General features: G+C 37.9%; 1 long non-coding RNA gene across 2 annotated transcripts; it reads right to left on the minus strand.

Moving 5' to 3' along the window:
- Positions 1-19,756: 19,756 nt before the first annotated feature.
- Positions 19,757-59,633, minus strand: LOC122810871. Of its 2 annotated transcripts, none has more exons than XR_006366137.1 (3): positions 59,389-59,633; positions 28,382-28,444; positions 19,757-19,835 (listed from the first exon to the last, which is right to left on the minus strand). It is a non-coding gene; the product is annotated as an uncharacterized LOC122810871 (long non-coding RNA). The 2 variants fall into 2 exon arrangements; XR_006366136.1 differs by lacking the exon at positions 59,389-59,633 and adding an exon at positions 43,245-43,570.
- Positions 59,634-70,812: the final 11,179 nt, after the last annotated feature.

Raw genomic sequence — 70,812 nt, forward strand, 5'->3', positions numbered from 1 at the left:
AAGCTGCACTTGCACTTGTTTCCCACCTTTCCTGTAACTAGCCTAGACCAGATACAGAGTTGCTGTATCCAGGACTGTTGGTAAGCTTCTGAGCCCCACATGCTGTGTTGGAGGAAAGCCTTCTAGCTTATCAGTGGGAGTGGTAAGCACTAGGTAGCCTGTCTACCATGAGAGGAGTGGTTCTTGGCCCAGAAATTGTAGTTTATTGCCCATTTGGACAGTTTGTCCATCTCTTTCAACTTTCTGGTTTAAAGGGCCACATCTGCACTTTTTTCCCATCTTTCCTGTAACTAACCTACTGGGTAGCACTAGAAAGCCTTAAACTGATACAAGCCTTCTAGCTTAGAAGAGAGACTTTGGAGTTATTAAGTATCAGTTATCTGTACTATCTTGCTGTACTTAACTGTTTTCCGCTTAAATGCAAATTTTCCAGCATTTATTGTGATTTAAAATCTTGCTTTTTTTCAATTATTTGACTGCCTGCACTTTTAAAAAGTATTTTTTTGTTTAAATAATTTAACTCTTGTAGGCTGCACACTAAAGTGTGATAGCCTTTTCTGATCATTTGTAGTCATTTAAAGCTGTTTTAAGTGCATTTTTTTACTGTTTTTGCCTTATCTTTTCAAAAAAAAACCCAAAAACAAAACAAAAAAAATTCCTTCTTTCCCACCTTTCTAAGCTAGCATAGTCCAGTTTTCATGCTAGTGCTGAATTCAGGGCTGTGATACTAGTTTCTGAGTTGCCCATAACTTACTTGGATAGAAGGAAGTTTCTTTGTTCACCTGTGAGAGAGGAGAGCTTTGAGCAGCCTATCTGTCCCTGGTAGAGTAGTTCCAGCCCAGAAGTTAGTAGTTTATTGGACATTTTGGGCTAATTTCTATCTCTTTCATTTCCTTACTATAAAAACCACGTTTGCACGGTTTTGCATGTCGGGCAGCGCCGGTTAACTACGGTTAAATTATTCCCGGCTCCACTAAGTCTTCTCTTCAGTTTTTCCCTTGAAACTAGTCTAACTCTCAACCTAAGCACTCAAAAAGCATCCTACAGCCCAGAACTTGCCCAGACCTAATAGCAAGCACTAATATACTCTGAAACTTGATTGCCCAGAAGGGCAAGGCTCTTTATTCACCCCTCACCAGCCAAGCGACTAAGCAGCTCCCCCTACTATTCAGGCATGACTAAAGGGCAATTTCAGGTGTACTCTTCAGTCCAGCTGGTGAATCTGGGTATCCTGAGGCAATGTTACAACTGCCTCATGTACATAGACAACCCTCTCCTCCTACCACAAAACACTAACATATGGACTGGAACAGACAGTTAAGAGGAGAAGGTTAGCACTTGCACCCCACCTCCAGCCACACATAGACCTACTAAAATAGCACTGGCAAAAAATAGACATAAATACACAAAATTATACTCGGAGGCACTAAATAAAAACTTGCAAAAGCATCAGAGACCTCCAAACAGACACCCAAACAACCTCCCGTTACAAACCAGACAACACATAAAACACAAAATCAGTGTGCCGCACAATCACAGCCCTTAAGGCGAAATAACATACCTAACACACTAGTAATTGGTGACTCTATAGTCAGGCACACTGACGTCCCACTCACTAGGCTGGACAAGCAGAAGGTTACTCTTAGTTGCCTGTTGGGAGCCAGAATCCACCACATAACACAAGCACTCAGGTCACTCCAGAACAAGTACAAATATGACTCTGTCATTGTTCAGGTTGCTGTGAATTACCTCAGATGTACCTTCCTGGACTACATGAAAAGAGACATGGAAGAGCTCTCATGTAGTCCAGGTTGGTATGACCCTGACCCTGAGTAGCATCCTGCCCTCACCAAGAACGATACCTCAGTATAAAGAAAAAATTATCAATTTCAACAATTGGCTAAGCTTCTGGTGTCATTCAAAGGGGGTCCAATGTCTGTCAGCCTGGGATGGCATGCTCAACAAGCTGCATTGTTTCACAAGAGATGACTTGCACCTATCACCCCTAAGCTTTCAAATACTGGCCAAGGTTCTTGCTGCTCCCATAGCGCATTTTTTAGGCAAGGCTCAAAAGTCAAACCCATCTCCGTAAACAGCACAAATGAAAAACTGAGGATTATGCTACTCAACGGCAGGAGTTTAAATCTCAAAATGCACACACTTGAAGCACTCCTCAGTATGGAGAACGTAGACATCTGTGCAGTAACGGAAACCTGGTTCAAGGCTCCAAAGAGCACCCCAGCACTACCAGGCTACAACGCATACCACACGTTTCGGCCACAGAACATGGACTAAAACACAAAAGGAGGGGGTGTATCCATATTCATCAAGGATACCTACGCCTCCAGGTTAGTGGCACAGCATGATACCTATGAGATCACCCATGTGCAGCTAACATCAGGCAAATCTGCAATGCAAATTGTGGCCTGCTACAGATCACCCTCCATGACCCAGGACCACCACTCCACCTTTCTGGAGACATTGGAAAACATGAAGGTCCTACCAAATACTCTGATATTGGGCGATTTAAATTACCCTACCATTAACTGGGGAAACTACTCGAGTACAAACTCCCAGGCCCAGCACTTCCTGGAATTCATCAACTCAAACACCCTGGATCAGCTGCTAAACTTCCCTACCAGAGGTGAAAACATATTGGACCTGGTCATCACCAACATGGGCGACAGGTGTTCCACACCGGAGGCCAACCCGTCACTGGTTAGATCAGACCATAAACTAATCACTCTGGATGTCCACACCCCACCACCACCCCCAACTAAGGAAACCACAGTAAAAAACTTTTCTAAAGCAAACTTCACCTTACTTAAGACAGAGGTGGTAAGTTTCACAGCCCCCACGCTAAAGGATAACACTGCCCAAGATGCAGAAACCTTTACAAATGCACTCTATGAGCACCTACAAGGATGCTTGGATCATGCCATCCCTAGCAAACCCAAAACTCACTCCTCTAAGAGAAGGAAACCAGTTTGGTGGACCCCTGCCATAAACAGGCTATACAATAGAATGAGGAAACTAGTTCAGAAAAAAGCAAATCCCAGGAAGGAAAGACATCCCTGATCAGTATCAGTAAGAAGCTAAGGGCCCTCATAAAATCATCCAAGGATAACTTCGAAAGAAAAATAGTCATGGATTCAAAAGATAACCACAAAGCCTTCTTTAGCTATGTTAACAATCTAAGTGGCAACTCGCAGATATGCACTGAACTAGTGCAGAGTAGCACAAAATATACTGAACCTACTGATATTGCCAACGTCCTGGCAGATAGATTCGGTGCAAACTTCACCCCCCTCTCACCCCAAAAGGGCCCACAACAATACCAGAAAAGTGTAGTGTCCCAGAAATCACAGACACACAGGTGAAAACAGCCCTTTCAAAAGCCAAAAACACAGCATCAATGGGGCCAGATGGTATCCCAGGCTGCGTCTTGCACGAACTACAGAACTAACTAAACCCCCAACTAAACACGCTGTTCAACCTCAGCCTCTCCACAGGTTACGTGCCCATAGAATGGTGCACAGCAATGGTGATTCCTCTCCACAAAGGAGGGGCCACAACTGACCCTGGTAACTATCACCCCATAAGCCTGACTAGCTTGGTCTGTAAGGCTATGGAGTGCATCATCATGGAACTCATTAAAAAATACATTGTTAACCTCCCAACACTTGACCTGATCCAGTTCAGCTTTGTTAAGGGCAGATCATGCCTACTAAACCTGGTTGACTTCTTTGAGACAGTCACTAAGGGCATAGACGAGGGGAAAGGTGGTTCACACAGCCTACCTTGACCTCGCCAAGGCTTTTGACACCATTTCCCACTTGGGTATTACAGAAAAACTCACCAGCCTGAACATAAACCCCTATGTCACAAGATGGGTTGCCAACTGGCTTACAGACAGAACTCACACGGTAAGAATAGTGGGCTCCAGGTCCGACTCTAAACCAGTCACAAGTGGTGTTCCACAAGGCTCGATCCTGGGACGCTTACTGTTCGGCATATACTTCTCAGAGGCACAGGAAAACACAGGAGGACTATGGCTAACCAAGTTCGCTGATGACTGCAAACTGGAAACCATAATTGACTCTCTGGCTGACACGGACACCCTCCAAAAGGGCCTTACTGAGATGGACACCTTGTGTCAAAGTCATGGCCTCAAGCTAAATGCCAAAAAATGCATAGTCATCCTGTTTGGGAAAAACAAAACACCCATGAATTACCACATAGGTGGCAGCCCCCTTAATACAGAAGAGGTAATAAGAGATCTGAGGACCCAGGTAGATAGTAATCTCTCCTTTGACAATCATATTGCCAAAGTAGTTAGGAAATCCTTCTATGTGGCCCATCTAATTACTAAAGGGTTTGCATCTAGAAATAAAGAGGTTATAGTGCCCCTCTACTCATCACTCATCAGACCCACCATAGAGTACATTGCCCCATTTGGGATGTATCTCACAAGACACTTCCAACAGCTGGGAAGACCACAAAAGTACCTCACCAAGAGGATTACTGGCCTCAAACATATGTCCTATGCAGCCCAATTGAAAAAACTCTGGCTGTACTCAGTGGCATATCGCTTACTCAGAGGTGATCTCTGCCTGACTTACAAAGCCATGTCCAACTCAGAATTGATGGACATGCTCCACCTAAAAAAATCCAAGTCACTGCAAGCCGCACGCTCTAGTGAGCTAAACCTCACCACAACAATAAATAGAATATGCTGGAGGGATAGATTCCTGTCACAGAGACTCCCCATGCTTTAGAACAAAATTCCAAACTACATTAGGCAGAGCCCCTCACTAACACTCTTCAAGAGAAACCTTGACGAGTGGAGGGGTAACAGAAAATACACCCCTGGGATCACTTCATTGGCTCTGCTTGACAGAGGATCAGTTAATTAATCAATGGAGTGGTGAATGCCAACACACTCTAGCTAGGCTTATAAATGCCCTCGGGCAGATAGCCTAGTACCTACCTATGAACCTATTGTGTGTGTTTCTTTTGGCTGTTGCTTAGTTATTTGAGAGACCACAAGCTGTAATGCTTATTCTTATCATTAGCTTCTTCCAAGCATGTTTATACAGTCCATAGACTTTAAAATATGAGACCCTTCTCGTTTCTTATTTGTTGTAAGTATATTTCCATACTTACATACACACATATCAGTACTTCAAGCACGGGCAACAATACCCATCCAGTTTTGCCAGAATACCATTCACTAGTTCACATGGTGTGTTTCCAGGCTGTTCTTAAAATATCCAAACCAATATTTGTCCTGTTCCATTTTACCAGCCTGTTCGATGCAGTGGCCACTCTGCCAGTGAATCACTCAACACACCTTCCATTCCCACAGATATTTCCATGAAGGAAATCTGATGACTCTCTAGCACTTCCCAGCAACCCCAAACATCCCTAGAATCAACTATTCCCATATGACCAACACATCCAAGCAAGCTCACCTCCCAGACCACTGCAAAGGGTCCTGCACAAGACCAAGTGCTTTTAGTCTTTCACAGCAACTCAGACTTCCTCTCTTATGTAAGTCATTAATGTGTTTGGACCAAAATACATTTTAAATATAAAATTGTGCTTATTATTATTATTTTTTTTTTATCAAGTATCAACTTAATGAGCTAAACAAAGTGTTGGGAGACCATCAATATGTGTACATGTGGTTTAAAATAGCCCTTTTATTATATATATATTTTTTAAAACCAAAAACATTTCTGAGAATCATCTTGGAGGCTCCTCAGAGCCGTTAAGCATTATCGTCACTCTGTCTTTGTTACCATAGCAACCTGGGAGCATCTGTTTCTGTTAGTGTGTCTGTGTACTACATACCAGAGGCTCACAATGCATCTGAAGCAAAGCTTCACTTCACTGCAACTTCAAGCTTAAATTCCTTCTCTTTCAGTGAGGCAGCAGCCAGGAAAAGAACGGAGAGCAAACAGATAAAAAAAAAAACCTCCCAACCTGCCACCATAACAAGATATAACACATTCTACAAGCCTTCCCACCCCTCACTCAGCAGATGTATAAACAAACAAAAACTGGGATTGTTTGGCTTAAAAACCGAGAAAAAAGAAAGTTGCCAAAAACTGCTGGAGCTACTAATGTCGGAACCAATATTTTATTGAAAGCATACAAAAACCGCTAAAAACACATGAACGCTTTGTATCAAAATTGCATTTTCGTCTAGGCAAACCAACTTCATCAGATACTCTCCTTGGAATAAACCATCCTTTTATAAGTTATTCAAAAAGGTCTAGTCCAATCAAAAACCAGTTAATTAATTAAAAAGTCATTGTTCATTTCCTATTTACATTCAGCAATGCGTACTTTGAAAATTTTGTGCTCATTCCATCCAATAAATAACATCAATACCAACAACAAAGAACATTTTAAAACATTTGATATAAAATATGTAATAAATATATAAAACATATAAATTAATTTATACAAAAATCCATTTTTAATGTTTAAAAATTACTTTAGAAAAAGAAACCATTTGTGATGTATGCCCTGCCATCTGCTGGTGAAAATAAAAATTACATCTATTTATCTTACAAAATCCCTGCTTTCAGTTTTAAAAGAGGCATAATAGAAATAAATTCATTTAAACCTGGGAAGTTTGTTGAATCAAGGGATATCTGCCACCATAGTTCCCTGGCCTCTAATTTTTCTTCCCATAATCCACCCCTTAGGTCCTTTTTGACCTGCTCTAAAACCATAAAGTGAAATTTAGCATCCTTACAAACCAGGGTATGTTTATACAGGGCATTAGTGTCCTTTCGTGTAGCTATTTCATATTTATGTTCATATATTCTCTTTTTCAACACCCTTTCAGTTTTTCCTACATAAAAAGCGTTACATTCTGGAAATAAACTAATGTATACTACCCCCTTGGTTTCACAATTATAGTGGTCTGTACTTTTTATCCATTTTTCTCTACTTTCCAAATAAACTTTTTCTTTATCCACTATATTGTTACAGTGTGCACAACGTCCACATTTATAAGTGCCCTTCCTAACCTGCTTACTCCTTGGAAGACCTTTGTTCTCCAACATGTTTTTAAATGATCGAGAATTTTTATACACAACCTTAACATTTCTGTTTATTTTTTTCTGGTCCAAATCAGTAAAATTAATGAATTTTGACCATTCTCTTTCAACAATTTTCCTTGTGACTTTAGTGTTGAAGGCATTATATTCTAGAACCAAGGCATGTGTAAAATCAGTTTCCTGTGTTATGGGGGTGAAATCACCACAAGAAATTTCATCTGATTTATTATTATTTAAAATAGGTCTAAATCTAGCTTTTCTTCCCATACAAACTTCATCTTGTATTCCCCTGATAAATTCCTGGGGATATCCTCTTTCTATAAACATTTTGTTTAGCAATTTACATTCATCTTTAAAATCGCCCTCAGAGGTAGTCATACGCTGCCCTTTCACAATATTCTTTTTACACCAATAGGTATGGGCACTTTGAAAATGAAGAAGTGAATTACAAAAAGTGGGTTTTCTAAATATTTTTGATACAAACCTATCTTCCTTCTTATATATTTCCAAGTCCAGAAATTGAAGTTTTTCAGTAGAAACATGAAAAGTAAATCTTAAAAAATTGGTAGTTTCTTCCAAATATAGTTTGAATTCCTCTAATTGTTTTGCCCCCCCCCGACCATAGAATGACTATGTCATCCAGAAACCTACGATACAGTTTCCAATAACAGCAAAACCTGGATTCCAGAATATATACCTCCTCCCATTTGGCCAACACTATGATCTGTTTATAAAATTTTTGTCATTGTGACTTTGTGTATCATCTTGAAATAAAATGTCCTCAAACATTTCCATTCCTTCTTTATGAGAAATACTTGAAAATAAGTCAACAATATCTATGGTCACAAATACCAGATTATCACATAAAACGTCTTTTTGAGTATATCATAGTAGGTCCCATCTTTTAAAAAATTTCTTTTTTTATTTTACACATTTTTTTTTTTTTTTATCAACAATCAACAAAAATTATAGGGTTTTTGACCATTAGCAGAAACTATTTTTTATCAAATAAGCCTTCAAGGAACATGTCTTTTAAACAAATATCTATTTTATTATTTTTCCTTCATAAATAATGTTATCCATAATAACTATCCCACCCCCCCTCAGGTTTTTTCAATCCGGACCTTGATTGTGTCCCTCAAAGTTTGTAGTTGTTTTCCTCCTTACTCCTTACTTAGGTTTTTTAAGTTCCTGATTCCTGTATCTCCTTCAGAGGTAAATAATAAATTTAAATTAACTTTTCTTTTTGTAGGGTATAAATTTAAATCCATTTTTCCAGCTAAAATGTTCTTTCTTTCTTTACCAATAAAACCTAAAAAAATTATAAACTTAAATCATTGAAGGTGGTTTTTAACACCTTCACCCATGTGTTCTAAAAAGTAAAAGTATCATTGTTTTTGTCACTGGTCTGGGGGTGGGATGGTGTGTTACCACCAACCAATATTTAAAAAATTTCTTTCTTGATAGCCTGTCTTATTTAATAATCTTTCTGATCTACGAGAGAGGAAATTCTCATATAAAAAAACCATTTTTTTTTATGCTATTACCTTTTTGTTTTTTTTTTTTCCTGTCAACATTATTTCCATAATAAAGGTTTCTAAGCTTTTTGTATTCTTCTGTATCCCTTTATAACTTTTTAATTTTCTTGGATGGTTTCCTTTACATTTTATATCAATTTCTCCCTTAAATTTAAAATATTTGTCCTTTTCATCTTGATAAATTAAAAATAAATCTTCCCTTTATGCACTGATCTAATTCATTAATTTCCTTCTGACTGGTCCCCTGGGTTTACTATTTTTATCTATTCTCAGTCTCAACATACATATCTATTATCTATATGAACATTCTTCTTATTTCTTTATGAAAAACAGTTCCTTCTAATACATTGTTTTTGGGTATAAAACCCTTAGTCCTTTTGGAACAATAAAAGCGGTTTTGCGAAAAAGAATTTTTTTGTAACAGCCAGTCTTTTTTTTTTAAAAACACAAGTCACTTTTCGTATTAAATAATAACAGTACTGAAGCTCTTTTTTGAAAAAAAATTTTTTGCCCTGCTGGTATAGAACCGAACCAATTTCAGCATTAATCCCACTACCATTTTTGCATTCGAAAGGTGAATGTACAGTATTAACAGCATCGTCCTTCGCCCTTGGGCAGTCTCTCGATCCATTTGTATTTTTCCATTTTTTCCATTGTTCAGCTGTCCCTGATAACCTCCTGAACTTCCGCCTCCTGAACAAACACGTGTTTGTGAACACAACCTGCTTAAAGTAAACAAGGTGTCAGCAGGTCGGTCAGGTCAGTAGGCTGTTTTCAATAAGTTTCTGATTGTCCCAACCTTTTTAACCCAAGTCCCCCAGCACTCTTCCCTCTGAAGGTCCGACCACCCCAGCCACACCATCCAAATCACAAACAAAACAAAAAAAAAAACAAAAGTTGTTTGTTTAAAAGGAAAAAAGAAAGAAGTTGCAAAAAATGTCGGAACCAATATTTTATTAATAACAAATTTATGAAAGCAAAACACATGAAAACGCACATGATAATTTTGTATTCTTCAGTGCGTTTTTTCTAAATCTCTCTCTCTTTATCAGTTGTTCTAATGGAATAAAAGAAATCAAAGCCGTTAAAAGTTTAAAAAAAATTCAATTTTAAATAAAAGTCATTGTTTTTTTCACTTCCTCGTTTTTGTTTCCTTTATTTCTACCATTTTACATTTGATTCCATCCAATAAATAAAATCATTAATAACATTACATCCAACAAATAAACACAATTTATAAAATTTGATATAAAATAAATAATAAATATATAAAAAATTATATTAATAAAAGAAAAAATTTAATTTTAATGTTTAAAAAAAATTAAAGAAAAAAAAATTGTATGCCCTTTATCTTACCTGCAGAAAATAAAAAACATCAAATTATATCTAAAAAATAAACTCATTTCAAAAGAGGGTTTTCGAAAAATAATTTAATAAAATAAGGAAATTAACATGTTTCTGGTTTGTTTTGAATTGAAATGGTTTGAAAACAAATGATGTTTGATTTTTATTAACTGTTTTTTTTTGACTAGACCTTTTTTTTTTGAAAATAATAAAAGAAATTATTTTCCTGGCATTTATGATTTGATTTTGGTTGATGAAAGATGAAATTTGAATTTGATTTTCAAAATAAGCGTGTTTTTTTTTGTTTTTGTGTATTTTTTTTATAAAATTTGTATTCCGACTTCATTAGTGGCTGGTTTTTTTTTCAGTCTGTATAAACAAACTATTCTCTGCCAAAATATCCCAAATCACAGTTTTATCCACCCCCTTCCCCTGTATCCAGGCTAAAACACCAAATGTCTCTTCCTAATATAAAAGCATCAGTAAAAATCGATCACAAGCTTCAACCCACAGCTTCCTGGAGATGAAAACGGCAACATACAACAGCTGCCAGACATAGCTGCATCCACACACACACCATGTCAGGCTTAATCAAACAGCACTTGAAGCTATGGCACCTGCCATAATTGATATTAACTATGTTTAGACAGAATAAAAAATACATTTTATACTAGCTGCCAGACACAGCTCCATCCACGCACACCATATCAGGATTGATCAAACAGAACTCATAGCTGTGATACCTGCCATAATTGATATTAACTATATTTAGACAGAATAATGATGACATTTGTACAAAGAGCTTGCTACTATTATTTAACCAGGTATCTTCTATGTTTTTCGATGGTCTGAAGAAGTTGGCTTACCTTTTGCCAACGAAAGCGCTTACCAATAAAGGAGTTTAGTTCTACAAATCTGCTCTCTCTTTTTTTTTGTTTTCACTAGTTTTGTTTTTTTGTCAGTACGTATATTATTTAACCAGGATATACATGACATTTCTAAATCATACGTTAACTGAAGAAGGCATTAGTCTCCATGACAGCATTTTTTTTTCAAAACACTCTACTGTTACTGCTATTATATATGATATTAATTTGTTACATTTGAGTCTGAATTCTGATGAATGGTACCTTCTTGAATTAGTTAATTAATTACTTAAATTATTATAAGTAAAAACAATGAAAAATGAACAAGATATTCATTGAGTTCAAGTAGGGGAATTGAAACTTCTATGTTTGTATTATATGTTGCTTTGTTTGGCTTATATATAATGTAAATAGTAACCCATCTTGACCTCCCTTTGTTTGTGAAGCATTATTGGACTCTTTGGACATTCTGAATAAATCATTACTGTTTCTCAGTTGTTTAAGAAACCCTCCCTTTTATTAAAAAATAAAAACAGATGACAAGTGATGTACCATATCAGTTGATACTTTGAGAGAAGTAGTTGTAAGATTTTTTTTTTTTTTTTGCGACAGCTATCTTGGAATCAGTTTTTTGTTTCTCTTTCTAGCCTCAGTCCAAGGATTTTGTTTCTTTTATTCTTTTAAGAGTAGGGGCCATCCATTCCATTTCTTCTGGGATAGACACTATGTTGTTGTTTTTGATGAATATAGTAGCTTCTTCTACGTCATTAAAGGTTCGCATCTCATTGGTAAAAAGTATTTTTTCTTGGTTGGAAAGGCCAGCTGTGCTTTAATGTTGTTTTGTTTCAACAGTTTTATTATTGGCCAGACTTTTTTCCTTTGTTCTAGTATTCTGGAAGAATAATCATTGTCAAACCTTATCAGGCTTTGATTGTATTTTAAGGGTGATTTTCTCCAAGCAGATTGTAATATTAGCTCCTTGTCCGGAAATGAAAGAAATTTTATAACTATGGATCTAGGTGGAGTATTTGTTGAGTTAGAAGCAGGTTTCCTCAGTGCTCTATGTGCCCTTTCAATTCCAAAATTAAGTCCCGCTTTCAAGTCTAAAAATTCAGGAATCCAGGTTAAGAATGAAATAATGTCTTTTCCTTCAGTGTTTTCAGGCAGACCAAAGATCCTTATGTTGTTTCTCCAGTCCCTGTTTTCTAAGTCATCTGTTTTGTTAAGCAGCCATGTATTCTATTTAAGCAGAAATTCATTTTGGAATTCTTCCTCTTTGCGTCTCCCTTCAATGTCATTTAGAGAAGTCTCTATATTTATTTTTGTATAGTGTTGCTGTAATAGATACTTAAGGGTACCGGTCGGTTTTTGAAAATTTAATTTGAGGTTTTCTAAGCCATTTTTAAAGCCATCCATCTTCAAAGATAGTTCCTGTAAGGTAGATGTCATCAATTGCAGTTCTTTTTTCAAAGCAGCATTTGGATGAGAATTCCTTGAGTTGTTCATATTCAGTGACTCAATATATCTCCAAGTTACTTGAAAGGAAAATTTTTGTACATCTCCACCAAAAATGATATTTATGTAGTTTAGTAGTTCATAGATTTCTGATGTTTTAAACTTGAAAATAATAAAATTTTCCTATATTATTATACTAGTTTATGGAGCTCTCAAAATTCACTGCTTTCAGTTGGCCATCTAGGCTCCAACCCCGTGTCGTGTGGTTTCATAGGAGGTGAGGAGGCCAGTTTGTGGCATGAATAGAATGGGAGGGTATAGGGGAAAAGCTGGGAGGAGATACATGAAAAGCTGTGTTGTTGATTGGGGAGAGGGTTAGAAGAGGTTGTTGATGTGTATTGGTGTATAGGGGTATACAAAGATATAGCTGTAGTGAAGTTGGGAATTAAGAGTAAATAGGCTAGGCAAGTTAGGAGGAGCATGTCAACTGTGATAGTGGGTTTAAAAATAATAAAAGTGGAATTTGTGTGTTTGAATGTAGTACAGGTGTAAATAAAGATTGTTATCGTGTGATATGTGTGCAGCTTAAGGTAAAGTTGGAATGTTTTGACTTCAGAGTGGGCTTTGATAATGTGGTTAGGTGTTTTACCTTTCAGTTTGTGATAAGGATGGGTGGGGTTGATGTGATTGGTCAGAAGTAAAATTATGGTGCAATGCTAGTATGCTAATTAAATTAGAGGTCTGTAATAATCCAGGACTAAATGACATGGAAATTTTTAAACAATGATCATCTGACGTATCATATAATTTGCATTCTGTATTTAAAGATGTTATGTGCATACATCAGAAACTGAAGTATTCCAAAACATCTTTTCCACTTTACCATAAAACTATTTTGGAAATATTTTATTGTTTTAATAAAGTATATTGCCAGTTTTTGGCAATTTTATGATTTTTATTTTTGCATTTATCTTCTGAACAGAGGTAAGCATCCTTATGAATCTCACCTGGTTTATCATAGTAAAAGTACCGGGTCTATATCAGCATATAGAATGCTGAAAACGCCGAATGCAATTTAATCGAGCTTAAATGTTTGAAATCTCAGAAGAGTGGACTGACGGAACATTTATTGCTTTCCCAGGGAAAGAAATTGGTGTTCCGTGCAAAAAAAATACCAACTCCGAGACCACATCACAGTGGAGGAAATAGCAAACTCCAATGATGGCCCACTGATTTCTTTCCCTGGGAAAGAAATCAATGTTCTGTCAGTTCGCTCTTCTGATATTTCGAACATTTCAGTTCGATGAAATTAAATTTGGCATTTTCAACATTCTAAATGCTGATAGGAACCCAAAGTACCAACCTATAGAACTTTCTAAAAATATACCAGCCTACAAGGATACTTGCCTTAATGGCCATATTGAAAAAAAATGAGTCTTTAAAATTACATGGAACAGATGGACAACAATAATGTCATATTTATTTCATACTTTATTCTCCAGTTTCTTCTACTCTGGCAAACTGTTGTGAGTTTCAATCATTATAGATCAGCTAGTCTACAAGAATGGAACCTTTACAGCAAAGAAGAAAATGTTGGGGACTTTTGTTTCAGATTCACTGTATTTTTAAATGCATTCATTTACGTATTGCCTAAATGTAATCTTTATTGATTTTTATGTGGATTTGCTTTGATGTGCACAGGACAGTAGAAACATTTGTGTGAGTGATGCAATTGCAAGCCAACGCTAACCAACACAAAATCATATGAGTGGCATGCTTGAAATGTTTACTACAGCTATAGTTAGCACAGCAGTAGTCAATTTTATTGATAGAACCACTCAGATTGGTTTGGAGATCAGTCTATTTTATGAAGGACCAATTAATGATTGCCAACTCATAGAAAACTGTCCATCGAAGGTCCCTTTCATCAAAACTGCTGGTTATCAGAGGTTAGGCAACTACAGATTATGGCAAGCAGTCAAGTTTCACATAATACTGACAGTTTCCCTTTTCTCTGTTATTGTGTGATCTCATAGTTTATATATTTAAAGGGTTAAGTAGTATTGAAGAATTTGCCTCCTAGAATAATATTATAATTTTCTTTAGAACTGCTCTGCAGTTTTGGAGTTTATTTTTAGCTGTGCTCAATTTTGGTAAGTATGGAGGATTTTTAATAAATATGGTATTTTGAGAAATGGTCTGTAATGACTTCTTACTTCTTGTTTTGCCCATTGTTTAGTTTGGGTCTATATTAGAACATCGAAGTTTCAAAACTACGAATGTTCTAATATCGAATCCTATTCAGTGAAAGCTGAAAACATCGAACATACAGAACAGCGAATTTTTTCCTAGGGAAAAAAATTTGCTGTTCCAAAATACACACACAACACAAGTACAACAAACAAACAGCAATCCACACACACATACACCTAAAATCTTACACCTAACCCTACACTAAACTATACACACACCACTAACTATCCACTTACCTTAACCCAAGCCCTAACCCTAAGGTCCGTCACTATCGCACACTCACCTCACTTGCACCCTAACCCTAACTCACCTACCCCGCCCTAACCTTCATGTCCACACAATCCCACACTTACCTGACCCGCGCCCTAACCCTAACTCACCTAACCTGCTCTAACCGTCACGTCTACACAATCGCACACATACCCGACCCGTGCCCTAACCCTAACTACCCTAACCCACACTCAATTGCACACTTATCTGAACCCGACCTGTAACTTTCCACCACAGCACTGAAAATACCAAAGCAACAGAAACGGACAACCGAATTCTTTCCCTAGGAAAAATTGTGCTTTGATATTTTCAGCTTTCGCTGAATAGGGTTCGATATTAGAACATTCGAAGTTTTGAAACTTCGATATTCTAATATAGACCCGTTTAGTTTATCTACATCTCCTGCTTCTCAAGTGACAGATTCAATCATGTATTTAAATCAGGAACAGTACCACATGCTTGGAAACTAGTTACATTTTACTGTCAATCAAGATTGATATAACTAGCTTGCATCTAGTTGCAAACCTGTCAGCTTCAGTTGTAATACATGCAAATTATTTGAATTAGTACACTATTACTGTTACACAAATATCAATACATACTGCCCATACAATTGGACATTTATCAGCATCATTTTCATTCTGAATGGCCATGTTGACAAGTTGGCTGACAAGTGTGAGGTGGCCAGAGTATCCACATATGCCACGATAATTTCTTACAAGAAAGCAATTTATTTAAACCTCTCTAAGGCCTTCACTGCCATTCCACACTTTCTGACTTTAGCTAGCCTTACTAGGCTCAGTTCTAATGCCTTTGTTATTAGTTGAGAAGTGAAATAACAGACTAGTAGAAATCTTAAAATTACTGCAACAAATATAGCAGTATTTTGTTAGGCCACTCAGAAATAAAGCAGCCTGCAGCATTTAGCATTTGCATGGTAGGCAGACAATATTATGAAGCTTATTTTCTATCAGAATGGGGTCATACATAGACAGCAATGCGACCCCATGTAGCACTCGAATAAAGAGGAAGTCCCATCATGCTGTTCAAGTCGTGTGAAGCATAAGCAGGAAATACCTAATATCATAGTTCATTTCCATGTACTAAAAGCTTAACATCCACTTTGTTGTTATCCATAGATGAATGTTCATAGCAAAAAAATGGAGAAACCATTTATAATGATTTCCCTAAATAAGGCAATCCTATATTCAGAACACGATATTATTACAGAAACACATGTGAAAGTCAGAAACTCACAACTAAGGAGTTATTTTCATCCATTACTCAGACCTACAGAATGTCAAGCTCTTAGAAAGCCATAACAAGAATCATCAGTTACAAAATGCATGTCTGTGATACATGGACAGTTATCCTAAAAGCACAGTCACATAATGAATCTACAGGCACAGAGATGTCAGCTTGGCATAGAGACATGCATCTGAGGCAGCAGAAACACATGGATTCTAGCATTCAGCTCACATATCTGTGGTGTGTAACACATATTATACCCACAGGCGACAATGCTGTTCCAGATTATAGGCGAGGGTACTTGTGTATTATCGCAACCAGATTTTTCAGTTTAAGAGTGGCTGTTTCACGTTCGTTTCTCATGCCAAAAATTTTGTCAAAGTGTGTTGAGAAGTGTGTGTGTGTCCCAGAAGTCTGTGATGCTCTTGCTTTTAGGTTAAAAACATTGTAATTTGGTCCTGTGATGATGCGTCTGTGAGATTTGCCCAGTACTGAAAAAGATGCGATCAAATTATTTCAACAGTACGACATTATTCCCAATAGTCCGGAATGCAGTTCAGGGCATTCAATGAAATTATACTTTGGTAAACAAATATTTTCAAAGTGTAATAAGGACAGATGTTATCAACATGTTGGAATGCGTACAGGGAACTGGTTTGAAGGGAGTAGAATAAGTTTTACTACAGTGTTACATTTCATTTACTGTTGGTGTAAACAGTTGACCGATACAATTTTGTTTGGAAGAACTGGAAATGTCAGATAAAACAGTAATTGACTGGAATAATTATTTACGAGACATTTGTGTACTTGAAATGGAAAAACAAGAGAAAAGAAAAATAGGTGGGACGGACCATATTGTAGAAATAGATGAAAGTCTAGTCACCAGAAGGAAAAGTAATGCTGGATGTGTTCTGCCCCAGCTATGGATTTTCGGAGGGATATTCAGGGAGACAAATAAAACTTGAGTATATTAATGAGGGTAGCACTATCTAGTGGTGGTGCTGCAGTAGCATTGTTGCCTCACAGTAAGACATTGTCCTGTTCGATTCTCAGAGCGTCTTCTGTGTGGATACATGCGTGAATGGGCGTACCTTCGTCGAAGGTTGTGCGTCAGGGCTGGCAACTCGACACGTAAAAATCTACTGCCAATCATTAGCGGACCGGAGTTCCGTTGTGGCGACTCCTAACCGGGAAAAGCCAAAAGACACAACAACTATTCAGACTCCTGGTGAGGTTATCAAACTAAGGAACCTGAAGAAGCTGGTTTTAAACATGAGAAGGTTAACCATAAATATAACTTTGTGGATACTGACACTGGAGTCCATATTCAAGGTGTTGAATGGATGTGGGGATCTGTTAAATGGAAGAATAAGAAACAGAGAGGGATGGCTTGTCACCATTTGGACTTCTACTAAACTGAGTACATCTGATGTAAAACACAGATTGTCCAGAAAAATTACTTTTTTGAAACAATAATGAATGTGATAGCTGTCAATTTCCCACATCACAATCAGAAACAACCATCTAATAACTTGTCCACATTAACAGCGCAGTAAAGACAACAATGACCGCTAAACTGCTTGTAAACCTCCACACCTGCCTCCTTCACAATACACTCGTAATTACTATTCTTCATATCAGTAATTGTTCCTTTTTCAATGCAATGCTTCCTTTAATGAAACATTAAAATATTGTGCCAAATAAACACTGTTGGAAAAAATACCTTTTCTGTGTCTGTTGTCTGTTAGTATATATTATTTTGCTGAACGATCACTTTTTTTTTGTTGTGGCATTATGGTTGTTGGTATAATAGCAGCCATGTTCATTCATTCATGCGTCTGTAATACATGCAAAACAGGAGGAATTTATTTGTTATTCCAGTTCCTGCTACTTAACCACTGTAATCCAATAGTAGTTTGGACTTTGAAAACACCTTTTAAGTATGACATGCTCTCGTTTGACAAGAACTGTGCCAATTTCGCATCCGCCACAATCTGGTTACTATAAGTAAGTACCTAGGCCAGCAACACAACACTACTGTCTGTATACTCTTGCAGAATTTTAATAAAAATTGATACAAATGTTAATTTTAATGCTATTTTCATAACAAACTACTGAGGTACTCTAGTACTACTGTAAGATGTGGTCTAGCAATATATTTATAAATACACCCACACAATATGTAATAGATAAAACTCAGAACACAGGGACAATGAAACAGTAACACATCATGCATAGATGCATCCATTATGGTTACTGCAGCAAGAAGTAAATAGCATCACTGAATAAGGCAGCAAATAAGATAATGTTGATTCATGGCAAGACACCTCTGGTAGATTACAATAGGGCACACAAGTCTTCCCATATCTGGTTAATAGCAGAACAGATTCTTCAGCTACCAGTAAGATACAACACATGTGCTGCTGCAGTTTTATCATAAAGGCCATCCATAAAAAGCTGTGTGATGTCACTGCACATGCCTGAGCAGAAAAGAGGCCCTGCTGCTTCTGAAATTTCAACAGCAGCAGAAGTCCAGAAAGCATCCGGGGCATTCCATTGCTTCACAGAAATGTTCTAACAGAGCATGGCAGCATCAGCAATATTCAATCCAGCCCTACAGCCAAATTCTGCAAATGCAGTTCAGGATTTTCATCTGCGATATTCAGTCCAGCAGTGCTTTTGTACCAAAGATGCATGCATTCTAGACAAATACAACAGGAAATATTATCCACAACAGCTAGATGTAACAACCATGCATTTCATATTATCCTTTACAGTTTGCACAGAGCATAGCATCATCTGTTTGTCCAACAGTGACCAGAATTCACAGTTCAGTATTCTATATAATTTGTACATAGTTACCCATGATAGGCTAAACATTGATGAAACACAGGCCACATTTAATAACTCCTTGAAAGTTCAACTTATCAATAATATTAATTAATTAATTAAGGGTGAGCAAAGTGCCTTGCCAGCAAGCTTTTTTTAGGAACAGCACACAATTAGGTCAACAATAGGAATGAATTATCTGCCCCATGCATTTCTATCAGTAACTTTCATGATATTCGTGACGGATACTTGGCACATCCAAAAAATGAAATTGGATAGCATTCCCATATGTATGTTTACACTGTATACACAATTAATTTTCAAATATTTTGTAGCTCACATTCATAGGCCTACAGTTCTGCTTCACAGACCAAACTGGGTTGCACCCTGGTGAGCCACAATGGGCTAACAGCACAGTTTTATACCACAGTGCAGAACTCCTGTTAGTACTGATATCAGACTAACGACATAGACATGACTTATCATTACCCAAACATATCCCAGGGTGTTGCAAAAAATGTATATTTAACATATATAGCCAGGGCTACAATTAATGTGTTCCACTGCAGACTGTCATACCTCTTAACTATCCAGAGTGTTGCAGAATGTCCAGATTTTTGCCTCATACTTTTTCCTGCTTTTCATAAAATGTGTTTTCTGGCAAATCAATTGCAAATCATTGAGGTTTGAAGTCAGAAAATAATGACAGGCATTTGAGTTTCCACCTTCATAACCTCCAGAAAAGTCATGGTAATGCAAAACCTGTTATTGTATCAACTTCTGAAGTTTGTAAGAGCAATATTTAAAAATTGTCCTTCTTTTTCGGTTTTTGCCCCCCATTATTTATGGCTTTGTCCAGATTCCTTGGTCTAAGAGGTTGCTGAACGATCACTTTTTTTTTGTTGCGGCATTATGGTTGTTGGTATAATAGCAGCCATGTTCATTCATTCATGCGTCTGTAATACATGCAAAACAGGAGGAATTTATTTACCTACCTTTACCCACCGACTTCCCACTATCCTTCAACGGACCCACAACTTCATTACGATCCGTGACCAAAAAAACTTCAACCCAATAACCTTTTCAAACTCACTAAAAGCAGTAAATTGGACTTGTCTAAAAACACTACCTCTAGACAATGCAGTCTCATACTTCAACTCAACATTCTTAAAAGTACTTGACTCCCAAGCTCCCCTACGGACAAAGAGAATAAAAACTAAATCAGCCCCTTGGCTATCTAAAACTACTCTTTCTACCATGAGACAAAGAGACAAAGCGTGGGCACGCTACCAAAAACATAAGGCAACCCACTCATACTTGAATACAAAATGCTCATAATAAAGTTAAGAAACTCATCTCTTTTGATCGAAAAACTATTTCTCTACACTCCAAAACCAAAACAAAAACAACCCTCAAAATTCTGGAAAGGAATCTCCACTCTCCTCCACCCCAGCAAACCAGATACTCCTACCCCAGATCCAAATGCTCCAGAACTAGATTTAGCCACCCAATTTAATTCCTTCTTTATTGACTCTATTTCCAAACTGACCTCCTCATTCTCTATCTCCTCCCATCATCTAATACCCCTTCACCCACCCCATAATCTCTACATCCACACCCCCCACCCACTAATTCCACTATCCCTTTTCTACACAAATTCCACCCAACTGCACTCTCTTCACTTTAAAGCCCATTCCTACTGCTACCATTAAGAAACTCCTTCAGAAATTGAAACCATGTACCAATGCTCCTGATAATATCCCTTCTTACTTTTTTGGCATTGCTGCTGAAAGCCTACTACCCATTAGCATCTTAATTAACCTCCTACAAGAAGGCACAGTTCCCCAAATTTGGAAACAAGCATTTATTATACCATTACACAAAGGTGGTAACAATAACAGCATTACTAATTTCAGTCCATAGCCATCCTGTCCCCATTTCAAAATCCTTGAAAAATGTGTGCAACTTCAACTCCTTCCTCATCTCCTAGACAACAATCTTATTACCCCACACAACACGGTTTCAGACCTAATCATAGCACCATGACTGCCCTTCTCTCCTTCCTTGAAATCATCAATAAAGCCCACGACTCAGGACAAATCGTTTCCACCTTACTCCTTGATCTTCGAAAGCCTTGATACTATCTCTCACAGCTCCTAACTAAACTCTCCAAACTCTACCTATCCTCCTCATCTCTGAACTGGTTCACTAGCTATCTATCCAACAGAAATCAAGCTGTAAAATGGAAAAAAGCAACTTCCTCCTTCCTAAGTACCCCTACCGGAGTTCCACAAGGCTCCATACTGGGTCCTCTACTCTTCAATATCTTTATTAACGACTTCTACAAATCTATCCCTTTCTCTAGCATCATCCAATATGCAGATGATTCTACTATCATCTGCTCTGCCTCTTCTATCCCCACACTACAAAAACTTACTCAAGACGCCTTTTCTTCTACAGAGCAATGGATGCTAAGCAATCATCTAGCTCTCAATGCCACCAAGACCAAATTAATGTTATTTACTCCCTCCAAACTCACTCCTCCCAACATGAACTCATTCTTAGTTACTAGTCAAAATAACTTACCTCTCGAAATAGTGTCAGAGACTAAACTACTCGGGGTCCACATTGACAACCAACTAAAATTTAATTCCCACCTACAAAAAAACATCAAAAAAACACATCAAAAACTTGGCATGCTGTATAGACAAAATGCCTACCTTACATCCACCCCTAAAATCACTCTAGCTACTTCCTTTCTTATCCCCTCCCTTCTCTATGGTGCCTCACTACTTACTAATCTTCAGTCCTTGTTAAAAAAACAGCTCACCTCATGCTATAACAAAATTGCTAAATTCGCCACCGCTCATAGGTCTTCCACTCACCACTGTCTCTCCCTCCATAAACTAAAATGGTTAGAACTTCCCAACTATCTTACTTACACTCAACTAACTCTAGCCCACAAGCTTATTCTAAACCCCTCCAACTGTCCCTCCCTTTCCTCTGCCCTTAAAATGCACCTACCAAACAGAGTTCTAAGGTCTAATAATACAAATCTACTGAAAGTGCACAAACCTACTCATCCCCCAGGCAAAAACCTTCTTTCCTTCAGCCTCGCTCGCCTCTGGAACTCTCTACCACCAAACATCCACATTACCTCTAACCACTCTACCTTCAAGAAGCCACTTTTCTTACACCTAGCATCTCAATGGGAATGCTCTTGCACCCACCCCTCATAAAACAACTCTACTAAATAACCAACTCTACTAAATGCCCTGTAATACCATAACCTACTTTATTCATCTACTATGTTTGTTCATCAATCTACATTTATGTTTTGCTTTTGTTCCTTTGATAGCATGTACCAAGGCTGTTACTGTCAAATGTTAATGTACATTTATGTTTTTGCTTATGTTCTTTTACTACAATGTATCTAGAGATTACTGTCAAATGTTAATGTACATTTATTTTCTTTTTTGGAGCTTTTCTCCCCAGGACTCCATTGAAAACGGGTTCTTCAAGGCCCAATGGTCTATCCTGGTAAACCAACTGCAATAAATAAAATAAATAAATTTGTTATTCCAGTTCCTGCTGCTTAACCACTGTAATCCAATAGTAGTTTGGACTTTGAAAACACCTTTTAAGTATGACATGCTCTCGTTTGACAAGAACTGTGCCAATTTCGCATCCGCCACAATCTGGTTACGATAAGTAAGTACCTAGGCCAGCAACACAACACTACTGTCTGTATACTCTTGCAGAATTTTAATAAAAATGTTAATTTTAATGCTATTTTCATAAACTACTGAGGTACTGTAGTACTGCTGTAAGATGTGGTCTAGCAATATATTTATAAATACAACCACACAATATGTAATAGATAAAACTCAGGACACAGGGACAATGAAACAGTAACACATCATGCATAGATGCATCCATTATGGTTACTGCAGCAAGAAGTAAATAGCATCACTGAATAAGGCAGCAAATAAGATAATGTTGATTCATGGCAAGACACCTCTGGTAGATTACAATAGGGCACACTAGTCTGCCCATATCTGGCTAATAGCAGAACAGATTCTTCAGCTACCAGTAAGATACAACACATGTGCTGCTGCAGCTTTATCATAAAGGCCATCCATAAAAAGCTGTGTGATGTCACTGCACATGCCTGAGCAGAAATTCTGGAATTTCAACAGCAGCAGAAGTCCAGAAAGCATCTGGGACATTCCATTGCTTGACAGAAATGTTCTAACAGAGCATGGCAGCATCAGCAATATTTAATCCAGCCCTACAGCCAAATTCTGCAAATGCAGTTCAGGATTTTCATCTGCGATATTCAGTCCAGCAGTGCTTTTGTACCAAAGATGCATGCATTCTAGACAAATACAACAGGAAAATGTTATCCACAACAGCTAGATGTAACAACCATGTATTTCATATTATCCTTTACAGTTTGCACAGAGCATAGCATCATCTGTTTGTCCAGCAGTGACCAGAATTCACAGTTCAGTATTCTATATAATTTGTACATAGTTACCCATGATAGGCTAAACATTGATGAAACACAGGCCACATTTAATAACTCCTTGAAAGTTCAACTTATCAATAATATTAATTAATTAATTAAGGGTGAGCAAAGTGCCTTGCCAGCAAGCTTTTTTTAGGAACAGCACACAATTAGGTCAACAATAGGAATGAATTATCTGCTCCATGCATTTCTATCAGTAACTTTCATGATATTCGTGACGGATACTTGGCACATCCAAAAAATGAAATTGGATAGCATTCCCATATGTATGTTTACACTGTATACACAATTAATTTTCAAATATTTTGTAGCTCACATTCATAGGCCTACAGTTCTGCTTCACAGACCAAACTGGGTTGCACCATGGTGAGCCACAATGGGCTAACAGCACAGTTTTATACCACAGTGCAGAACTCCTGTTAGTACTGATATCAGACTAATGACATAGACATGACTTATCATTACCCAAACATATCCCAGGGTGTTGCAAAAAATGTATATTTAACATATATAGCCAGGGCTACAATTAATGCGTTCCACTGCAGACTGTCATACCTCTTAACTATCCAGATTGCTGCAGAATGTCCAGATTTTTGCCTCATACTTTTTCCTGCTTTTCATAAAATGTGTTTTCTGGCAACTCAATTGCAAATCATTGAGGTTTGAAGTCAGAAAATAATGACAGACATTTGAGTTTCCACCTTCCTAACCTCCAGAAAAGTCATGGTAATGCAAAACCTGTTATTGTATCAACTTCTGAAGTTTGTAAGAGCAATATTTAAAAAGTGTCCTTCTTTTTCGTTTTTTGCCCCCCATTATTTATGGCTTTGTCCAGATTCCTTGGTCTAAGAGGTTGAGAGGTATGCAGACTGTACACTTGAAGCACTGCAGCAAATGACACACATTACTCTCTAAACACACACAAGGTAGAGCACCACTGTGTGTGTACATTATCATGTTAATGACACATCACAGCTAACATGCATCCACACAGCACACACATCTGGCATCTCATCATACTTTATTAAAAGCATTATGGCATGTTTCACCACTGTACTTCAAATAGGAGCAAGGTGCCCTACATATACTAGAACCGTGTTCATTTCATGTCCACATATGTGCATACTATTACAGGCATGCTTTAAGTATGTGATATAAAATATGAACACATCCAGAAAACTATATGTGCACAGCTGAAGGATCAGATCTGCTGGGTATGGTCTGTACTCATTACCACATTGCTAAGGCTTGGAACTCCTTACTTGTATCCATCAAGTCAATACCCTCCCTCCAGTCCTTTAAAACTGTTTTAGAAGATGCCCTAGCTAAAATCTGGCTGTTCTTGCTTAATATTAACATAAACAATATCCCTAAATATGAACAAGTACCTATTCATACCTTATACCTCCTTACTTTCCCTTCTTCACTCACTCCCTTACTTCACTCAATTTTTCTCCCCAACTCTGTTTATAAATATGCCATAACTATTTTTTTTCTCTCACTTCAAACTGCAATTGCTATTTGTATTATACTAATTTAGCTTTAATTTCTCTATAAACTGGCTAACATTTCTGTAAATATTAAATCATTGTCATACAAGTTGTATCTATTCTTAAACAGTTTTCAGATTATGTCAAATCTGATATAATTCTATTCTTAAACAGTTTTCAGATTATGTCAAATCTGATATAATTATATGAAATGTCGATTTTTTTTTTTTGATGATTATATAATTATTGTTCATGAAATGCTTTTGTAATACATTGGAGCTTTTCTCTCCAGGTCTCTGCTGAAAATGGGCTCCTATCCAGACAGACTTTCCTGGTAATCAAATGTCGATAAATATAAATAATAACTAAACAAACACACTATGGATATGCTAGGTACATTAATGCACTGCAAGACCACTGCCAATTAATAACATTCTAGACTTAAGTATATTAGAACTTAATATACGTCATGTATGACAGTATCACACAGACTCACTCATGCACCCAAACATGCACATGGCTTCGCTACACCTTGTTAACTGCTTACTAAATAAGGACTTAACCTAGTAGCTGAACTTCCTGATGTTGATCTCCCAGTTGCTGTTTTGCTTACAAAATCATTGTCACTGAATATTTTTAGCATGTTTAGGGACTTCTGCTGTTTTTTTAAGTGTCTGCGTGACTGAGCAGTTGATATTTAGAAATTCTGGTGGAGAGGGCTTCTCATCACACATGGAGGATACAGGACAGTTTTCCCCATGCTCTATTTTTTCTAGGGGAGTTGAGTTTCTGACAAATTAAGATTTATACTATATGCATCTCTGCTGACATCCAGCTCTACGCTGTACACAGGCATGATACATGGCACAGGTAGTCCATAAGTAGTAGACCATAGCCCACTAACTCAAGCATACCTGTTGAATGCATGTGACAACACAGATATCTTTTCTACTTAAAGAAAAAAAATATTTGCAACAACCATAGTAGCAGTTTTCACTCCTACACCTCTTGCATATATTAGCTGTCATACAAACATGGGGTAAAAAAGAAGCTCCCTGCAAGAGTGAAAAAAATGTGCTGACTCTAGTGTAATCTTGCTGTACAGCAGATAGATCCAGAACCATTTAGGAACTACTCTAAATGGGGGAGGGGGAATCACTGACAAAGCATTCCAGAAGACCCTTCATTGAATGGTTAATCTTTACACATTGTACCAGGGACAAAACATTACATCTATACCACTTTGTTTCAGAAGAATGAAAAAAAAATACATGCCTTAAAACATCTGTGATATGTTTTCACATTATGTGTGACTCAAGTCATGTTTTCTAGATGTCATATATCAGCATGCAGGCATTAGCACAGTTATGATGCTAGTGGGACACATATATGATCAAATACTAACGTGTGTGTGTGTGTGGGGGGGGGGGCCATAGTGGCTAAGGTGTTTACCTCACAGACAGAGGGTACAGGGTTTAATTCTCACCTTTGAGAGAAATTCGGTAGGCTTAAAATAGCCCACTAGGGCTGCTAGCCTAGTACTTACTTATGAACCAAAGAATTACATAGGATGCTTTTGTGACTGGGAGTCTGGAATTAAAGTTTGGTAGCAAACAGTCAAAAATCTAAATAAAAATATCATTTAACACATAATGTGATATAAGGTCGGTCACAGTGGTGCAGGAGTCAGCATTATCACCTCACAGTAAGTGGTTCTCTGGTTTGATTATCTGCTGAAATGCCTTCCGTGTGGAGTCTGCATGTCCTCCCTGCAGTCATGTGGGTTTCTTCCTGGTGCTCTGGTTTCCTCCCACATTCCAAAGACATGCTGCAGGTGGACTGGACACTCTAAAGTGTCCCTAGGTTTGGGTGTGTGTGTCTTCTGTGAAGGTTGGGCACCAGGCTGACAACTTGACACAGTAAAAACTCCACTGTCAATGATTCTGCGGACTGATGATCTGCTGTGGTAACCCCTTATGGGAGCAGTCAAAAGACAAAGAAGAATGCATAATGTGAAACACGTGTCAAATATGCCATAAGCCAAGACAGTGTAGTGGTTAGAGTTGCAGCTTTATATGCAGACATTCATGGTTTGGGTCCCAAGACAGACAGCTTATTTTTAGGGTTGGGAGGGTGGCCTAATGGTTAAGGTGTTTCCATTACAAACACAACGTGCAGGGTTTGAGTCTCACAAGGGATAATTGGATAGGCTTAAAATGGCTCACAAGGGCAGTTAGCTTAGTACTAATCTATGAACCTATGTCATAATATACACTGCATGTTGGCATGTTCTTACTGTTCATATTATATTCACAGCGATGTCATAGTAGAGTTATAAAAAGAAGCTTGTGCTTATCTACCAGACTGTGGCAAGGCTGTTATGGGTAGATTGCGCAGGACGTGCATGCTACAACTGCACTTCTACAAGTATGTTCATGGGCCACTAGTGTAAAAAAGTAGACCAAGAAGTAGCCTGTATGAATACAGTGTTAGTATTTATGGAATGAGTAGTGCATCACAACATTGCTTGCAAACTATATTAGTATGTTCCAAATGCTGCTTACTTTATCTGAAACAAGAAGTGCATAGTACCTCTTGATGAAGTCAGATGTGCATGAATATGTAGTGCTTCAGAGCCTGACTGTTCATTTAGTTCATAATAGGAGCCCATGGATGTAGAGCTGTTAGTAATGTGTGTTGCAGTAGCTAAATGTCTGCTTGTACCACAGGGCCATCATAGCTTGCTGAGGTGTGCATGTGTGTGTGATATTCATTACCATCACTAGAGTTGTCCATATTATGAAACTTTGAGTAGAGGAACAGGAGGAATGCCATACTTGCCCACTATAGTTGCATGTTTCCATTACTGTAAAGGACAGTTGTGCTACAGACAGGATTTATGAATGTATACCTGATAATAATATCATGTGATGTACATTACTGGACAGCCTCCTGCAGTGGCTTCAGTATTGCTAAGATTGTATCCAGAGATGGCCATGTATTGCCCAGAGACAAAGATCGTGCCCCTTTCAACCCATATATCCAAATGCTGCCACTTTCAAATTATTTGCATATATGATGCACATACATTTTCTGGGTATGCTTATTCATACTGCCAAACATGCTGCGAGCTCCATGTACCCCATTTTCATACTTCCCGGTTCGTACACAAGTCATTATTTTTAAAATGAAAACACACAGCAACTCAGACTTCAGTTCGGCTATATCCATGAGCATTGTTACTCATACCAGTTATGCAGTATTTATTACTGCTTACACCATTGTTTGTGACATGTTTATGGGCATGCGTTCATGATGTTTAAAAACTATTTTTCAGGGTCACCACTCGTGCACACATGTACAGCATGTCACAGCAGCTGTCAGTTGTACCTTTTTTGAAAGCATTCTAAACATGTGCAGATGCAATGTCAGACATATACTTGTACATTATAAAGCCTCATTTAACACTCTCCTCACTTACCTTTCTGCTGTGTCACCTTGCAGCGTTTCTTCTCAAAGATGGCTCAGTTCCACACGACAGTAGCTGGATTTGAAACACAAACAATGTTTATTAATACTTCCTTTATGGTAGGTACTTACATACTGGAAGGAGGCATGCTCAGTATGGCATAAAAGCTAAAAATATGATACTTCTCAAAGTATTACTGGCATGTGCTAGTGCCATACAGTGACCAACATGCTTTCTTGGATCAAAGATAATGCAAATAAAACAAGACCAGACTTTTATATATCCCAAAAGGTATCTGGCCAGTGGCTCTCCTTCTACTTGCATAAATGTGGATGGCTGAACAGTGTGAGATAATGTCCTATGATGTTGATGGGTCTGTATTTATTTATTTATTTATTGATTTTTGTTTACAGGGATAGTCCACTGGGCTGATAAGAGCTCATTTTCAGTGCAGACCTGGGGATAAATGCTCCACAAAAATACAAGTACATATAGCAAGCATTCAGTGCTCCAGAAAATGCAAGTACATATAGCTACCATGATCAATTAGTTATGTTCTGCATGGCAAATACAATAATAAGCAGGTTAACACCAAGAGATTTTTATACATATAAATATATATGCACAGCCACCAGTCAAATCTTCACAGATGAAAATCAAACATTTGAAAAAATTCACAAGATGCATTCAGTATTTGAAAAATTAACACTTGCTAGGAAACAGAGTAGACCTGAACAAGTAGTTGTTGATCCGAGCCATTGTTGAAGCAACTATTACAGAGCGAAATAGTGAAAGAGACATTAAAAATAGTGCAGGCAGGTTGTTGAAGGTAATTTACAGGAAATATGTTGCGTATAGATGCAAACTAGAGGCAATTTGAGTAGTGAGTGAGAGAGAGGTGTTGTAGTAGAGGTGGTCAGGAGTTAAAAGTTGTAGGTAAGGTGCAACTGCACATCCATATAGAAGATAAGTAGTTAGAAGGGTTCAAGGGTCCAGAGAGCACCTCAGCACTACTGGGCTACAACTCATACCACACGTTCTGGCCACAGAACACGGACTGAAACACAAAAGGAGGGAATGTATCCATATTCATCAAGGATACCTACACCTCCAGGTTAGTGGCGCAGCATGATAGTTCTGAGATCATCCATGTGCAACTAACATTGGGCAATCCTGCAATGCAAATTGTGGCCTGCTACAGATCACCCTCCATGACCCAGGACCACCACTCCACCTTTCTGGAAACACTGGAAAACATGAAAGTCCTACCGAACACCCTGATATTGGGCAATTTCAATTACCCTACCATTCACTGGGAAAACTACTCGAGTACAAATTCCCAGGTCCAGCGCTTCCTGGAATTCATCAACTCAAACACCCTGGATCAGCTGGTAAACTCCCCTACCAGAGGTGAAAACATATTGGACCTGGCCATCACCAACATGGACGACAGGTGTTCCACACTGGAGGTCAACCTGTCATTGGTGAGATCAGACCATAAACTAATCACTCTGGATGTCCACACCCCACCACCACCCCCAACTAAGGAAACTACAGTAAAAAACTTTTCTAAAGCAAACTTCACCTTACTTAAGACAGAGGTGATAAGTTTCACAGCCCCCACGCTAAAGGATAATGCTGCCCAAGATGCAGAAACCTTTGCAAATGCACTCTGTGAGCACTTACAAGGATGCATGGATCGTGCCATCCCTAGCAAAACCAAGACTCACTCTTCTAAGAGAAGGAAACTAGTTTGGTGCACCCCTGCAATAAACAGGCTATACAATAGGAGGAGGAAACTAGTTCAGAAAAAAGCAAATCCCAAGAAGGAAAGACATCCCTGATCAGTATCAGTAAGAAACTAAGGTCTCTCATGAAATCATCCAAGGCTAACTTCAAAAGAAAAGGATTCAAAAGATAACCACAAAGCCTTCTTTAGCTTTGTTAAAAATCTAAGTGGCAACTCACAGATATGCACTGAACTAGTGCAAAATAGCACAAAATATACTGAACCTACTGATATTGCCAGCATCCTGGCAGATAGATTCAGTACAAACTTCACCCTCCCCCTCACCTCCAAAAGAGCCCACAACAATACCGGAAAGGTATAGTGTCCCAAAAATCACAGACGCACAGGTGAAAACAGCCCTTTCAAAAGCCAAAAACACAGCATCAATGAGACCAGATGGTGTCCCAGGCTGCGTCTTGCACGAACTACAGAATGAACAAACCCCCCACCTAAACACGCTGTTCAACCTCAGCCTCTCCACAGGCTATGTGCCCATAGAATGGCACACAGCAATGGTTATTCCTCTCCACAGAGGAGGGGCCACAACTGACCCTGGTAACTATCGCCCCATAAGCCTGAGTAGCCTGGTCTGCAAGGCTATGGAGCGCATCATCATGGAACTCATTAACAAAGACATTGGGAACCTCCAAACACTTGACCTAAACCAGTTCGGCTTTGTTAAGGGCAGATCATGCCTACTAAACCTGGATGACTTCTTCGGGACAGTCACCAAGGCCATAGACGAGGGAAAGTTGGTTTACACAGCCTACCTTGACCTCGCCAAGGCTTTCGACACCATTCCCCACTCGGGTATTACAGAAAACTCACCAGCCTGAACATAAACCCCTACATCACGAGATGGGTTGCCAACTGGCTTACAGACAGAACTCACACGGTAAGAATAGTGGGCTCCAGGTCCGACTCTAAACCAGTAACAAATGGTGTCCCGCAAGGCTCAGTCCTGAGACACCTACTGTTCGGCATATAGTTCTCAGAAGTACAGGCACACACAGCAGGACTATGACTAATCAAGTTCACTGATGACTGCAAACTGGGAGCCATAAATGACTCTCTGGCTGACACGGACATCCTCCAAAAGGGCCTTACTGAGATGGACACCTGGTGTCAAAGTCATGGCCTCAAGCTAAATGCCAAAAAATGCATAGTCATCTCATTTGGGAAAAACAAAACACCCATGAATTACCACATAGGTGGCAGCCCCCTTAATACAGAAGAGGTAATAAGAGATCTGGGGACCCAGGTGGATAGTAATCTCTCCGTTGACAATCATATTGCCAAAGTAGTTAGGAAATCCTTCTATGTGGCCCATCTAATTACTAAAGGGTTTGCATCTAGAAATAAAGAGGTTATAGTGCCCCTCTACTCGTCACTCATTAGACCCATCATAGAGTACAATGCCCCATTTGGGATGTACCTCACAAGACACTTCCAACAGCTGGAAAGAACACAAAAGCATCTCACCAAGAGGATTACTGGCCTCAAGCATATGTCCAATGCAGCCCAAATGAAAAAACTCCGGCTGTACTCAGTGGCATATCGCTTACTCAGAGATGATCTCTGCCTGACTTACAAAGCCATGTCCAACTAAGAATTGATGGACATGCTCCACCTAAAAAAATGCAAGTCACTGCGAGCCACGTGCTCTAGTGAGCTAAACCTTGCCACAACAATAAATAGAACATGCTGGAGGGATAGATTCCTGTCACAGAGACTACCCATGCTTTAGAACAAAATTCCAAATTACATCAGGCAGAGCTCCTCACTAACACTCTTCAAGAGAATCCTTGACGAGTGGATGGGTAACAGAAAATACACCCCTGGGATCACTTCATTGGCTATGCTTGACAGAGGATCAGTTAATTAATCAATGGGGTGGCGAAAGCTGACACACTGTGGATAGGCTTATAAATGCCCTCGGGCAGATAGCCTAGTACCTACCTATGAACCTGTGAACCTATGCAAGGACATTTTGAAGGTGGTAAGGTTTTGGTTGGATCTAAGTATTAAAGAAAGAGCCTTCCAGGTCCTGGCTACAGAGCTACAGTATAGAAGTTTGCCTGCAGGTAGGTTATGTACCTGTAGAAGGTGTTGATTTTCAGATCTAAGAGATCTTTTGGGGAGGTAGTTTGTGAAAAGTGAGACAAGGGTGGGACATTCAGAGGGTTTGTACACTATCTTGTGTGCATTTGTTAATTGCATGAAGGAAAGATAGTGAGGTAGTTCAAGACATTCAAGAGAATGTATTGCTATGCAGTGATGGGTGGAGTATGTGGCATTAGTAGCAAACCTAGCAATTTTATTGTAATAGATTTCAAGTTTCAATTTTAGGGAAGATAGTATATTAGTGAGTAATGGAGTACCATAGATTAGTGAGGGTAGTAGTTATGTGATAGCTAAGGTTTTCTTACTAGCAGGACTCAGAAAGTATTTGTGTCTGTATAGAATGTCAAATTTTTGGAGAGTTTTTTTTAATGTTGTGCTGGACACGTAGGTCAAATTTTAGCTGTTCAGCTACTATTACCACTAGTAATTTAGTGTGGGGAAACTACTTCAGTTACTGTATTGCTCAGAGAGAGTATAGTAAAATTGTTTTTGTTTGGGGGGTTATTTTGTTGAGGATAAATTGAATTAGCTTGGTTTTGTTTGGATTGAGTAACAGGTTATTGTGATTAAGCCATATTTCTACGGCGGTAAGGTGTGCGGTGTAATATGTTGGAGTTTGGGTATGGAATCAGCAGAAAAAATGTTAGTTGAATCATCTGCATATTGAATAAGAGAGCCATGAGCGAGTGAGGAATACAAGTTGTTGATAAAGATGCTAAATAAGAGGAGGCCTAATATGGAGCCTTGGGGAATACCAGTAGAGTTGAGGAGATAAGATGAGAAGGAGGAATTCCATCTAACTCCTTGTTTTCTATTGGACAGATAGCTTGCAAACCAATATAGTGAAGGCGAGGTGAGTGCCGTTTGAGACAGGTCCAGAAATAAGCAAGAGACCATTTTGCTAGATCCTCTAGATTTGTTGACTGTGTCCATGAAGGAAATCAAGGCAGTCATTGTGCTGTGACCTGGCCTAAAGCCATGTGTAGGTGATACAGTTTGATTATTGGTGAGGAAGTTAAGAAATTGACCTTGTATACATTTTTTGAGAATCTTAGAGATGGGAGAAAGAATGGCAATCGGACGTTAATTGGAGAGGCCTGTTGGGTCTCCACCTTTGTGGAGGAGTAAAATGAATGACATTTTCTGGGTTTTTGGAAGGTAAGATTCCAGGATGGATCTGCTTATAAGTATACTAATAGGATAGGCAACTGCATCAGTGGCAAGTCTGAGATATTCTGTGGTTAGATCATTGGCTGCATTAGAGCCAGGTTTGAGTTTGAGGAGTAGTCATTTAATAGTGGAAGTGGAAATGAGTTTTAGGGTAAAAGTGTGTATTAGGTGAGAGAACAGATTAGAGAGGATGGGGAGAGAGTTATTGGGTGATGTGGGATGGAGATGATGGTGTAGTAGTACTACGGTTTGAGTCTGTCTGATATTGTCAGAAGATGGTTGTGATTTTAGATATAATGTTGATGAAGTGGGTAAGAGGTTAGCTATCTCGGGATAGCTTTTATTAGGAAATGGAATAAGACTGTTTTTTGTGCATGGGTTTAGAAGTGAGGAAATGGCTGTCCAGAATTTATTGGGGTTATTTCTATTGTTACATTGAAATTTTAGATAATAGTCATTTTTGCCTTTGTTTCTAACAGGATTGCAGAGTTGCCTAAAATTTTGAAGGTTGGAATGATTTTTGTGTTTAAGCCATTGTTTTCATATTTCCGCGCTGTTTTGCATTAATTGTTTTGTTGATTTAGAAAGTCATAAGGCATAATTAGATCTTATTCTTTTCATGCCAGGGGTGCGAGTTTGTTTAGAGTTTCTAGAAATATATTATTAAAGTAGTTGACTGCTTCATTCTAGGAGTGTGGTTTTAAGGACATTCCAGTCCATATGTTTCAGTAGGTTGATGAATGTCTGGAGTTCAAAGTTAGCCAAATTCCATGTTTGTTTGCAGTGATGTTCTTTTTAAAGGGAAGGAGATGTTCTGACACGAAAGCAGGAAGATGATCACTTAAAGTGTCTGGGAGAGTACCTGCTTAGTAAATTTTGTTTGGGTCACTCACCAGTATCCAGTCTAGGATGGGGCCTTCAAAGTTACTTTTACTGAATCTGGTCGGGGAAGTAATTAATTGAGTGAAATTAAATAAGGTGATGTTTGCAGATGGGAACTTAGAACAGAAATTTAACCAACTGATATTTACATCACCCAGTATGATGATTTCATTCTTAATTGTGCTAGAGATCCAGGCAAGGATGACTTCCAAGATAGGTATATTATCACCTGGGGGAATATACAGAATTGAAATCCATAGTTTTTTGGATTTATTTATTTTTAGGAATGAGATAAGAATCTCAGCTGTAGAGAACTGGGGACTGGTATATGAGAAAGAGGTCATGTGGTAGGACCAAGGGAAGAGAAGTGTGACTTCAACTCCTTTCTTGTGCTGCCTATCTTGCCTTTAGGTGTTGAAACCTGGAAGTAGGAATTCGGGCTCTTTTCTGTTTGGTTTGAACCAGGTCTCTGTGGTGGCAATAATGATTGGTTGATTATGGGGTGTCCAGTTGTGGAATTCTGTGATTTTATTTCTAATACTTTGGAAGTTTAGTGTGACTATATTTAAGGCTTTGAAAGAATTTGGTTGAGGCGACGGGTTAGTGGAAGTGGGTTCTGGACTTTGATATCACCACTAAGGGGTATATTTGAAAATGTGGGTGTGTAATAGGGTAGTTGTTGGTATGATTTGGGTATGTTGAGGTGTATGTTGTGGAGGGGTTTATGGTGTTTTATGGGTAGAATTTTTAGTTTGGGGAAGAGTAGTGGGTGTAAAGGGAAGAGGTTGGAAGATATGTTAGAGTAGCTGTTTAAGTGGGGTCTGAGACAGGATGTAACTGTTATAGGTTTAGAGGCAAGAGAAGTAAGGTTAAGAGTTGTGAGTTGCACAAGTATAAAGAGAAGAAAGAAAATATGTAAGTGGAGTGATGAATGTGTAAATGCTTGAGATTGTGGTATGAGCGATGGTAATGGAAAATGGTATGATAGATATGGAGGTTAGATGAGAATGATACAAAGTGATATATTAGGAAATGAGTTTGGGATTTTAAAGGAAGAAAGTCTGTATATGGTAGATTTTACAATGCAATTGTGAATGTAGGGTGTTAATAGAGGGGGGAGTTAGGTAGCAAGAGATAGAGTAGCAGGGCTTAGGTGGAGTGATGATATAAGAGTGAATTGATTAGTGTATTGGTGGGTTATAGGTGTGGTAATGAATTTTAAGTGTAGGAGTGGTGGGGTGGGTTTGATTTGGGGGTGGGATAGGGGAGCAGAGAGAGCCCGAGTGGAACAAGGGTGAATGGAGCAGGTTGAACCACGAGGCAGACCAGACATTAATAAGAAAAAAATAATCAGCTACCTCACAATGCCAGCAAGTAAGATAATTTGGTTATCCTTAACTGATTTAACTAAGAAAATGTTTGTGAGAATTCTGCTAGCAACTTGGGTACAACTGAAAAGAGACCTGGAATAGAGTTAGAAACTGTTTGAAGGTATGGGAGGAGGGAAGTCTATGTTGTAGCTTCCTGGTTAGTGTGTGCACCACTATTATGCCAAGGCCACTCAGTCCAGAACCCAATTTCACTAACCTGTCTCCTCAACCAAATGGGGAGAAACATACTCTGCAGTCATTAGGGAGGTTAACTGGTTGTTTGCTTGGGTCATGGTCTTGCTGTACGAGAGTGGAGATTCTTGGGCATCCATTTCAGGTGGGGGATTACTTGTACATGAAGGATGCAGGGACTGTAAAAGGAAACAATTAGTATATGGGATTAGTAGAGTGGGCTATGAGAAAATAGAAATCTGTATCAAGTAATATTCTAGCAGTAGTCTTTATACACTAAGCAGTGGAGCAGTTTGTAATACTAATACAGCATGAGCAGGTCTAAGAAGGTCACAGGTACTAACCAATTAATAGTTCAGTTGGAAGCAATATGCTTTAAATTTTGCAACCTCACCTCTAATGAATGCAGCAGACCAGTCAGTGAAAAACAACAATCAGTTCTAAATGCCATAACTGATTACAGTATGCTGACTGAGACAACACACAGGTATAAACAGATTATATGGCTAGAGCTATTGTTGACCAAAAAGACCGCATGTACAGTGTTATTTTATTGACCTAAAAGCTTGCTAAAAGCAGTGGAAAAGTTCATATGGCATATTATCTTAAGTAGTAGAGATAAAATAAACAAAGATATTTGCGATTAGCTCGCAGGCTCAACTTTTCAGTGTTTAAACTGGGGGACTCGACATTAATGCAAAACAAGCTCAAATGGTACAAATGGTATTTGATCTTAAGCAGCAGAGATGACCTAATCAGACAGACATTTATACAATTAACTCGCAGGCTCAACATTTTTACGTTTGCATGGGATGAGTACTGCATCACCACATGGAGCAGAATACACATATGACCAAAATACATGTGGGTGGCGGTGTTTTTCAATGCCCAAAATATAAGCCTTTTTTGCTTCTCAGTATATTAGATTAGTAGAGGGCAATTATACTGGATGCTATGTGCAAGGCTGTGGCCCATGTCATTATGAACATTTGTATTGCTGTTGATTCCATAAGAGGGGATCATTGGTTGCTACGTCTCCCAGGTTACAAAGCTGTTATGAGCATATGAGTACAGCAAATACCAAGGGAACCCTCACTAGGTTTGTGGAGGTTTCACCTTACTACGTCTGTACACCAGCTGGGCACTTCTGTACATAATACTTCCCAGATGAGCTATGCTGTCCATCTTAATTGGAAATAAGCACAAACTGCATCTGGATCAGTCTAGAATGTGGCTGCCCATGTCAGATACTACTATGCACAAAATAGGTGGATAATCTCTAGGTGCACATTTATATCCTGTAATTGAAACATATGCATCACCCAAAGACACATGAATTAAAAATATGTCGGCAGGCGTACATATTCACATATATCTGTTGTGGTGGCCATATACATAAGCACATGGCATTCTGGCATACATAATAATAATACTCTAGTATAGCATGCTACATGACTGACACACATGGGGAGGGGGGGGGTTCATGTCAGATATCACTGTGTTCAGTGTTTGTTAGACTGCATTGCATATGATTATCCATTACACATTTGCAATTACTTGTTATCTTAAATTTTGGACCTCCTCTACTTTATGTTCACTGCACAGCTATGAGATATATACCTTAAATATTATGTTGTAACAATTTTACATTAGTTTTATCGACTATATCTCATGTTTTGCAAGTGCACTGTTTAGTTGTGTAAGAAAACTGGTATGCAGTGAGCATTACACAGGACTGACATACACTAATAACCTGTAATAATATGTCCTGTTGTTTAACAGCTAACATATCTACAGCTGTTTTATGCAGCATGCTTCATGCATTACAATCATGCATGGCAATCTGCTTGAATGTATCATTCCATTTCTACATGACTTTGCTACACACAAGGTAAAAAGATGTAGATGTCATCCTGTTCTGATATTGCAGGCATGTAAAAGTGAACAGTTAAGGTAGGCTTTACAGGTCTGGCATGCCAGCAGTTGTTGTATGTATGTTTCTTTGTTAATCCTGCTCTTTGTTGAGCTTTTTTAGGTGTTGATGTAGGAAGTTGGAAGGCACAATGGTGCAGTGAATAGCACTGCAAGTTGTTCTCCAGTTCGATTCTCAAGTTGGATGCATCTGTGTGGAGTTTGCATGCTATCCCCTCCATATATTTTTTCAGTGAGTAATCTGATTTCCTCCTACCTCCTAAAGATTTGAAGTTAGTTGAGTAGTAATCTTTCAAATTGCCCATAGGTTTGCATATAGTGTAGGAGTAAATAGAAAGTGCAGTTGTGTAAGTAAACTTCCTATAAGAGTAAATGTTCAAGTGATCACTGCTGCTGTAGCCTTAGCTACACAGGCTATATCTTGCCAAGAATATAAAAGCGTGACAGGTCCTAAAGCTTCAAGGCATCATCCATGCACTCAAACTGTCAGGGAGTGCATGCTGATAAAACAAGTGTGGGCACCAAGCCCTTCAGAGCTTACCTGCTAAAAGATAAAGAGAGTCTGAACCCTGAAAGGACAATGTTAGGAACGACAAAAAATAAATGCCCATATCCTGGCATAAAAACATACCAAAAACAAGGGGGATTAAGGGAGGAAGCGTCTACTGCTGAACATCGACTGTTACAGTAAGTTTACTTACACAATTGTACTATGCTCATCTTACTAATCACCGCTGCAGTAACCTTAGCTACATGAGCAGATTACCCTAGCTTAATATATTTGGGAAGAATTTCTTTTCTAATTTCTAATATATGATTTTCTAGTAGCAGGCTTTCTTGCTTCCATTAATATCTGCTGCATGTTCTCAGAAAATGTGTGTAAATGGAATTAAGAGCTTATCATGCAGGTAATGATTGATGTTGGGGTATATCAAACACCACTGCTCTTGTGTGAGTAGTTCCACCCTGTGAAGAAGGCAGAACCATGGTCGCCTTGGCCAGAATGGAGTCTCCACAGTGATCTTGGGGAATTCCTTCCGAATCTTCAGAATTACCCTGGATATTAGTGGAAAAATATAGGAACATTCCTGTCCAATAAAAAGAAATGACATCTGTCTTCCAGGCCTTCTTACATAGAGTCCTGGAACAGAATCTCACCAGGTGATTCTTCAGAGTTAAGGCAGGGACATCTACTTGAACTTCATACAGATGGATCAAATCATGGAAGACCCCCTGATCTAGTTTCCATTCATGATGTCCTGCCTGGTTCTGGTCCATATGTCTGCCACACAATTTTGCACTGATGAAATGTAGGATGACTGTAGAGTGAGATTATGCTGAGAAGTTATAACCCAATGTAATGTGGATATCTGCAGTGGGGTTACAACCTGTTGATGTACCACATAACTGGGTAGTCTGTGACAACTCGAGGCGGTCCCTGGAGCAAAGATGATTCTGAGAATTGAGTGACGATCAGTGTATGCATCTCTCTGATATTCACGTGCTTGCATCTGCTTTGGCATCCTGCACACCCTACATATTTATCACTCCTGAAACAGCTCCCAAAGTAAAGTCTGAGGCGTCTATGATAACTGACTGCTTTGGAACAGGGAAGGATAATGGAAGACTTGGATTTAAGGATATCTTTCTCCACCAACTGATTTCTCTTCTGATAAACCCCAAGACTTCAGATTTGAAAAGACAGTGGGTGTTGGTGCTGGGACCAGAGAGACTTTAGATACCATTGTATCTTTCTCATGTGGTATCATGAGAGTCATAGAAGTAATGTTGCGTCTTTCGGCTTTTCCCGGTTAGGGGTCACCACAGCAGAACTCCGGTATGCTAATGATTGGCAGTAGATTTTTACGTGCCGAGTTGCCTGGCCCTGATGCACAACCTTCAATGAAGGTATGCCCATTCACACATGTCTCCACACAGAAGACGCTCTAGCTGAGAATCGAACAGGACAACGTCTTACTGTGAGGTGACAACGCTACCGCAGCACCACCACTGCAGTCAATCATAGAAGTAATAAAACCCAAAATCCTGAGGTATTTTTTCTGTGACCAAGTTTGAATGGAAAGCCTTAGAAACACATCTAGATATAGATCTATTTTTCCTGTGGAAGAAAAGTCCTTTGAACTGAGGTGTCTAATTGACATCCCAGGAACACAATCCTGTGTGAAGGAGTCAAGAAAGACTTTTAAATATTCTCTTGGAATCCCAGCTTGTGTAAGAGATCTCTCACCAAAAACAGAGACTCCTGCCATTTTGAAAAAAGGCTCTGCATAGTTAAGCAAGTAATCTAAATATGAAAAAATGTGGATACCCTCTATCATACAGTCACCTATAATTACAGCTAGACACCCTGTGTTCACACTAGGTGCACTGAATAGTCCAAAGGGTAAGGCAGAAAACTGATAATGTGATCAAGACACACAAAACCTTGAGACACATCTGAAGTGTGGACAAATAGGCATGTGATATGTATCTTTTAAGTCCAGTTTTACCAGGAAGCTTGAAAGTGGAAGAAGAGGTAACATGTTTTGAAATTACATCATTTTGAATATGCGCGCTATTACAAACAGGTTTAGGAAAGAAAGATCAAGAACTGGTCTCCAGGCATTTTCCCTCCTTCAGCTCTAAGAATGTGCATGTATAACAACCCTTCCCCACCTAGGAAGGAGGAACTGGCTTGATCATGCCTTGAAACAGCATGCAATGAAGAAGTGGTGAAAATAAAACAGTCTTATTTGGAGGATGAAGAATGATCCCCAAGAAAGGAAGAATTTCCTTCCTCAGCCACCTGTAACCTTGATGAATGATCTTCAGAATTATATATATATATATATATATATATATATATATGGAGATTCAGACTTTCTGGAAAAAAAGGGGTTGGCAGGAGGAAGTCACAAGATCTCTTGAGCAGACATTGAAATTTGTTGAGTGTCCTTGGTTTTGGGAAGTTCAAGACTTTTTAGTAACCCCCTTTTCATTTCTTCTTAAATATCTGTTTACCTTTTTTTTGTTTGTTCTGATTCCTGACAAAACTGGATGAGAAATTAGAGAATCCCTTTAAAATAATTGGAAAAGGAGGGCTAAAAAATCTTAGAGATTCTCTGGATCCACTTACCCCATTCATCACACTTTTAGAACACCTCAGCAGCGCAGGGAGTGAAAAACTAAATCTCTGTCCAAAGGGGAGTTTAAAAGCTCATCACCATCTAAAGCAGAACAGGAGGAATGAGTGTAGGTTTTGGAAATTCCTTCTGAAACAACTCAGTATTTTCTGAGAGACTGAGGAACCTCAGTGTTCTCTCACTGAAACCTCTGGCACATTCTAACAATAATCTCAGAAAATGAGAACCCCCCCCCCCCCCCCCATTAGGAGAATCAGATACTAAACTCTGCTTTGAATCTGAATCAGAAATCTGAGGAGAAAACCCTGTATCTATCCCTTTATCTTCTTATTCAGATTCAGAATTTTGTATCTCCTCAGAAGTATTCCTCTCTTTTACCAAAAAACTACTTGACATGAAGGATTAATAGCCTAAATTAACCCTGAGCTGGACCCAGTAAACTTCTCCTATCCAAAGAAATTTGGAGTTGATTAGATAAATGCTTAGATTTCTGTTTCTTTTTGGCAGGAAAAAAGTGGGGCCAACTGTGTTGCTAATGACAACAGCAGTTCTCAAGGGATGTGCAAGGCATTCTGACACAACAGGGAAGCATTCCTTGTTTTCTCTCAAAGAACCAAGAGTGGCTTTCCCTTGCCCACTGAGGGGTTCCAAATAGCCACAGAGGATGTGGCTAACCCCTGATCTATAGTGGCTGTAGGTGCTACACCAGAGGGATCTGGAATAAAAGATGAATTGTCTAAGGTATAACAAATGGTCACAGCAGAGTCACTCACCTGTGGCTGAGGCAATTGCTAGCCTGCTGTAGTAGCAAAGGCTGTTTGCTTAACGTTTCCTTTCTGTAGCTGGAAAAATGACCGTGTGTGAGACCAACAGATTTTTACATGGCCAAGCAAAAAGTGGTGCCTTTTTCCTGAGGGAAGGCAAGCACCAAATGTCTATAAAAACTACAAGTCTTTAAAAAATGTCACTTTTTTCACAGAATAATACAGAAAAAGACACTATAAAGCACTTTGCCATCTTCCCAAAAGTTAAATAAGCACACTTTCTTCAAGAAAAAATAGTTTTCAGTTACTTTACACACCTTTTAAACTGACAGTAAAAACTATCACTCCCATTGGAAAGTAAGATACAGTTTCATGACAGTCCATTAAAACAAAAAATTCCTAGATTTAAAATAAGTTTTCTGGAGAGGAACATGATAAAACACAATCAATATTTAGAAAATGGAAGGCTTTTCTCCAAAGGGACTATCTGCCCAGCAAAGAAACAGGACCAAGCTGACCATCAATCCACAAAAACCTCAGAGGAGTGTACTCTTCAGTGGCAGTAAAGCTCTGGTGGGCTTGGCAGCCAAACTTACCTTTTAGTCAGCTCAGTTCAAACTGTCTGATAGTTTGGAGATGTGGAAGGTGCCCTGAAGCTTTGGAATCTGGCTGGCTGTTACATTATTTGCAGGATATAATTCATATAGCTAAGGCTACTGCAATAGTGATCAATATTATGACTGCGTGTTCATTTTGCAAAAAAAAAAAAAAGCAAAAGGCATTCATGGCTCTGTGACCCAGTGAAAGAGAAAGTGGTTTATCTAAATATAAATATAATAGATGGAAGTTTAGGTAAGTGGTGCTCCAATACTTCAATTCTATGTTCTTCTTACTCAGGAGAAATACATTTTCTTTTAAAAATAAGTAAGCCAGCATTGTGAGATTATTTATTTATTTATAATCACTTTGTTAATCAGATTTCCAATATTAGGCATATCCCTTTCATAGAAGTGAATGAGGAATAAAACGTGAACTTTCTATGAACAAAACACATACCATTTGATGGTGTGGAATAAGGAAACTTACAATAGTGAGCAAGTAAGCAATTTTGAGGTATCATAAAATTCCATTAACACAACACACACACAGTGTACATGGCCACACAGAATCTCTCACACACACACACACACACACACACACACACACACACACACACACACACACACACACACACACACACACACACACACACACACACACCAAAACATGACAGTACATTACAACTTTGAAAGTTGTATAGGACAGGATTATAAAGATAGCAAATATGACATTTCTAAAAAACATAGTAAATCAGACAAACAAACAAAAAGTGCATTGGCTAACATAAAGTACTTATATTGTCTTAACATTGGCCACACGCAAACTGAAGTAAAATACTGCAATACTGTAAATTAAATTGTATAGCTTACATTTTATTTCTGTCTTTATTATGTGATGCTTTATACTTACCTGGGAATGATGACTGTCCTGGTGTCCTGGGGCATTTTGTAGAAGACTGGTAGTTCAGGTGAAACTACATGTAAATATTCGGTTTGTTAAGTAGCAATGTGAGATTTCAGGGCTGCTTTGAAGCAGTGTTGTGGTACATTACTGACATTTAATGGGCATTCCACACATTATTAGTATTGCTGAATGTTTATCCTCCTGCCTTGACCTCTGTGAAATTCATGAAACAGTTATTCATTAGATGACTAAACTAACCTTAGAAAACTGTACAAAGACAGCAAGTAATTTTGACGTGTACCCTGCTTCTTATCTAAAAGTCTGAAAGTAAACATTAATGACAGCCGAATCCTTGCTTGTTGAGAAAAATCAGCCTTTTCAGAAATAGACTGTGTGTACGTGGGAAAATTCAACAAATCTGGTTACATTAGTGTAAAAGGTTAATAGCAGATATAACAGACCTTGGCATGGATTCAAGTGGGTCTGACAGACAGAAAACATCGCTGGATGCAGATGTGTCTTGCTAAACGTCCTGTTACACTGCTCTGCAGTAGTAAATGTTTTTTTCCTTTTCTTGAAAAGTGACAGCATGTTCATCATTTTGTCTTTGGAGTTTTGTTGTGATGGATATTCCCGAGCCTAACTAACAGTTTTGTGACCATTCGTGTCTGCTAGCCCCATACCAGGAGGAAGGAGATGCTTAGTAATTTTTTTTAATGTAGTTTATAAATTATCCCTCACAATAAAGCACTGGCATATCTTACAGTTATACTGTATCGGAATAAACTACCCACTCAGCAGTATCCTGGTCATCATGCCTAACCGGCTATTATTTCCAAACTGCAGTGACACTGTGCAGAATGTGAATTTCTGTTTTGGGAAGAATACAGAGTGAAAGGGACATTTTATGCAGGCGATTATTGTTTCTCCACCCCTGGAGTGTGAGACTTTATTGTGTTTCAGATACTGAACACTCCATATCAATGAACCATTATTACACTGACAGGACACTGTTTCCCTTCAGTTAGGTTCTTTTCATAATAAATACAGCAAATGATCTTTATTTATTTGAAGATGGACACCAGTTGTGCAAGAAAGTGCAATCCCTGGGGAAAGGTAATATGCACCTTCCCCAGGTACTGTGCAATCTCACATTAATATACAAGTCAGGGAGGGGTGCAGGGGGACTTGGCTACCTGCAAAAACATATTTTTGCACTGCATGCTATGTGAAGTAACCTCATAGCATGTACAGAAGCTTCACAATGTGATATTCAGCTTTATTGTGTAGACATTAACAACATTCAACATAATGCTGAATTAACCTTCCCCATTAATTTATGTATATATGTGTGTATATATGTGTATATATATATATATATATATATAAATATATATATATATATATATATATATATATATATATATATATATATATATATATATATATATATATATACATATATACATGCAGATGTTTGTTTGTCTGTGTGTGTGTGTGTGTGTGTGTGTGTGTGTGTGTGTGTGTGTGTGTGTGTGTGTGTGTGTGGTGTATGCGCATGTGCATATATTAGCAGTTGTATATTATACCATGCGAACATCACAAACCTGACAAACGTGCATGCTGATTGGCTAATCCAACCAGCGTGCACATAGTAAATCCTACAAGAAACAACGCAAAAAGTCCGGTCGCTAAATATCATGCGGCGACAGCAAATAAACAGTAAAGTAAAGTAAATCTAATACCCAAAACACACAACAATTTAATGAAAACACAGAAAACTAACCAATTTCCATACTACACTCCTCATTCCCTCACCTCGAACACTAAAAAAATAAAAAGTCATGCAGTCGCAAATACATCACACACACACTACATAACCACCACTTGTAACACAATAAAACCAAGCATTCTCATAAAACCATTCACTTACCTATATTCCCTACAATACCTATACACAGACAACTCCAAAAATGTACATACTAAAAACACACCACACATCCCTCGCAAAGTCAAAAACACACACCATACCGAACGTCCACATCAGCATACATCTAATAAAAGCGCATACAATACCACAATCTAGTGACCAAATAGTAAAAGTACATATTTTAAAAAAATTAATACAAATTAAAACTACACCACATTTCAACATACCTATAACTACTAAAACATAACTACATGTTATAAACTTCTACACTCCTTAAACTATATTATACCAAGCACCACCTAGCCCTTTCCTAACATTTCCTGAAAAACTAAAAAATAACATGTATTTAAATTAAAACAGAAATAAACAATAAACACAAACTGAAAGTGTGGACTATTTTATCTCACAAAAAGTGGAAGAATACAAAAAAAAGCAAACAAAAACATAAATAACAACAATACAAACATAATACAAAACAAACTAACACCATGGTATAATAGCAATAACCCACTTCTGGGTGTGGGTAATGCTGGATTTACCCACGGTTGTCTTTGTTTGGTCCCTCGGGCTTCACCCTCTGGACCAAACCATGCCAACCGTGGGTAAAACCAGCATTACCCACACCCAGGCGTGGGTTATTGCTATAATAGCCCTCAATATCACAAAATCAGTCTTAAGTTGTTCAGCCTAACCTGCTGAGCCTTTAAACAAGAATGCAACAGCATACTGCCTGAAATGTTTTTCTGTCCTTAACAGTTTTGCTCACATTACTCTGCCTGGTCACAGTTTGTTTTCATTAGGCTTCCCATCCAACACCATTGTAATTAATGACACTGACCTTTTACCTGATTAATCCATATCTCTCAGCTGTCACTGATTTTGCGTTATATTTTACCCCGCATTTCATGATTTGTTTTTTTTTTTTAATTATTTTCGTTTGAATCATGGTAGTATCAGAGTTTTATACTTTTCACTGTTCAGCAAATGCACACGGATGCAAAACTTGTTCTATTAACTTAAGTAAATTACGATAATATTTAAAACATTTACCCTGATTTTACAACTTTGTTCTCCCAGTATTTTTTGGCTTGGTCCCTCAGTTTTGAGCAAAGTTGTTGAAATCTATGAATTTACCCTAATTTTTTTGTTGTTTTGCATTTGACTTTCCTTCATGAAACCCTTTGTAAAACAATATTCTGTCAGCTTCTATAGTAGCTACTGCAGTTCGAACTGACCGGTTGCTACCTTCCCCACTCCAATAGACAACACTAGTAAAGGACTCTTCACTTATAGGTCTAGGAAAGGTAGGGTAAAGGCCCCACCCCAGACACCTGCTTGTATAGGGTGCAAAACACACTAAAATGCCATCTTATTGTTTTAAGAAACAAAAAAGTAGATTTGCATACACACAATTTTGTTTTTCAGCTCACTGCTTCCTTATAGCGATTCTGGTTACTTCCTTTCCTCTTTTGGCTTCATATAGACAGATATGTTCATCCTTATGTTTTACATATGGGCTGAGCTGCAGAAACCACCCCAAAACATAGGAAGGCTTCTGTCTGGGATCTTGGCTAGTAGATGAGGGCAGTGCAAGCAGTTTTTGTATTTTGGCACCTGCAAGAGCAACAGGTGAAATACTAACTTTGATTTGGCTCTTTGATTACTTCTTACATTTTAGAAATCCCACAAGCATTTAGTTAAATTGTAAAACTAAAGTTCACTGTTATCTTGAGTTTTAATTTTCTTATAGGTTCATAGGTTCATAGGTAGGTACTAGGCTATCGGCCCTAGGGCCCATACAAGCCTAGCCAAAAAATGTACCCTGGCTTTCGCCACCCAAGAAAATTATTTTCCTGTGCCCCTGTCGAGCAGAGCCACAGAAGTGATCCCCGGGGTGAATTTCCCATTTCCCATCCAATCATAAAAATTTTTCTTGAAGAGTGCTAATGAGGAGCTCTGTTTGACATAGATAGGTAGTCTGTTCCAGAGTATGGGAAGTCTCTGGGACAGGAATCTATCCCTCCATGTTCTGTTTATTGTGATGACAAGGTTAAGGTCCCTAGAGCGTGTAGCTCAGAGAGATTGGGATTTCTTTAAGTGGAGCATGTCCAACAGCTCTGGGTTTGACATAGCTTTGTATGTTAGGCAGAGATCGCCCCTGAGTAGGCGATATGCGATGGAGTAAAGCTGTAGTTTTTTGAGTCGGTCTGCATAGGGCATCTGTTTGAGGCCAGTAATCCTCTTTGTGAGGTATTTCTGTGGTCTTTCCAGTTGTTGTAGATGTCTTGTGAGGTACATACCAAAAGGGGTGTTGTACTCTATAATGGGTCTAATTAGTGATGAGTAGAGGGGAACAATGACCTCTTTTTTTCTGGATGAGAATCCTTTTGTGATGAGATGAGCCACGTAGAAGGATTTCCTAACCACTGTGGTGATGTGATTATCAAAGGAGAGACTACTGTCCACCTGTGTCCCAAGGTCTCTTATCACATTTTCGGCATTAAGTAGACTACCAGCTATGTGGTAGTTCATGGGTGCAGAATTTTTACCAAAGGGGATGACAATACACTTTTTGGCATTGAGCTTCAGGCCATGGCTTTGACACCAGGTATCTGTCTCAGTGAGGCCCTTTTGTAGTTTGTCCACATCGTTAGGAGTTTCGATTATGGCTCCTAGTTTGCAGTCAACTGCAAACTTTGTTAGCCAAAGACCTTCTGTGTTGGCCTGCACTTCAGAGAAGTAGATACCAAACAGGGGAGGACCCAGGACTGAACCCTGTGGTACTCCACTTGTCACTGGTCTGATGTCGGATTTGGAATCCGCTACTTTCACAGTGTGGGTTCTGTCCATGAGCCAGTTGGCAACCCATGTTGTGACATAGGGATTTATACCTAGTTTAGTGAGCTTATCTATAATTCCAGAGTGGGGGATGGTGTCGAAAGCCTTGGCGAGATCTAGATAAACTGTGTGAACCATTTTACCCTCATCTATGGCTTTGGTGACTGCTTCAAAGAAGTCAATCAGGTTTAGGAGACATGATCTGCCTTTTACAAATCCAAACTGAGTAGGGTCCAGAGTTTGGAGATTACCAATGTCTTTGTTTATGAGTTCCACGATAATACGTTCCATGGCCTTGCAGACCAGGCTCATCAGGCTAATGGGGCAGTAGTTCCCAGGGTCCGTCGTGGCTCCCCCTTTGTGGAGTGGGATAACTGTCATTGTGCGCCATTCAGTGGGTACAAAGCCTGAGGTGAGGCTATGATTGAACACGGTACTTAGGTAGAGTGCCAGTTCATTCTGTAGTTCATGTAGAACGCAGCCTGGGATATTGTCAGGTCCCATGGATGCTGTGTTCTTGGCTTTGGAGAGTGTGTTTTTTACCTGTGCAGCCATGATTATAGGAACTTTGCATTCTTCCGGTATAGAGATGGGCCCTCTAGGGGGTGAGAGAGAGGTTTCTTTTGTTAGAATGGAACTGGGACTCTACAACTTGCCTGACACCTGGGGAAGAAGAAGATGTAAAAAAAAGAAAGGTTATTCACCACTTCTCATTGAGAAGCTTGACAGGACTGACTGAAAGTGGGGCAAGTAAGCAAGCAGGCCACCAACCAGCTTAATAAAGAATGCTGAATCTGTTTTTGCAGGTGCTTTGTATCTAAGCGCCAATACCTTTAAAAGGAGATGAAAACAGGTTTGTGAAGTCTGCAGTGATAAGCGACACTTCTGTGGAAAAAGCTGGCTGAAAACCACAAATCCAGTAATCACACAATCTCCAGCTGGTAACACCTTGGCACCGATAAAGGTAATCCCAGACTTAGGGAATTAATTTGGCAATTACACCAGGATGCTTGTATACACCCAGGACTGAATGATCATATCTCATTGACACCAGCCCTAAAGTTAAGGGCTAACAAGTTATAAGACATGTTCACATCATATTGAAAAAAATGGTAGGTTATATAGGAGAACATTAATAAATTTTATAGTAAAATTGTCAATATGGGAGGTTTAAGGGGTGTCATTTTATGTCATTAACCAATAAAAAATGAGTTATGGCTTTAAATTGGTGACAGAATGTTATGTAAAATTGTTTCTGATGACGTTTCCTGTTGGGAGAAGAAAGTATTAAATCCTTATTGTTGTGGCATATGAATAAACCTTTTACTATGTAGTGAACTACGTTTTTTGTCACCAGATTTTTGGCCTTTGAGTCTGGGATTGCCTTTATTGGTGCCGAGGTGTTACCAGCTGGAGATTGTGTAAAGACTGCAGTGATATTATGCTATGCTGCTTGCAATGGAGAGCTTTACCTTCAGGGATTTTCTATTCATGATTCATAATGAAGTGTTGGGAGGGATCTCTCTCATTTGTAAATTTGCTAATGTGCAGTTGTTGTAAAGTACTTTCATTGCAGATGATAGTCATCTGTAGCCCTACACCTTCCTTTTGTTTCACAAACAGCACACAAAAATAACAAGTTAGGACAAAACTTCTGCTTTTTCACTGTACACACTGCCCTCATCTTTTTGTAGACTAAGTACTCTTTATTAATCTTTCACTTTTTAATTGTATGACTAGTAAATCTGATGACGTTTTTTGCAGAGTTTATAATCTTGTCTATATGTGCTTTAATGGTATAGATTGAATTAATTCCATCTCTTTCTTCCACCTTTACCTAACACAGTAGCCTATTTATTCTTTAATCTATTTATGGAACCTGAATGATGCTTTTGTTTCTTTCTTTTTAATAAGCAAGATGGAACCATTTCATGTTTATGTCTGCTTACCTGTAAAAACTTATTACCAACTCTGTACCTGTTCTTATTTTTGTATTGGATTGATCGCTTGATGAGGCATAGTTTACTGTGAAGTTGCCATCTGTGCTGTCATGAGAATAACTTCTAACAACATTTTCGTGAAGAGATTCCATGGCTCTGAAATTTTCATTTTGCTTGCAACCGGCACCTGGGTCTCTTTTCAGTGGTGATTATTAGGTAGATAAAACCACTAGTTTTCTTCTTTTTGGACGTCATCTTGTAGGTGGTGATGGGGGGGGGGGGGGGCAAACTGAGGTCTTTACCTGGACTTCATATGGTGTAACGACACTTCTGTCGTCACTAATAGTAATTTATACTACATATGTCTCTGCAGTTACACTGCAAATCTAGAAAGAAGACAACCTTGTTAAGCGTATTTCTGACTTAAAAATGGTGCTTAACATTTGGTATGCACCTTACAGCGGTCTATATTAGAATCTTAAAGGTTTATTGCTTCGAATCACTAAATATTGAACTTTAGTGATCGAAACATTAAACCATCGAAATTCTAGTAGACCCTGTAAAAAAAAAAAAAGTAGAGGGTGTTTAGAAAGGGGGGCAAGCCCCCCTGCACCCCCACCCCCCGCTACTTAAATATACCAACTCCGAGATCGCACTTTAATGGAGTATAGTGCGGAAAGGGAAGATTTCCTTTTCTACACTGTAGTGCGAACTCGGAGTTGGTATATTTAAGTAGCGGGGGGTGTGGGGGTGCAGGGGTGCTTGCCCCCCTGCCTACACTTGTTATTTTTTTGTTTTGGTCCTAAAATTATTTTTATAGGTGTTCGATCGTTTAATAGTTTGATAGTTTGATGCATATAGTTCGATGTTTATGCATTCGAACTATTAAACTTTCACGATTATAATATAGACCCCCTTACAGTACTGCTAACATCTAGTCAAATGCTATTACTTTAACCACAGCCACCTGTGACCGGAAGTTTTCAGCACTGCAAACAGAATTACGCTTCCTGTAGCACAATGTGTAGCAAAAGGAAGTGCCTAACTGCTTTTAAAGCTGTTTTTCATCAATGGGACACTGTAGTACATCTTTTCTTGAATAAACCAATAAATTGGTTATGATTACTAACTCAGTCACAGTCCTCTGTCACTGTATATTTCATTTTCTAAATGACTATGCCCCTGTTTTTTTTTTTTTTTAGGGTGAATTATTACTGCAAATTTCCTAAGGGCAGACATGCCAAACAATGAAATAAAATGGTGTATACATGCAAGTTTTTTAAAATCACACAGAGAAAATATGCTTAAGAGATAACCTTTTTACAAAATAGACTGTACACACTGCATTCACTCACTTAAACATTTATTGTCCGAAAAGTTACTTGCATTGACTGTTTGGATTCACATACGTAATTTTTAAAAGGTTTCATCTCAGGCAATAAAGCTTGATTTGTGTGTGTTTAACAGCAAAGTGTCCTTTGACTGTGCAGTCATCACACCGTGTTAACAAAGCAATCATTAACAGTGCATGCAGTTAAAGGAAAATAAACTTTAGAGCCCCGTCTGCTTTATATTTTGATTCAAGCACAAGTCTAATGAGGCACCACTATGATTTATGTAGTTATTACATGGGAGGTAGATGACAGTCCTAACAATTACTGTACTAGTACAAGACAGCAGGTAAGTATTAAGAGTCCTGTTAGATATATCATTAATATTTAAATAGCAGGTATTGTAAAGATGCAACTTAAAAGACCTGATAAATAATAACCATTTTGCAGTCATATTTACTGCAGCAAATGATGTTTTTGTGCTAAAGCAAACTAACAAAACACAGTCGATTTCAACATGGTGTAGTCTCTTCTGGATCATTGTTTAGTACAAGGGAATATATTTATATGATGCAAGTGTCATCCAGTTTCACAACATCTTGGTATGCAACTCTGGATTTTGGAGTGGAAACCAGTTGCAAACAAGAATCTCTCCTTAGTGCCATTAGCACACTGCAGGACATCAGGGGGTCTTTGCCCTGAAAAAAAAACACATTAGAGCAGTCTTTTTGGACTTGCTTCATTCAGATAAAGTCCATTTGATATCTTTTAGAGACAAAGTGAATGAGAGCAGGTTGAGGTAAGTAGTAGGATATAACAAATCTTTATGTACAGTGCTATAGTGAGTGGTTTATAAAACTACCATAGGTGTGGGGGGACCGGAAGTTGGAGCTCAGATCACTATGCAGAGTGAATAATTTCTAAGAAGACAAAACAAACTTTAATTTGGTCAACACAGTAAGGTTTAGCTGGGGGTAGCCTTAGGAACAAGAGAATTAGGCAGCCCCATAAGGAACTTTTTTTTTTAATAAGTTTCCAGATTGATTGATAAGAAGTGTGGTGTGGATCAGCCCCAAGCTGCAGGGGGACACCAGTGGTAGGAAAATGTTTTTAACGTTTTTTTTTTTTTTTTAATAACCTCACATGCTCTACATTTTACCATTCATCATTGCAGTTTATACTTCTCCTGCTACTCTGCTTCAGTGCTTGACAACCAGAGCAGAGAACTATGTTAAGTTTAACACATTAAGCAGCAATATACACACAGCAAGTGAGGCTCAAAAACATTAGTAGTATATGGTATGGGAGAGAAAAGGGAACGGTTCTGCAAGTCAGGCAGTGATGTATTTGAGGCAAAAAACGTATCCTTCTAAAGAGTGGGTGGGCTTGATTACGGGGAAGGAATGAAATGCTGAATGTTCAGGCAGAATCTTGAAAATGGTTAGCGTTTGTCATCTTGGGATTTTCATGACATGATTCCTCACCAGGGAAAAGTTACATCATGGAAGATGGATTTGGTACTTAGGGGTCCTGACAATATAATGCAGGTAGCAATTGGAGACGCTTGAAGGTTTACTTGAAAATAAACAAAAAAGCAAGCATGCCTTGTTAAACCATGCAAATAGAAGACATCGTCATGCGGACCGCCTGTGACATCATCTACAAGACTTTACTAAAGTGGATGGCAATGTTACTTGTAATCCATTGCAGCAAGAAAGGATCATAATGCTAATACATCAAACAGGTACTACGGCAGAAGTAGGAGTTCTAAGAGGATTTAACAAGCAAAGTTTGAGTTGTGTTGAAAAGTGAATTACTTTTCATGTTCAAAGTGGGTAAATGGACCAAATGTCAAATAAGCATATCAATGAAATGAATGCAGACAGCACTGTTATGCCTGCAGGTGGTTTTGAAGTAAGCCAATCCTGTTTCTATGGGTTTCTGTCTTCACGTGTGGCATCTGTTTGATGCAGTACCTGCCTGATACACTGCAGAATGAATGACATATAAGAAAAGGCAACTTCTGTAAGCTCTTTCAGCATGCAAAAACATTCATACAAATGTTCTCTTTCATTTGCATATATAACTGATGCAAGTCTCTCAAGTCATAGTATCATAGGAGATTACTAGGCTATTGAACCAGAGGTCATTTTAAGCCTAGCCATTTCATCCCAATGTAATACTACAGAAATGCTAGTTAATATGCAAGATTTCATTCAGTGATGACTGCCTATGTCTAGGAGGATTGTGGGTGCTATCCCTGATAAGAATGTATGGTGCCCCATCCACTCATCCAGGTTCCTCTTGAACAGTGTCATAGCAGTGCTTTGTTTCACATGAACTGGTGGCCTGTTCCAAAGATGTGGCAGTTGCTGGGAGATAAATCTGTCCCTCCAACATGTCTTATTTAAGTTGCAGGTCATAGTTAGCTCCCTGGAATGGGTAGCCCTAGTCCCATTTGACTTACGGATATTCAGCAAGTTCATTAGGTTTGGGCCTTGGATTGTTCTGTAGGCAGGGCATAAGTCTCTGCTAAGAAGCCTATATTATATGGAGTATAGTGATAGGGACTTTAGTTGGTCTGTGTAAGGCACATGCTGGAGACCCTTGATCTTCTTTGTTAGAAACCTCTGAGGTCTCTCCAATTGCTGCAGGTGCTTAATACCGTACATGCCGAACGGGGAGTTATACTAAATTATGGGCCAGATAAGTGCCAAGTATAGAGGGGTTCTAGCCTCTTTTTCTCTCGAGGTGATGTCTTTACTAATTAAGTGTGCCTAATAGAAAAAGCTCTCCTTACTACAGCAGACACATAGTGGTCAAAGTTAAGGTCACAGTCAACTTGAGATCCAAGGTCCCTTACCACTTCGTGCGTACTAAGGGTATTATTGTTTATTTGATAGTGTGAAGGGACATTGTTTGTGCTGAAGGGAATGATGATGCATTTCTTTGCATTCAGTTTGAGACCATGACTAATATACCAGTCAGTGGTCTCTGTGAGACCCTCCTGGAGTATACTGACATCATTTGGGGATTCAATGATTGCACCTAGCTTGCTGTACTGCATACTTGGTCAGTCACAACCCCTTAGTTTTAACCTGAACTACTGAGAAGTATATACAAAACAGTAGGGGGCCCAACACTGACCTCTGTGGTACCTCACTGGAAACAGGTCTGCTGGTTGATTTGGAGTCACCCACTTTGGTAGTGTATGTCTGGTTTGTGAGCCAGTTAGCAACCCATCTTACAAGGAAGGGGTTTACATTCAGTTTGCTAAATTTATTGGTAATGCCTGAATGTGAAATTGTGTCAAAAGCCTTTGCCAAGTCAAAATACAATGTGCACATATTTGCCCTTGTCAATGGCCCTGGTCAAATTTTCAAAGAAATCCACTGCATTTAACAGGCAGGATCTGCCCTTGACGAAGCCGAATTGGGTGGGATCCAGGGTTTGGAGGTCACCTATGTCTTTATTTATGAGGTCCATAATGATACGTTCCATGGCCAGGCTTATGGGTCTGTAATTCCCCATGTCTGTTGCTAGGCCACCTTTGTGGAGGGGAATAACTGTTGCTGTTCTCTGTTCCACAGGAACAAAGCCAGTGGTTAGGCTATAATTGAAAAGGGTACTTAGTGGTGATGCTAGTTCATGTTTTAGCTTGTTTAGAAGGCAGTCTAGGATGTTGTCTAGTCCCACAGATGCTGTATTTTTTACATTGAACAAGGCTTTGAAGACCTGCTCTTCAGATATGTAGGGTGGTGGGGAAAGTTTGGGAAAAGGTTTGTGATAAGTTAGGAAGGCATAAGGGAGTGAAATTTTCTCCAAACCTATCTGCTAACAGGTTTGCTATCTCTGTGGGGTCAGCGTTTGTGATACCATTGGCCACTAGTTCTGCACATGCTTAGATACTACCTTTTAGGCCACGTATGTAGCTATAAAAGGCCTTATGGCTATCCTTGGATGTATTTTCTAAGTTTCTCGCAAAGGATCCCTTGCAGGATTTGACAATTTGTCTTATTTGCCTGTTGAGGCTGAGGAGGGTGCTTTTCCACTGTTGAGGCCTTGCCTTTGTTTTCTTGGACAGCAACTTTTTGGATTTTTTGTAAAGTTTGTTGATGCCGGATATCCACAATGACAGCTTGTTTTTACTTGGGGTGGGGCTCTGGCTTTGATTCTTTCTGGTACAGTTGAGTTTATGCACTTATTCAAGTGATTGTACAGGGCTTTAGTGTAACCTTCTTAGGTTGGGGCTTGCAATGCAGTTTTACCTTCACCTAGTAGGGTATAGTTTGCCCTGGTGAAGTTTTTTAGTCTGATTTCACCCTTTGTGAGTTCTGGTGTTAGTGCCAGCTCGAAGGTGACTGATTTGTGGTCAGTTTTAATTAATGAGGGTCCGACAGTTGTGACAGTGCATCTGTTTGACATGTTGGTGAGGTCCAAATCTAGATTGTTTCTTCCTCTTGTTGGGTTATGGACAATTTATTCCAGGGCATTTGAATTCTCATGTGTGTAGTGACCCATGGAGGTATCTGTGACTGCACCAGGAGCAAACCTTCTCTGGCAAAGGAGCAAAGTTGGTCAACCATGGCTTCCCAGGCTGATAGGAACTGAATCCCTTTTGAATGACACCAAAAACTAAGGCAATTATCAAAATCAATCATTTTTTGTTTACACTGTGGCATTATTCTAGGTGAGGGTAATATGCTGTTCAAGGCTAGGGACATACCTGCCTGGGACACATAATCAAAGAGCTGAACCATGTCTCTCTTCATATAGTCCAGTGAGGTATGTCTCAGATCTTTCATACCAACAAAAACTATGACAGAGTCATAATGGTAATTGTTGCTGAGAGACCAGAGTGCATGCGTGATCTGACGAGTCATGGTATTGGACAGGCAGCTGACCATGACTTTCTCTTTGAACAGCTGGTGAGTGGGACATCCGTGTGTCTCACTGACTTAAATTGTTCATCTACTATAACGAGAGAAAAGCATTAGCAAACAGAAAATTTTAAAAAATTCCCTTTGTACAGAGAGGAATACTTCGACAGCTGTACTTGACAGCACTGTTTCTAACCATGATACTTTGCTGCCATTAAAATTGTGGACAGAAATAGATGCAGAAATACTTTCCTTCTTAGCATGAGTGGCTAGATTTTTAGAGGCTCATGTAACATTTTCTTTTGCAGTTCTTTTCCTTGCTCCCAAGTCTTCCACAAAGTATGCTTTACTGCAGCTTTATCAAACATTGGTATTGTGGGGACAGAGATAACAGTTGCAAGATTTTTAATAGTCAAGAGGAATTATGTATTTCTATGGTTTATAATTATCATGTACTGCAGGATAAATATTTTGGCTTTCAGGATATTTCCTTATTGTTGACAAATATATTGTAGTTAAAGACAACTCATTGTTGCCTAGTCTGCCTCCAGGCGTTTCTGCAGTTAACTCCTATGACGCCTCTAGGCATCAAATATTGCTTGTTCATATTTCCATTAATAATTCCAAAACTATGCTAAATGCAAGATATCAGAAAATTTCATCTTAAAGCATACATGATGGCAAATACATTTGTATTGATATTCAACCTCTGTCTCACGCTGCTAGAGGTATTGAATATTATTTGTATACTGTTTATTTGTATTACAATAATTTTTCAGATTTCTCTAAATATCTCAACATTCAGACAACATAGAACTGCATAGCCTCATAAGAAAGCTTACAGCTGTATGAAGAAAATCCTGCTGGCAGTGTGTGTTTTGCTTGAATAGTTATTGAGATATCATAAGCTGTTCATGCAACATTGCACAATTAATATTCACTGCCATTTTTTGGCTTATAAAATCCAGTTTAAAGCATCAAACTGAATGAATGCCATAGATGTAAAGATTAATTTATCCTGAATAGTTTATCATTTACAGTTTTCTAGCAACATTTATGGCTCTAGAGATGTGAATGATGACATTTGTTTGAACTGTAAGGTGATAACTTAATTTTTCAAAGGCTGAAGCCACACCCACTGGGAGTTAAAGGTACAAACTCAAAAGAGCTGTACTGGAGGGAATGAGTTAAACTGTATTCCATGTTAGTTGAATGAGTTAAACTGTATCCCATGTTAGTTTTTTTTATAGACTTGGGCTATGTGTTTGTTAGTCTCATTTTCTCTCAAGTGGTGCACCCTTTTATTTGACATAGCAGATAAATGAGCAACATAGAAAAACAAAACCAGCCTAACTGCACTTTACCAACAGCAACCAGGATGACAGAACAGCATTTATTAAAATAGACACAACTTTACCAAAAAATATTAGCACTTTCATCTTACAATTAAGACTTCTTCAGTTATATGCAACAGAAAAAGTACTCAGCTTAAAATGACCAGTAAGGTTACATGATACAAAAAACACAATGAGCTAATAAGAAGGAAAGGAGAGGCAAAGCAATTTAAAGTGACAGGCAGTAATTGCAAAATATCTACAAAGAATACCTGCACAAACCATGAAAATAACACAAAAGTGTAGCAAAACTAAAATAAAAATACTTTAAATAAGTCTTAACAAATTATAAAAAAAATCAAGATTAATTCTGTGTAGTTTTTTTTGTTGTTTTTGCAATTACTGCCTGTCACTTTAAATTGCTTTGCCTCGCCATTGCTTCTTATTAGCTCATTGTGTTTTTTGTATCATGTGGCCTTACTGGTCTTGCTGGTTTGAGCACTTGTTCTGTTGCATATATCGGAAGAAGTCTTAATTGTAATACAAAACCTCTAATATTTTTTGGTAAAGTTGTGTCTATTTTAATAAATCTGCTGTTCTGTCATCCTGGTTGCTGAATATCAGATAAATGAGTATACCTGCATTCAGTCCATTTTGTTACCTGAAAAGATGCTGAGAATCTAATTTAGAAAGAGAGAGGGAGAGAGGTCATGGGCACAAGACATGATATGTGCTTGCTTCCTTTGCAGTCGTATTACTTAGAACACATGATAAAAACTAGATCCAAGATGGTGGACATCCAATGAGTGCCTTTTCCATGTGGCTCCCTGAAACAGCCTATTTAACTTGCCTTAAGCCAAATACTCAAAAGCTTTAAAATTCTCCAAATACTCTAAAACATACTACCAAACCATTTAATTACTGGCAGAGGAAATAATCTTTTGTAAACAAAGAAGAATCTAACAATTTCTATAACAACACGTCAGACACCCCTTATCCAATGTGCATGGGCCTGCTGTCTTGATACTGAGTAGAGACTAGGAAAAGAGAAGAGAAGAGAGAAAGAAAGAGGGGAAAAGAAAAGAAGTAATAGGAAAAAGAGAAGGCATTAAACAGAAAGAGTCATTTAACTGTTCAAATTGTCCAGTGAGATGGACGGGATGGACACTCAAACTACAAAGTCCAAACTTTCATCTATTGTTTCACCTGAGAAGGAAGTTGTGACTAAACAGCAATGTACAATAAAACAACAGCAATTAAACTCAAAATCAGCTGTAAAATCAAAATCAGATCCATCGGTTAATATGGATGATTTAAAATTAGCTGCTCTTCCTCTCTAAACGGCCATCACTAGCTTTTCAGAGCAACTAACTGGGCTTGGAAATAATTGAAATCACATAATCCTGAAGCTTGATCAAATGGAAACAATGGCACATGCTAACGAAGTAAAAATAGATAAGCTACAGAAAGAGTTAGAAGAAAAAAACAAAACGATTGCAGCTATTTAGCAAAAAATAACTGATCTCAAAGCTAGAAGCAGGCAAAAAAACATCAACGGCAGCTAATTAATATCCTTGAACAGATATTTGGTTGTCTGCTACAAAACGAAAATGCACCATCTGAAATAATTATTGAAAGAACCCATAGAGCTCTTTGTAGCAATCAGGATCCTGCTAAACCCAGACAAGTGTACGCAAGAATGCTCAATTACCAAAATGTCTAAAGAATTTTACTGGCTGCCAAAAGTAAAAATGGAATGTAATATGGAAATTAAACAAAAATGACAACTTCTGTCTCTGTACTGTGCATATTTATTAAAACAATGCAAAATTTCAAATGACATATCCAAGTTCCTTAATATTTAGTCATAAGGATCATAAATATACTGCTGACTCACCCTCTGAAGTGAAATCGGCCTTTCTGCAAGTTTGTAAATTAAAAGATGTTTGCTCCAGTTGAGTGCTGGCTATGTCTTTTTACGTTTTGCTTTTTGCACCTGAGCACCTGCTGTCCTTGCAGAGATCTTGGTTTGGGGATTTCTTGTATGTTAATGTCTGGATGCTTTAAAATTAAAGCTTATAAAAAATAACCTTTTAAAATTTCCATTTCAGCTGGAAGTAGTTTGTTTTAAAAGTTGATCTGAAGGTGGTACTTTGCACTTGGTTGCTGTTTCAGAGTCTACACCAATAACAGTAACACCTTCCTCCTTCTCTTTTAAAGAAACAGTACATGTCTTGTAATGATAAATAATCATGCTACTCTTTGGTGACATTTTCAAGGTCTGTGTTTTTTTCTAGATCAGAATTTCCCATCGTAGAGGTATTTAGATTTTCCTCTCTATCTGTCTTGTCAGTTTTACTGAGCTTGACTACAAGAAAGCTAGAGCTATGTGTTCGTGTAGGCAGATATGTCTACATTCAGACTCAGCTGGTTCATAATTGCAATTTTCTTGTATTTCTTGTATTATGCATTTGCCTCTTTCTTGAAACAACTAATAAAGGTAGTGAGAAATGAAGATCGTTGGGCACGTTTAGCATTTAAAAAAGAAATGAGAGGAGAAGGGAAAAGAGGAAAGGAAAGAAGAAGAGAGAAAAAAAAAACTGATCTAGCCAGGATTTGCTGATTGGCTGATCTGAAGTGTACAGTGAGGCTAGTATATTTAAACTGTCTGTCATCCAAATGCTGTAAACTAAATATAGATTTCTGAGGTATGAAGAGATGGCCTCCCATTTTGCTGTTTATACATCCAGCGGAAAGTCAAAATGTCATAACTGTGTACGCTATTAAATTTGCAGATGTCTAACTAATATAAAAAGAAACTGATTCAGTTGATGTTATTGCACAATATGTCACGACATTTGAATTTCTTTTTTTTTTTTTTACATATTTTTGTAAAGTATAAACAGATATACAAATCAATGACTTAAACAGCTACAGTGGATAACAATGCCATACCTGTGTATGTTCATGAAGAACTGTTACTTTATGTATGCATACTGTTATGCCAGTAACCTGTGTGTGTGTGTGTGTGTGTGTGTGTGTGTGTGTGTGTGTGTGTGTGTGTGTGTTTTGTGAGATGCAACCATTTACTGTTTCTTGCATGGTTGCTAATTGAACTGCTCACAGTTTACCTACTAAAGCTGAGATTTTAGTGAATCAATATAAAATTTAAAGGCAATTATGTCTTATGTCAAATGCCATAACTCCTTCTTTAAAGTTTAGTCTTATGATAACTCAGGCATTTTATGTTTTTCCCTCTCAGTTATGATTTGATGTGGAATATGAAGGTTATACTGCGATTTAAATATAGTCTTAATATCTGAATGTTGGTGTACTTCACAGGGGATGGTGGAGATTGCAAAATGTAACTCAGGAGTTGTTGCTACAACTGTCTGACCTCAAAGTTTCTACTCAACCTGTTTATTTTAATAGAGTAGTTTACACAAAAGTTACATATATAGATATATATATATATATATATAGATATATAGACATAACTTTAAAGTAAGGGGAAAGGAAAAGTGAAGTAAAGAAGAAGAAAAGGACAGAGTTTGCTAAAAACAGAACTACATTGGCTATTCTTAGTTTTCGGGAGCTGTAGGGGTTATAGTGTTTTGATAAAGGATGACGAGTCTAGGACTACTTAAGTTTATGTACATAGTTAATTCAAAAGATTTGTATTACTTATCATTGAGGGGTTGTATACCTAGCATTTCATTCTTACTGGTTAATTTTGTTTTAACAACCCCCGGCCTTTTATATTATTCTCTTTCAGAAAAAGGTAGTAAGGTGGTAGGCACTGGGTCAGTTCTGAAAGAGTTAAATGCTACATACCTTACAATAAATCAAGACAACTGCTTGGGTTCTGCTTATTATGCTAATGAGAGGGTAAATTCTAAAAAAAAATAAACTTACCCAAAAATTCAAGTAGGGGTAATGTGGTTAATCGATTCTTGGAATGTAAATAGTTTACATAATAAACAAAAAATAAAATTACTTGTGCACTTTTCAGATCATTTCAAGATTTCATTAAAACTTGAATGGTCAAACAAAATCAACTCAAAAGGTTTAGGATGGAAATGGTCTCTGAACTCAAACTTACTGTACAAGGAAGATGTGACAAGAGATAACAGACATCTTAGAGGAACTAGAAACTGATCTAACTAACATCAGCATCCCTTATGATGTTCAATGAGCAGCATGTAAAGCTAGAATAAGAGGGATCTTACTTCAGAAAGCAACATACTATAAAACATTTTCTAAAGAAGTGGAAGAAAAACTAACAATGGAAATAAATGAAATAGAAAGAAAACTTCAAATTGCTCAAGATTCTGAGCTGCAGTCCCAATTAAATAATTTACAAAAAGAATATCTAATGCATCAAAAAGAATACATATTTCATGAAACAAAACTCTTGGCTAAATACGCAGAATGGGTGCAAACTCCCCCGAAAACCTTAGCAAAAATAATTAGTATTAAGCAGGCAACTCCAAGAATTTCTTTAATTCACTATGAAGGCAAATCATTTAATACAAACTGAGAAAATTTAGAGATTTTTCAAGAAATCTACTCAAAGATCTATAGCCCACTGATCAGTCAAGTACCGTTACTTGAATGTAAGGAGTTTCCTAATTCTCATAATTTCCTGAAAATTGATGAAATACATTTCCTGTAATGTAAAGGGGGCATTTAAGGCATTTTTTTTGTATTTTGTTATAAATAAAATGAAAACTGGAAAAGCTCCTGGCTCAGATGGTTATACAATAGACTTTTACAAATTCTTTATCCAAAAATGATCAAATATTCTTTTAAAAATGTTCAATTATATAAGATAGAATGGCATTACTAATCTTTATTTAAATAACTCCAAAACAATTTTTATTCCTCAACTTAATTCTGATAATTGTAATCTACTTAATTATAGACCTATTGCATTGATAAATGTGGATATAAAATTATAGCTACATTATTAGCAGAAAGACTTAAAAATATCCTTACCAAGATTATATCACCTGAGCAATCAGGATTTATGAATAATAGGCAGACATGGGACAATACTCTAACTTTTTACTCCATGATTCAACTCTTCACCTCAACAGAACTCTGAGATATGCCCTGGTATTGGATGCAACAAAAACATTTGATTAAGTTAACCTAAACTTTTATTTAGAACATTATCTCATTATGATTAACCTGAGGAGTTTATCGATCTGATAAAGAAAATTTATAATAACTCGTCTACATACCTCTATATTAATAACATGGTTTCAAATCCCTTAAACATCTTAAATGGGACAAGGCAGGGTTGCCCTCTATACCCATATCTTTTTAATTTATATATTGTGCCATTATTTTTGTATATATCTCAAAAAACATTTCACCATATTCCTAAAATTATAACTACTAAAATAACCTTAACAGCCTTCGCTGATGATTTGAATATATGTTTTGCACTTCCAAATACTGACCTAATTAAAATCTTATCCTCAGTCAAACAATTCTCTAAAGTCTTTAATTATGATATAAAGCAATCTAAATTTCTTATTTTTCCAATGAACCCTGCAGCTCACAAAGAAACATACTTTCCGGACTTCGGATTTAAGATAAAATATACATGTCAATATTTAGGTATAACTTTAGACCACAACCATCAATCTATGAAATAAAATAATTTGTATAAAACCTGGACCAACATTTTGCAAGATACTTATAGATGGAGGAAGATGAAACTATCACACCTGTCTAAAGCCACAATTATAAAAATGAGTATCTTACCTAGACTACAATATCAATTCAAGGCATCAAATATAATCATTCCTAAAAATGTTCTTTCAAAGATTAAATGTTGAATTGTCAAAATTCCTTGGGTATCCCAAATCAGCAAGAATAAGTTATTCAAAACATATATATCCCAAAGAAAATGGACGACTAGGATTGCCAGATTTTCAGTTGTATTATGACTTAATCTGTGCTAATAGAATTTTACAAATTTCAGAATTTAAACCAAATAAGGAGTAGACCCCTCTTTGGGTAAAAATTTGGCATGAACATATTAAACAAGCTAATATTAATCCAAACGCTCTTCCCTTTCTTAAATTACAAAACTGTAAAAACTTAAAAATCCATCCCTCATGAAACCATAAAATTAGAATATTTCAAAAACTATTAGAAGCTCTAAATTTATGCATGCATCTTTTTCCTGTTTCAGCCCATCCACCTGAACCCAAACATTAAATTAAACAACAATATGATGAACCTGGACAAATACCCGCTTATTAAAAACTAGTGTCTGTGGGACATCCATAAACTAAGAAAACAATCATTAGAGCAAACAAGATTAACCTTCAGTTTACCCAAAAGGTTATATAATAATATTAAGGCAAATTAGAGAACTTATACCTACTGCAACAACAATCCCAGATATTAACCACTCTGATCTTGACAACTGCACAACATTACTTAAAACCTTATCTTACAAAAAAATAGCATCTAGCATATATCATTTTTGTACCTCACTTAAATATCAATCGGATCACCTTTACTCTAATTGTTGGAGTGGTATTAATAATGAGCTCACAGAATAAACAGAAGTCCACACCTATCAAATCCACTCTCAGGCTGATTCCATTTAAAAATCTCATTTATACACAACTAATGATTAATAATGCTTATCACACACCAGTGAAAATGAATAAATTTAATCTAATTTCTACAACAGCTGATATTTTATATATTCTCTGGCATTCCAAATATTTACATAAACCTTGGTGTTTTTTGAAGGTTAGACTACAAAGAATGGGTTATGAAAAATCTACGCTGCCTTGGGAGTTTGCTATTCTCAATATTACTATCCTTAAACTATCAAAACAAAAAATGCACATTCTTATGACTCTCTTTGCTTTGGTTAAACTTTATATTATCCAAAACTAGTTAGACACCTCTAAACTCTCTTGGTTAGGCTTCAGAAACATAGCTGTCAAACACATATCTGCACATAAAGTTTTGACAAGGAAGAAGAATAAATGTTCTTATTATCAACAATACTGAACCTTTTCCTAAATCATATGTTAAAAGATTAAAGTTAACAAGCAGGGATATTTTAGTCTGAGTTTCATAAACAGATGTAATAGTCAATGCTCAAACACAAATGATGACGTCATACAGATGAGTGTGTCAGATATATGACATCACTTTTGTTGCTGTTTAACAGCATAAGTCCATTTCTCTGTAATCATTTTCTCATTAACAGTGACGTCTCTGTGTAGCACTTATTGTAAATAGTGTATATAATTCTGTTTAAGCTTGCTATAATTCTGATGTTTTGGTATGTTGTTTATAGGATTCTTTTATTGTTTTTTGCTTTAAATAGCTTTGTAACTCCTATTTGTTAAATCATCATGTTTCTCTACTATAAAAATGAAATAAATAAAGAACATACGATGAAAACTGCTCAAAATGCTAGATAACCTGCTTTGTATTTATTGTCCTTGTAGCCCTTTATAAGACAACAGTGCTATAAGCATTTATTACACCACAGGTAGTATTCACTCTCACAGACCATATGAATGGTGATATTTGCAGCAGAACATATACAAATGGGTTAACAGTCCATCACACATTTGCTTCCCAATGCTTGGCAGGGTGAATATCACAATCCAGAAGCTGGTTTCCCCAGGGTGTCCCTCTTTCATTGCTATGCAGTGGAACCTCCCTGCAATTCGTACTGACTACTAACATGCGTCTAAAGCAGACAAGATGCAGCAACTCTTCATGCAGCAGCTTGGTACTGAATTGTTTTTAACATGAACAGGCCTGTGGCCTCTTGTTTAAATATATACATGCAGGTAAAAGTCTAACCCTCTAGACTGCTTTGCACACCTATGAGACTAGCACAGCACCTTCCCAGTGTAATGAATATTGCTAAACATCCTGTCCATTTTAGTAAAATTATAGAAAAAAGACATTACGTTTTGCTTCAGAAAATTTTCTAATTAAAAAACATGTCTTACAAACACACTATTGGTTTTTCAAATGAATGTATTTAATTCTCATGTAATCAGAATTATTTTTATCAAAAACAGTGAAAGACTGATTTAAAATCTGACCCCCATGATGGTTTATTTGAAGGATCAGAGAACCTTGCCTGGAAAAAAGTATACCAGGACCAAACCCTGTCATCTGTACTGAGAGTGTTGTTTGCTGGTAAGTGCCTGTTGAGCACATGACTCATGTACCTCAGCCTGATTCAGGCAGAAAATATTGCATGGTACCACCTTGTGAATTCAGTACCTCCAAAGTGAATGTAAAGGTAAGTTGTAATGCTGTCTTTGTGCCAGCCAAAAGGACACATTGATACATCCTAGATTATGAGTATGAGTAGAAGGGAAGTGGGTGGTAGGAAATAAATAATGACAAACAAAAGTAGTGCAATTCATGACACACAAGGTTGTAGGGAATGTGGGGTATCAGACCATGGGTAGAGGGGCCACGACTGGGGATAACATCTGCAAGCCCATGATAGGTGGATGGCACATCTGTTAAGTGTAATAGAACCATAGATATGTACATGAAGACAAACTATTTAGTAATGATACTGTTTAGCTATATTATATCTGGTTACATTTAGATAGGATGATGAGAAACATATTTTAATAAAGGCTATAGTTATGTGAAAATGTGTACAGGTGTGATGACTACAGTGGTGGGGAATTGTTACAAAGGCTCAAGTGTAGGAAATTATTCTGCATGCTTCTTCAGCCTTCTGTTATCTTCTGCATAGCAATGAACTATAATCTGATGCAATGAATTATGTATATGTTCTGACCATCTATTTTCTCAGTGTGCATTTTATGTTAACTCATTCATTGCATGCTAACTTGTATTACTTGCATAAACTCCTTCTATTTATTATGACAATGTGGAATCTTTGTAAATTAAGTGTATTTACCCTCGAATATATTACTGAAAAATGACAGGATGGGCAAGTGGAGAGACAGATGATACCACAATACTAAACATAAGAACACATAAATGTCATAGCCAGAAAGTGATCACATGATTCCATATTGACTGGCTGGCTGCCTGCCTGCCCTGAAGGAGACATTCCATCTTCATTACTGATTTCATTGTTATATACTATATGCCAAGACCAGAGACATTCTGTGAATTTCTCAAATAATTATGTTTGTGATTTCTTTTATGGTTCCTTCAGTTTGGCAGATATGTTTCCATCACATCTAAGGAAAAGTTTTTTCAAGGATTCAGAAGCTGTAGCCTGGCATACTTTCCTCTTTTTCCTCTAGATCTTTTCCTACCTAACAGCTTTGCACTATTTTATTTAGAATGCCATATAGCCTGTTTAACATACCCACATGGTTGAAAAGTCTGGTAATATTCTTTCTCTTAATGTGAGCTATGTAGCTGCATCTTGCTAGTATGGTGCCATTGTTGTCATTTTAGAGGTGGATTGTGTTATCTTGTCCCCAGTGACATTATTTATTATTTATTATTTATTTGAAGTTAGTTAACCAGGGAAGTCCACTGGGCCAATGCAGAGCCTGTTTTCTGTGGAGACCTGGGAAGCAAAGCTCCAGATTGCAATAAAAGGCAAAATTCTTGCACATTGGCAATATACAGATGTCAGATAAGTTAGTTTACAATTCTGATATTATCTATCAACACAGTAGTTAGACAAGTTGTAGTGACAGATTAATAATTGTACTTTACCAATGTACTATGGTAGATGAAATTAGATTCCAAATCTGAATCATAGTTAGCAATTCAGTAGCTGGACAAATAGCAGAGACAGAACACAAATAATTTTTTAGAGAATACTTATTGCATGGAGGAGTTTTGTTCACACAGTAGGGAGAAAGATGCATCTTGAGAGCAAGGTTCTCAAGGAGGTTGAGTGCAAGAGCAGAACCAGATGGAAGATAGGTATGAGTGCAGAAAAATCTTGAAGTTGACAGGATTTTGAGTTGTTCTGGTAGCTAATGGAAGAGCATTCCAGTTTTTTGGTATGGAGCAAGAGAAGAGAAGTTGCCCGGGAGGCTGGTTTGGCTTATGGACCTGAAGTAGTTGCTGGTTCTCAGATCTAAGTGACCTGTTTAGGAGGTAGAAGGTGAAGATAGAGCTAAGGGTAGGACAATAAGAGGACAGCTCTTACCCCTATGTTTACTAATTCTTCTTCTTCCAGAATATCTTATAACTACTCCTGAATACACAGAATCTGAATAACTTAGGAGTGAGAGATGCCACTCTTCAAATGGAGGACATCTGCTCTATATGTCCTAATGTCTGAGAGCCACAACATGAAATATGATGAATAGGGTGCTGTGCAATTGTTGTCATATGTGTGCTTCTGAGAAATGACTCAGGCACTGTATGTGATACTATAGTTATTTTCCAGCATTTAGTCAGGCAGACAGTGATATTTTTCCCTTCAGACAGGATAGTTCTCCTTTGGTTACTTATTTCTTCCAGACTTGTCTGCTAACTGGACCTGGGTTGGTACTACCATGTGCTGAGAGGTCAGCATGATGGAGATTTATACATTAGTATAGTGCTTTGTTCAGATACCATCAGATAGCTTAACTAAAGTGGTGGTGGTATTCAATTATGCTGTTATAGCTTAGTCTAATATATGCAAATATTTGGGGTGAAAATTAATTTCTGCCATATTTCAATAGTCTTCTTCTGAGGAGTACCTGACTTCTATTAATGTCTTTGTAAAAAAACATTAATTGTCAAGCAATTAATTAGGCTAAGCCCATTCCAAACTTGTCACTTCACTGTTCTGCCTGTTCTGACAGGTATCTCAAACTTAAAAGCTATGGACAAGTACCCGGGTGATGTTTACTTTTTATTTAATGAAAAAGTAAAATCAAAGACTGTCCTTGCTGGTGGCAGTAGTTGAGATTTATGACTTTTTTGAGCAGGGTTGAGTGTTTCTCAGGGCTTGTAAAAAAGGCACTATTGAAGATGTTCAGAAATCATTCACCCCTTACTCCATCAAAATTGCTGGCTGCTTCATCTTACTCTCTGGCCTTGGACTTGTATTACTTATAGTTTCAGTCCCACACAGTATTCACTGACCTCAGTACAACAAGTAAAATTTCAGTCTGTGCTTTAAACTCTGCATTCTGATATCATGTTTGGTTGTGTATTATTCTTTCCTATTCAGCATATCAGTAATAATCTACCTTACATCTAAAGTTAAGCATTGCAGCAGCTCTAAATTGAAATCAGTACTAGAAATTATTTATATGTTGTATTCCAATAAATTAGTTAACTTGAGGAAGCATCATTTATGCAATAAAACCAGAACAAGTTTATTATTCACAGTAAAAGGAATACTAAAGTAAATGTTTACATATTGCTGAGACTGGTTAACAAATTTAAGAGTAATAGCTGTTCAGTTACCTCAAATATATTACGCGAGTTAAGTACTTCTGTTTAGATCTGAAATAATTATGCATCATTTTGATACTATTTATAATGGCAACTAATATTCAGGTGAAGCACATTTGCATCTGCATCTGTGTTGCTCTTCCGGGAATTTAAAGTTACTTGAACTTGCATTGATAAATACATTCTAGCCATTGTTATAATCATTACTAATGACACCATTGTTATAGGAAGAGGCTTCTTTTATATGCTGTGTATCCTCATTTTCTAATTTCAATAATCATACAATATTAATAAATCACAATTTAAAAAACAACTTCTAAGAACTACATCCTTTATTTGCAGCTTGCATTGCGTTATTATGTAACCTATTTCATGAAGACTCACACATATTCATGGATTTTATTAGCTAGCATTTACTAAGCACCCCAAGTGACTATAATACTCGGGACTTCATTAACCTGTTTCTGTTAGTCTGTGAATGTTGCGCTTTTGTAAAACTGGCACATCGCTAAATAAGTCACCTGACTGAAGTGTTCCTAAAGAGAATCTTGAGTTATCTGTTGCCAGCCTGCACTCACTCACTTCTTTGGATACAATACCTAATCACCAAGTTGAAGCCCTTGCTGAAAAACTAAAAATGGGTACTATAAAGTTAAACATAAACTTGTGTCTAGCTGGTTAGGAAACTTGTCTTGCTTTCTTTAATTTAATTCGAAGCATATGCTAAGAAACTAGTGGTCTGAAGCCCGATCAGCCACAGATCTTAATTTTCTTAACTGTAAATATATTTTCAAGTACTGACTGCAAAGTATATAATCAAACAGATTTCAGTCCTGATCATGTGTTGATATCCGTATGTTAAGTTATCACTTACTGTTGAGTGTGTATGTTATGACCAGTGAATTACCTTATCAGACTTCTTATAGGTTAGGTTCATAGGCAGGTACTAGGCTATCTGCCCAAGGGCATTTATAAGCTTAGCCAGAGTGTGTCAGCTTTCACCACCCCATTGATTAATTAACTGATCCTCTGTCAAGCAGAGCCAATGAAGTGATCCCAGGGGTGTATTTTCTGTTACCCATCCACTCGTCAAGGTTTCTCTCGAAGAGTGTTAGTGAGGGGCTCTGCTTAAGTAGTTGGAATTTTTTTCTAAAGCATGGGGAGTCTCTGTGACAGGAATCTATCCCTCCAGCATGTTCTAATTATTGTTGTGGTGAGGTTTAGCTCACTAGAGCGTGTGGCTCGCAGTGACTTGGATTTCTTTAGGTGGAGCATGTCCATCAATTCTGAGTTGGACATGGCTTTGTAAGTCAGGCAGAGATCACCCCCTGAGTAAGCGATATGCCACTGAGTACTGATTACTATCTAGCTGGGTCCCCAGATCTCTTATTCCCTCTTCTGTATTAAGGGGGCTGCCACCTATGTGGTAATTTGTGGGTGTTTTGTTTTTCCTAAACGGGATGACTATGAATTTTTTGGCATTTAGCTTGAGGTCATGACTTTGACACCAGGTGTCTGTCTCAGTAAGGCCCTTTTGGAGGATATCCATGTCAGCCAGAGAGTCAATTATGGCTCCCAGTTTGCAGTCATCGGCGAACATGGTTAGCCATAGTCCTCCTGTGTTTGCCTGTACTTCTGAGAAGTATATGCCGAACAGTAGGGGTCCCAGGACTGAGCCTTGCGGGACACCACTTGTGACTGGTTTAGAGTCGGATCTGGAGCTCGCTATTCTTACTGTGTGAGTTCTGTCTGTAAGACAGTTGGCAACCCATCTCGTGACGTAGGGGTTTATGTTCAGGCTGGTGAGTTTTTCTGTAATACCCAAGTGGGGAATGGTGTCAAAAGCCTTGGCAAGATCAAGGTAGGCTGTGTGAACCACCTTTCCCCTTGTCTTTGGCATTGGTGACTG

The sequence above is a fragment of the Protopterus annectens genome, chromosome 9.part0, assembly GCF_019279795.1.
Source record: "Protopterus annectens isolate FY-2018-M chromosome 9.part0, PAN1.0, whole genome shotgun sequence".
Lineage (NCBI taxonomy): Eukaryota > Metazoa > Chordata > Ceratodontiformes > Protopteridae > Protopterus > Protopterus annectens.